Below are 72,089 nucleotides of genomic sequence, written 5' to 3' on the forward strand. Positions count from 1 at the left end.
AGATGAATTTGAAAACCAAGATTGCTATAAGAAAAAAAAAATAACAATTGACTTAGTATCTTGTACATACCAAAACATAGTAAGCTCCCATGACAACCCTATAGTGCATTTGGTCCATAAAAATTTGAGTATAATTATTTACTAAAAGCAAAAAAAGGTGAGAATATAAGTCAAAGTATACAATCAAACTCTTCTTTTAGATATATTATAGAGAAAGAGTCATTTGCGACACAAAATACTCCAAATATCAAAATGTAATGTACTGATATTTTAATTCTATGTTTATTCATGGGTCATTACTTTTAATTTTGGGCAACAAAATTTACAATCCAAATAATATCAAAGCACTATGAAGGGGATGCATGTATATATATATATATATATATGTGTATGTATATATATAATAGTAGCATATATACATGTTTTGATGAAAATATTAAGTATGAAAAATGAAAAAGATCATCATATCAATACTCAAAGACAAAGATTTGAATAAAACTCAATCCTATTTGAATAAAATCCATATTGTTGCTTTGGATCTTTGCTCAAACACCTCCGTAAGTACGTTGCAACGATCATCAAACCATATGATCTTATTGTCCGCTGAAACTGATCAGGCTCCATTTCATCAACCAATCTATATCACTCCTCACGAAACCTAAATTTGGCAATAACATAATTCTAAAAGTGAAAAAAACTTATGATTAGAAGCCATATTTGAGGGTTGAATGCAGTAAAAAAAATTCAAATTATTTGGGGGGCGAAATCAAGATAGAAGAATTTCTTTTCTATACTAATTAATTAGTAGCAGAGCTTTAATTTAATTCTTCTTGTGTTTCTAGTATGATACATGCTTTGAGCATTCAAGAGAGATGGTCATTGAACCTGCTACTGCTTCTTCTTTCTCCTGAAATTAAAATGGCCGGTAAATTGATAAGAGGACAGAGGGGACAACTGGTACCATGTGTTACACTGTGTAAGTGAATCGTCTTTATCCTAAAATTAAAATGGTGAATTGAGTAGAGGGTAGACAAACCGTGTATGAAAAACAGCTTGAATATTATACAAATAATTGACAACGCAAGTTGAGAAGAGGATGAATAGAAACATGAAGGATTGACAATTGATATAATTAGCTTAAATAGCATGAGAGTGAGAATAATAAGAATTTTTGAAGACGAAAGGATTGGTTGGAGTTTCAATTATTATTATTACTCCGTATTAATTATTTTTTTTGATAAGCGGAGTTTCAATTATATGGAATTCCAACTGCATTCTCAATGACCATAGAGTAGTGGAAGAAGAAAAGACTCACCTCTAAGAATGAGCTATTCATTAACGGATAATGGAGAATGGAAGTTTTTCATTTTTAATTTATTCTTAAAGCAATTAAATTTATAAAATTACAAAATCCTTTTAGAAATTGATTATTTTAAAATGGTGGTTACAGGAAACCAAGAGTTTTAGTTTATTGTATTTAAATGATCATCACAATGATCTTATATCACATAACTTATTTTTATTTATATCACATAACTTATTTAATGCTAAACATTTCTTTTGCAATAAGCAATTTTTTTAGTAGTCATACAATCACTTTAAGCAAAGTCACAAATACATAAAGATATAGATGGATAGATATTGATAGATATAATTTTTTTATTTTAAATTTTTTATCTAAATTTTTTTTTTAATTTTAATTTTTAATATTTGTCAAATGCAAAGTCCAAGTCAATTTTAAGTTTATGAATGTTGTTATTTTATTTTAGTAGTTGAATAGTTTTTTATTATATAATTTTTTTTCAGTTTTTAATATATTTAATATTTTTTTATTTTTTAATATATTTAATATAAATGTATGGAAGCTTTATGGTTTAATGCATTTAATACATGCAAAACCTCAAGTCTCCTTTACATATATATATAGATAGATAGATATGGAAGATAGATAGATTTAAAAGTATTTTTATATAAATTATTTATTATTAATTTTAATTTTTAATATTTGTCAAATGCAAAGTTCAAGTCAATTTTAAGTTTATGAATGTTGTTATTTAATATAAGTAGTTGAATAGTTTTTTATTATATAATTTTTTTTTCAGTTTTTAATATATTTAATATTTTTTGTTATTTTTAATGTATTTAATATAAATGTATGGGAGCTTTATGATTTAATGCATTTAATACATGTAAAACCTCAAGTCTCCTTTACATATATACTAGATATTATACCCGTGCGTTGCACGGATTTATTTACGATATTTTTTAATATTATATGAAAATTACTATAATGTAATTACATAAATAATAAATATTAAAATATTTCTTACATATAAATATAACTGAAAAAATTATTGTGTTTAGATCTCGAAATAGATAGTATTACAGTTTTTTTGATGCATTAAATTACTTGTATTCGAATTCTCTTTTTTTTGGGAAGAGAGATTAATCTCACGGCTTTCGGCTGTGGGGATACCTTGGTATTCGAATTCTCTTTATGTAAATAAAAGATATTACTGAAATATAAAAAAAAATTGAAAAAGAAAATATTATTAATAACATAAGAAAACTTGAGAAAATATTTTTACTACTATGTTTTTCAAATAATACACACATGCAGTATATTTAATAGTAAATATCTTTCAGAGACATTCATTTAATTTTGAAACTATTTTTCTAGATTGTTCATTAAAAAATTTTATATTTACTACTATTTAATTTAAATTATTAATATTGTCTACATATAAATATGTTTCTTAATTTTTTTTTCTCTCAATTTATGATTGATAGTTAATATTCTAACTATTTTTAAGTACTACATAATAAATTTTTCTTTTGTATATGAAAATGAACAGTTGACAATTAATAGTTAATAATATAGTTAATAACATAAAATATTCATCAATAATTTATTACTATCATTACGTTCAAAAAAAAAATTTATTACTATCAATATTAAGAAAAATCACAAATTTTTTTGAAATTATTTTTTAAAATAACAGAAAACTACATTATAGTCAATTTAAACAACATGCATAATCATTTCAGATTTTAAAAGTAAATTCCTATGTTATTGTACCCATATTGAGAGGAGATATTTCTCAAAACTCTAATATTATATATATATACATATATATATATATATATATTTCTCTTTAAAAAAAAAGTAAATTCCAAAAAGCATTCAACCATTAACTAATTTCAATATTTAACATGTTTATTTTTATTCAAAATATATTAATTCGTGTTATTTTTGTATCTAACTTTAGCACTTAATTTTTTATTTATACGTAAAATGTAGCAATAAGTTTTGTTGGTTAATTTTTAAAATTCATCAACTTATGATGATAATTAAAATTAAAATTAAAATTCTAATTTTAATTTTAATATATAAGAGTTTGAATTTTTTTTACAATTAGTTATAAATGTAAATTTTATTTTACTATATATTTTTATTAATGTAAAGTTAGTCAATTTAAATTATTATTATTCAAAATTTGTCTTCAAGTTATAATTAATAGTTAAAATTTAATCACTATTAAAAATTATTTTAAAATATGGGAAATTGAAAAGTTTTTTTTAATTTGGAAATTGAAAGGTTTAACAATTATTAATTAATATAATGAATAATAAAGTAAATGTAGTTATTTTTTAGTTTTGTATTTTATTATCTAATGTATTTAATATTAAGGTGGTAATCAATGCAAAAAAGTTCAAGTCTCCTTTACATATATATATAGATAGATGGTATACATATTTGATTAGTTTATCTTCACAGACTTGTTTTGATTGGATACATCTTCTCCGAGAAAAGTCAAATTCCTTGGATATATACTTTGTAAGTCTTTCAACTCTGTTATTGAATTAAATATAGGCATCACATATGCCTCTTTGTGACATAAAAGAAGGTGAAAATAATGCTCCTGAGGAGTAAAATGGAATTGCACTCTAAGAGAACCAAACGCTTATAAATAAATAAATAAATAAAAGGATTCATCTTCTATTGGACTAAAAACAAAATGATTTCCTCGATCACATTTTTAATTCTACAGTACTAGTTGTTTGAATAGTCTGTAATTGTGTTGTTATAAGTTGATTCTTCTGTCTGACTTTGACTAATCCCTTCCCACACGACATAAGTTGACTTTAGCGATGGATGACTGGCAGGCACAAACGAGTGAATGAAGGTTTCTCATTTGACTGAGTGCACGTTATTCATGTTATCATTCTTGCTTGCGTTAAAGTTTTGCCTTTCACCGTGTGCAAAACATTTCTTTTCTTGACTTGGTGTATGTAAAGAAAGACTGATAAGAGCATCTCCGCTGCATAGTTGCTAGTTGGATTGCTTAAAAACTATTTTGGTGAGTCCAGACTGACACATTGGATTTAAGCAACCCAAACAGAATTCGCTCCAACCACGGTTGCTTAGTTTACTTTTAGTTGAGTCCCATTATACCTCTTATATTTATATTATTTTAAGATAACACTATACAAGTACATGAATGAAAGAGAAAATACGATTTTTTAGTCAAAAAGTAAGGAGAGAGAAAATAAGCAACCGTTGCTTAAATTTAAGCAACCCAACTGCCACGTTATGTTGCTCCAATGTTGCTCCAAAATAAGCAACATTGCTTAAATTGCTAACTGGATTTAAGCAACCCTCATTGGAGAGGCTCTTATTGAATAGAAAAGCTAACTTCAATTATTGAAGAGAAATTAAAGCAAAAAGAGAAAAAAAATTAAAGAAGAGGTATATGGGTTGAAGAAGAAGATTGGAGTTGAACTTGGAACACAAGAACAAGACCAGGCACACCCTGCCCTTCTTCAGAGGAAAGTGGTAGATAGATTGATTGATTCCAATGGGGAATTGCTGGGCTTCTCCATCTAACAATCCAACCGGAACAGGTAACCTTAAATAATTGGTATTAACAACTTTGTTAATTGTTTGCTTGTTCAATTTTGTTTTGAAGATTTATTCATCTGATTTCTCAATCAATTGTGTCTGTGTTTGTATTTGTGTATGTAGCCCCTCCTTCACCTGGGGGGACATCCCAGACCCAGTTTCAGTCCCAGACAACTACTACCACCAACAGCAGCTATACTACTACTACTACTACTACTACCTCTTCTGGAAGTGGGAGCAGCTCCATAAGCAAGTTCTCTGTGAGAAGTGGTGATCCTGCTGCAGGTCCAGGTGGTCAGATCTTACCTACCTCAAATTTGAGGATCTTTACTTTTGCGGAGTTGAAGGCTGCAACTAGGAATTTCAGAGCTGATACAGTGCTTGGGGAGGGAGGTTTTGGAAAAGTTTTCAAGGGTTGGATTGAAGACAGGGCACCTTCAAAGAATGGAAGTGGCACAGTCATTGCCGTCAAAAAATTGAACTCGGAAAGCTTACAAGGAATTGAGGAGTGGCAGGTAATTAATAGAGAACACAATCAAATCAATCCTTCAATTAATATATTGTAGCAGAATGAATATATTGTTTCTTAACTTCAGTATTCAGTTAACTGCATTCCTGAACAATTTAAGGTCTAATATCTCATATAAAACTCTTGTAATTTGTGTCTGGAATTGTAATCATTAAGACTGATCAGCAATAGCATCCTTGTTTTCAATTTTGCTGGTACAGTACTAATGGTTGGTTCATGTATGTGAATGTGGTGCAGTCAGAGGTACATTTTCTAGGACGCATTTCTCATCCTAACTTGGTTACACTGCTGGGATACTGTTTGGAGGAAACAGAACTTCTTCTCGTCTATGAATTCATGCAGAAGGGCAGTTTGGAAAATCATCTTTTTGGAAGTGAGTGCTCAGTCATTGCCAAGTTTATAAATTCAAACATGAAATGCAATCAACAAAAGCTACATTATTTTAATTTAATTGTATAGGGGGATCTGCTGTCCAACCACTACCTTGGGAACTCAGGCTTAAGATTGCAATTGGAGCAGCTCGTGGCCTTGCATTCCTGCATTCATCCGAGAAAGTAATTTACAGAGATTTCAAGGCCTCCAATATATTGCTTGATGGGGTGAGTTCCATATATGACACATACATAGCTACTTAGCACAATAATGCATCTGTTACATATCATGATGACAAATTGCATGTTTCACCTATTTTTTATCTACAATTTAATGTCATAAATCATGTTAGTGTAGAAAATATTATTGAAGGCACAACTCAAATTAAGTTCCATTATTGTTGTGATGGTACAGTCCTATAATGCAAAGATATCAGACTTTGGGTTGGCAAAACTGGGTCCTTCAGCTAGTAAATCCCATGTGACAACAAGGGTGATGGGCACATATGGTTATGCGGCTCCTGAATATGTGGCCACAGGTAATCAATCTCTCATTTGCATTAATTTTATTAATTAAAGTAGTCCATTCCACCTTGTTGATTGACATATGCAAATGCAAATGCAATAATGCAGGGCATTTATATATGAAGAGTGATGTGTATGCGTTTGGAGTTGTTTTGATTGAGATACTAACAGCCCTACGAGCACTTGATCCGAACCGTCCAAGCGGGCAACATAATCTAACAGACTGGGTGAAGCCATACCTGCAGGATAGAAGAAAATTGAAGAGGATAATGGATTCAAGTTTGGAAGGAAAATATCCATCCAAAGCTGCATTTCGTATAGCTCAGCTAGCTTTGAAATGCCTTGCATCTGAGCCCAAACACCGGCCATCAATGAACGAAATGTTGGAGAGCTTAGAGAGAATTGAAGCAGCCAGTGAGAGACCTGTGGAATCCAGATTCCGGTCTACTCATTCTACACTTGCTAATGCTAGCCACCAGGCTGTACACCACCGTTCTCCACTTCATCATCTAAAGCATCAAGTAAGGGTGTGAGAGGGCCTTAATTGGTTGTGTTATTTATCTATCCATTCAACATTTTGCTTGTTGTTCATGTTGTATTCTTAGGACTCAAGTAGATATGAGATTTGTGCTAGGCTGCCAAATCATATATTATTGTTGTTGGACTGTTGGTGATGTACAGAGTTGTTCTTAAAGCTAAATTGGTGTTGTAGGAGGGATTTTAATCATTACTTTAATTTATACAGTCTTGCCTTTCTATTACTAGAATCACACACTTTGGATCTCAATCAAAGTCACAAGTGATGACCACACCTTGACCCCATCCCCCCCTCCTGTAATTTTAATAATTCATCTGAAATCATTTTTCCTTTACCAATTGGATTTCACCAAATTGTCCTAAAAGATTTGTTTCTTTATAAATGTATCCAAATATATTCATTTCACTTTCAACTCACATTTACCATAATTATAAACACTAATGCTTTATGACACGACATTTTTTTATGCACACACCATGCACGATTTGTTCTATTTCAGAGCTAACATTTTCATTTTCTATTTTATTTCAATATTCAAAAAATATAATTTCCTGTTAATTTAACACAATCGTGTGTCGTCGTGTTTGCTCAAATTGTACTTCCCATTACAAAATAGAAAATTAAGATAGAAAACATACTTCATTGTATTGTATCGGCAACATTTAGTTACTTCACGATGGTAATGACTTAAGCATGCTCCATAGAATTTGCTTGTAAAGTGGCTCAAACAAGGTCACCCACGATAATTACTAGCTAAATGACAAATTTGAATTTCATAATTCTTCAACACAACTTTGTGGACTTGTAAGCAAGTCTATATTTGATCAATTTATGACGAGAAAATCTCTTTTAAATTGAGCTTCCTTTTTGTATATGATGGTTGTATCTCTAATGTGGAGTAAAATATGTGTAATTTTTTGTAGTAGTAAATTAACCTTAATTACATGAGTTTTGTGACGGAATGAATCCGTCACAAACTTGCTGACAAGGATTTGTTTTCCGTAGTACTTTGTAAACACGCACTGTCAAAGATTTGTGGCGGATGTATTGTCGGTCACTAATAATAGTAACGGATTTGTTTTCCGTCGCAAAGACGCTGACAACAATATTGTTGTGATGGATATGTTTTCCATCGCAAACGTTCGTGAGGGATTTTGATTTCGTCGTACACATGCTGACAAGGAGTTCGTGACGACTTTATTTTCCGTCTCAAACGCGCTGACAAGAATTTTGTGACGGAGGTTTCTATCGCAAATAATAAATTTCATAGAACTACCACTATTGTTTAATAGAAAATAGTTATTTAAGAAAAACCCCAAATATTGTACACATAGACATTTATTTAGGAAAACCCGTCGTCCCCTTGTAAGTAAGTAAGTAAGTAGTTGCGTGTTGATGCCGAAGAAATAAAAGTTGCGTGTTGATGAAATTGAAGAGAGACTTGTGTGCGAGTTGGAGTAAGTAGCAGTTACAACAATCTAATCTGGAATCTGCAAGTGCAAGCGAACATGGAAAATATGAGCACCGCCATCATCTCTGTTGGTTTTCTATTACAGGTAACTGCATCTCCTTTCCTTTACTTTTCTTGAACATCATCAACTCTCAAACTCAACTGCCATCACCATGTAGGTACTTATACTCTCTTGGTTTTCGCCTTCGCTCACTGCTGCCCAGATATCTAGGTCAGTGAGAACTGAGAATGAATCGCTAATTAATTAATTTATATTTCTCTTCATTCCTTCATATTCTCTTTCTGCTGTTTCTGGTTAGGTCTATCCATTCCAATGAATACTGCGCAATGTATGATATATGTGGTCAGCGTAGTGATGGCAAAGTTCTCAATTGCCCGTACCCTTCCCCTTCTGTCAAGGTACTATTACTAAATCTCATTTTTTAATCAACAAATGCAGTGCCTGTGCTTCTTCACGTTATAGTTCTAACTATAATAAATTCAGCCTCACGACCTCCTATCTGCCAAAATTCAAAGTTTGTGCCCCACCATAACCGGAAATGTTTGCTGCACGGAGGAACAGTTTGACACATTAAGAGTACAGGTTCAGCAGGCAAGTCTCCAATCACTCTTTTCTTTATTTCTCTTTTCTTTCACTAACATATTTATATTTATATCTTGCTGCAGGCCGTACCAATTCTAGTCGGCTGTCCTGCATGTTTGAGGAACTTTCTAAATCTTTTCTGTGAACTTTCTTGCTCTCCCAATCAGAGTCTCTTCATCAATGTCACTTCCATTTCTCAGGTCACCCATTTCCTTATTGCTAAACTGTATTTGTTTACTTATTGTAAATCTTCTTAATCTCTTCATTAATATGTTGAAAAGAATGGAACAACTTAATGCTTTTTGTCATGTTTAATAGTATAAAGTAAGTCCATAGTTATCCCAATGTTGGACCTACACTGGAAAATCAAACTTCGATCACAACTTTATAAATTATTTAGCTTTTTTTCTTTTCTTATGTGATTTAGTCTTATAAATTTATTCTAGACTTCAATTATGATTTAATATTGAGCATCTTATTTTTGTTTCAGGTTGATGGTAATATGACAGTGGATGGAATTGATCTCTATGTAACTGAAACTTTTGGAGAAGGTCTATATAGTGCATGTAAGGATGTAAAGTTTGGGACAATGAATACAAGGGCCATAGATTTTGTTGGGGCTGGAGCTAACAATTACAAAGGTGATCCGTTATAACATGGATGGATTTATTACATGAAATACAAAACTCTGTTATCATGGAACTTTACCATTTCAATGAGAGAGAGATTTTTCCCCTGTCTATTGGTATGTTCAGCACGCATGTGTCTATAATTTGGAAAAACTCCTTTAGTTTTCCTGAACATCAAAATTTTAGCTTTTTCCCTGTATGGTACATCTGTAGTTCTGAGGGCAACTGTAGATATACAGGGCTGGCCATGAAAATCTGCAAAGATATCAAGTTAGTGGAGTTCTGGAAAAAAAAGCATGTAGGAGGCTGGTTCATTTATTTGTTCCAACCATATAAGTTTCCGTCTCAAGGATGAATACCATTTTTACCTTAGTTATTTTTTGATAATATCATGATTGGGCATAATGGCGTCATTTTTTCCATGTAGCCGATACCGCCTTGTGAAAAAAGGATTTGGTTGTTGTTGTAGCTACTTCGGGATTAGATTGTATACCTAGCTTCAGCACAGTGCCTTTGCATATGGGGCAGTTTGGTAGATATTCAAAGGAATTGGAGGCTGATGTTGGATTGATGATGTATTAGACCCTTTTGTGAGGAACTGTTGTCTTGTCTATTTGTGATATTATTTTCTTTATTCTTTTTCAAACTTCAAAGGAACATCTTCTGTTGTGACGAAATTTTTTTCTTCTAGATACTTTGCTAAAGAAGGAGTCAGTTTTCTTTTCATATTTAAATCAGGATCAATTTTGTAGACCTAATCTATTACGGCTCGTGCTCTGTCTTAGAGAACTTGCTCAAACTGTATTCATTGCAGTTTATATTCACATGGAAATATTGTAGATTTAGGCTCCACTTCAACTGCTTGGATGATGCCATTACTGATTATGATGATCTTAAAATCATGTTGTTGTTTGATGCAGCTCAAGTCAACTCCAGCATTTCAGGAGCTGTTTTATTATTATTATTATTATTATTATTATTATTATCATCATTATTTTTAATATTATTATGTACCTAATACAATTTCTTATTCATATTTCATACTAAGTAGCTGATTCTGATATTAAGTTGGTGTGCCATTGTAATATTTACTTTCCCTTTGTCTGCTTGGACTATACATGCTCTTCATGTGCTAATGTATTCTATTTCTAATTTTCATTGCCAGAGTGGTTTGCATTTCTTGGACAAAAAGTGCCTCCTGGTTTTCCTGGTTCACCTTATTCTATAGATTTTAAGACAACCATTCTTGACTCATCTCCAATGGAACTTATGAATGCATCTGTCTATTCTTGTAATGACACTTCACTGGGCTGCTCTTGTGGTGACTGTCCTTCATCTCCTGTCTGCTCAGATTCAAAACCTTCTCCACCAAAAAAAGATCCCTGCTCCATTAAAATGGGATCTCTAAAGGTTGAAAAGATATTAATTGATTCTTTATGATTATTTTCATTTGCTTTATGACTAAGGCTCTGCTTGAATTCAAATTACGTTCAACGGAACCTAAATGAACCCTGTACCCCTCTTTCACTTTATGCCCTTGGAAGCAAGCTTTGGCTTTCCAAAGCAACCTTAATGGCCATTCTTCTTTCTATAAGCAATGGGGTTTAGTAATACAGTGGAAAACTTGATGGTCTACTTAAAACTGTTATTTACTTGTTGATACAAGTTATGAAGTTTGTTTTTTGTATAACGGCACCTACAGGTCAGATGCGTGGATTTATCATTAGCTGTCTTATACATTGTATTGGTTTTCGTGTTGTTTGGATGGATACTATTGCAAAGGACAAGACAAAGGAGGAGACTTGGATCCAGTGCAGAACCATTGTTGGTCAGTGAAGGACGTAGTTTTACTAATCTCCCAAAGGATGGAGAGGTATGTACGAAAGCTTGTTTTGCATCATTCTGTCTATGTTTGGGATTCAAATGGATGATTCCAATTATTATTATTTTTGTGTAAACCGACTTTTCCTAAAGCTCACGCTATTGAGATGAAGGAACATGGATTTTATACTTTTATAATCTACCCATCCTCTTGTGCAAGAGTTTTTTTGGGCGTGAAACATAGATAATGTAGAAGTTCACCTACCTTGTGTTTGATTTCAACTTTCATAAATAGTACAAAAACCCAATCATTTTCTTCACTTAACTAGTTTTGAGTTTTCGGGATAGTTGGTTTCTAGCAGTATGTATAGCAATGGTAGTTACATGCAATATATTATCCTTGAATACTCTGTCCAAGTTTCTTCACATTTAATATTAGTAGGAGCTGAGGAGCTATTTTCTATTGTAAAAATAACTTATTGAAAATCTTGGAATTCTAGGAACTTTGATTCTACTTTGCATGCAAAAATAATTTGCAATTGTTATTAATGCTGAGTGAGCAATGCATTTGGAAATATATTTCTCTATTTCATAACCTAACTTCTTGTTTTTTCCTCTTGGTTTAGCCATTAGGCCATATCTAAAACCATGTATTTCAATTAGCCTATTTTGTTTATACATTAAGATGTGTTAGAATTAGTTAGGCCTAATCTGAATTCTAAGCTGGTATTAGAGCCTACCATAGATCCGTTCATTGGGCCATTCATAAATGAGTTGCCTGCAGATGTTTAGTCCTGCAAACTTCATGCTCCAGATGTTCATCCTTGGACGTGAAGGGTGTGTTGAAGTCTCACATAGTCACATTGACTAGAGATATGACCAAAATTTACCTTATAATTGGTAGAACAATCCTCATCTCTAAGCTAGCTTTTAGGGTAGAGTTCCTAACCCGAATTAATGCTCCAGATGTTCATCCTTAGATTAGATGATTTAATGCATGTCTATAATGTGTTAAATATAAAGCAGATGCATAGTTAGCATTAGTTATTACTCATTATGATATTTTGACTTTGTTGTGCAAACAAAAGGTGCTAGTGATCGATCCTCAAAGGCAGAATGAGGTGCAATATTCTTTTATTCAAGAGTGGTTGTCCAACTTTTACAGGTCAGTAGCTCTAAACATACTAGGTTTACAATACATAATTGCTAACAAGTTATTTCATCCAGGGCTTATGGAAGATGGGCTGCTAGAAGGCCCACCATTGTTCTTTGTTCCTCATTGGCAATTGTTATTTTGCTTTGTTTTGGTCTGCTACGTTTTAATGTGGAGACCCGACCTGAGAAGGTATCATATTTTCATCTATTGCATCTCCACAATTTGCAGTTTGGATTTGTTTCTGTGATTTCTGTATGTTAAATTTTTCCTGCTTGTTCTTGCCCACAGAATAATCTATTCCTTTTCCTTTTTTGTATGTTCCTTTTTTAATTGTTGAGAAGTCTTGACTAGAGATATGGCAAAATAGTTGTTTATAATGGGTAGAGCAATCCTCACCCCTGACCTACCTTTTAGAGTAGATTTAGGTCTAACCCGAATGCCAAGATGGTTTCAAAGCATTTTAGGATTTGGAGTCTACTATTAGTCTAAATAAGAGTTAGTGCTTACACATTTGTTTTCTCAAACCATAATCATAATTCAAAGTCTTTATTCTCTCTCTTCTCTCATTTCTTATCTAAAGCCCAATAACTTCAACAGAAAGTATTGGCCTTGCATGTGTCTGATTTTTATTTTTGATAATAACATTTATTCCTCGCTAAACTTGTTGGTCTTGTTTGTTGTATTGCAGTTATGGGTAGGTCCTGAAAGTAAGGCAGCAGAAGAGAAAGAATTTTTTGATAGCCACCTTGCCCCATTCTACAGAATTGAACAGGTCTGAGTATTGCTTATAATTTCTTTTACCTTTCCTTATGATCTTTTGTAACTCTGCATGTATCAGAATTATGAAAAGTGGGTGAGTGAGAGAGAGAGAGAGAGAGAGAGAGAGAGAGAGAGAGAGAGAGAGAGAAAGGTTGATTTGAGAATTCTGAAAATGATTTTATTGATTGATCTCAGTTACACTCAGGTATGATAGAGAAGTACTAATCAAGCCTAGAGGAAAATTTAAATTCACAACTAAACGGCCTGTAGTGCTGTATAGGTCTAAATGGTAGATGGGAAAAAGCCTCCATAAAACTGAGCTCAGTGTTGCAGACATGAGAATATTATTACTATGGATGAGCGGTCAGACAAGACAATGTAGGATAGTAGGAAAGATGGTAGTCTCATCTTACGTGGTCTGGGTATGTTTGTAAAGGACCTGCAGAGACACTGGTAAGGAGGGTAGCTCAGTTGGAGGTATTCTAATACAGTGATAGAGAAGCTTTTCTGCTTTGCTTATATTAGTTAGCTATGCTGCTGTTCTTTGCTAACACTAGTTATCTATGCTAGTGTTCTGTTAGGTGAAAGATTCTATCGGTAGTCCTGTTACAGTGATAATTATCTGCTATAAACTTGGTAGATTTCAATAGTATAAATTCAGGTGTACAGTGTACTAACCGTATTCAATTGAGTTAAATATTACCAACAGATTTTTTTTTTTCACCATTCATTCTCTCTTTTTTGCTAAAGTTTCTTTCATTTGGCTTCACTTTCATTCTCTTTCACGAAAATGATTGGTTTCTAATGGTTAGAGGTGGAGGGAGAGCAAGGAAAACTATATGTCAAACCATTAAGAAAGATTTGGATTTCAATTATATTTCATTGGACATGATTTATGGTAGGACATAATGGTGTCATTTGATACATTACAGTGACACCACTAGTGGGGAAAGGCTCTGGTTGTTGTTGTTGTTGTTGTTGTTGTTGTTGTTATGGTTCCTTGTTATTTGCAGCTATAAATATATCTGAAATGAATGACAATTGCAAAACTGTTTGTGTATGTTTCAGCTCATAATAGCCACACTCCCTGAGTCTGAACATGGCAAGCCACCGAGTATCGTAACAGATGACAATATTGAATTACTTTTTGAGATACAGGAAAAGGTGTTTTATTTTCAGTTCTTTTCACTTGCTGTCTGGAACTGTTTTATGCTAAGTGGGACTTTCTCGATTACAAAATATTTTTCTATTTCATTGTTCTGACAGGTTGATGAAATTCGTGCAAATTATTCTGGTTTATTGGTATCTCTCAGTGACATTTGCTTGAAGCCTTTAGGCGAGGACTGTGCGACCCAAAGCATTTTGCAGGTCCAAACCCCAACTATCAAAAAGATTAGTGAAGAAGTGCTTTTGAATTTTTCACTTCACCTAATTATCTGGCTTCTATTATGCGTGTGATAAAACCAGATAGCTTTTCTAGTTCAGTTCAATTTCAATTATACTTTTTTTTTTCTGGCACAACTAAGATGCCTTCATTTGATTTCTTATATTTCTCTTAACTTTCATTCTTATAGTATTTTCAAATGGACCCTGACAATTTTGACAACTATGGAGGTGTTGAACATGCCGAGTATTGTTTTCAGGTAAACTTCAGCGTTCGAAATGTAGATTACCTTAGTTTAGTTATGCAGATGGGTTTTATTTATTCCTTTGTTAACAGACAACATAAAAAAACATAAAGATGGTTGTGTCAGACATACTGAGAAGTGTAGATAGAGTAGAGAGAAAACAGTTGAGTGTGAAAGCAGAGTCTGAGTTCATCGAATGAATGATAATGCAAGGGGTAGTTCTTACTTAGAGAGAACTATAAACAACGGAATACAATGAAGCTTGTAAAAGAAGCTGTAACTAACTAACTAACTAACTAATAACTGCCTAGTCTTAACCGTCTTACCCATTAACCAAAACTAACAGAACACTAAAGCACTAATAACAGAATTACAATAAACTTCTACATCATATTCTAAATTTCTAACCAGACACAATCAAATCCAAGAAATGCACTAATCTCAAGCTGAAAGAATAGCATGGGTATGGATGAAAAGGCTACCTTTTCATTTCTTTTCTCTTCCTAGATGGTGTAGCCTATTGCCTCCAATGCACCTTGGCTCTAAAATTCGTAAAGGGATATTCGAAAAGAAAAAAAAGATACGGAAGACTAAGATTGAATGCATAATTCCTCCTTGGTTCTTTTATGCATAATTACTCACAGAAGAGTATACTGAATTCAACTTCTAGCTTGCGTTTGGCTGAAAAGATCAAAATACGACTTAAAAATATCTTTATGATTTGTCTGGGTATCTGGTACATGTTGACTCTGATAATTTCAATTTATCATTTCAGCATTACACTTCTACGGAGACATGCTTTAGTGCATTTAAGGCTCCCCTTGAGCCAACTACTGCCCTGGGAGGGTTTTCTGGAAACAACTATTCTGAGGTAAGATCTTGGTTTTTCTTTTAGATGTATGTTTATGCATTACTGATATGCTGATCACCCTATTCTAGGCTTCTGCATTTATTATCACATACCCTGTCAACAATGCACTTACAAAAGTTGGAGATGAGAATGGGAAGGCAATTGCTTGGGAAAAAGCTTTCATCCAGTTGGCTAAGGTTTGACAACTAAAAATAAATTCATTGCAGTTATTAGTTACTGTAGCTTATATATTGATAGGAACAGAATATTAAGGAATATTCATACAAACTCTGGATGTTCGAGAGCCAGTTCTCTCCTAGTAATTCTGGATTTCGAGAGCCAGACCTCTCCCACTAAAACACAACTTCTGAATTTCTGAATGTCTAAACTAACAGCCACAACTCCTATTTATAACCAGAAATTTAATAACCACCCCTAGGCAGTTTTGATAGAACATAACTAACATAAACTGATGTAAATAACTAATAATAACTAACCCAACAAATAATTAAATAATAACTTTATAACTGCAATCTAACTGCTACTGCTGCTACTGTTCACGAGCACTGTTCATCCGCACTGTTCATCCTATCAATACCCCGCCCTAAAAGATCCACCTTGTCCTCAAGGTGGGAAGTAGGCAATGCTCCTTGAATGTAGGTTGGATGCTCCAAATGTTCTGCAGTTTTAATCAGCACTTCTGGAGTTTAACTCTGAAAAATACCTCCTGGATCCCACTGTTTGAAGTTGGTCAAACCACTTAATGCGGCCCGTTTCGTTCCCGTCCTCCCCTTTTTCATCAAGATCATCCTTGCAGATGCAAAGTGTTGCAGTCTGTTCTGCGCCTGTGGTGGAAGATGCTTGATCCTTGAAAGACATTTAACCCACATTCCATTCCTTTGTCTTGGCTCCCCTTCCTTATTCAGAGACTTGCGTCTCTTCATCGTCTTTGGTTGTTGATGGATCTTCCGATGCTTTCTCCACCGGGGTCCAAGACTCACCCCATCACCTCTTCTTACAACCTCTGCTTCAAGATTGGGTCTTTGCATCTCAAAGGTGGTCTCTATCATCTCTGATTTTGATTCTACTAGATGGCCTTCTCTTGCATTCTCCAAGACTTTATTTATCCTTGGGCTTTCTTCCTCTCCAGAATCTTTAACATATACTGGTATGTCAGGATCCATTTCTGGTTGGAATTTCTTCAGTAAAGCCTTCACAAAATCCCACCATTTTGCATTCTGGTTTCTTTTTGTCCAGAAATACCACCAGAAGAAAGCATCTCCCGTCAAAGCCATCTCAGCCTCCGAGAACTTCTTCTCTTCAGCCATTTCCATGGCCTCACAGTGCTGCTCCACTTTGATCAACCACCAGTAAGCCTCTTTACCATCAAAGGTTGGAAACGCCTTACCTTCCTTCTTCTTAATTGCTGTCTTCTTCTCCATTTCTTCACGATTCAATTGCACCACAGCACCTGGATGGTGCTCTGATACCAAATTGATAGGAACAGTGTTTATTATAAAATAGTAATACAACTCTGGTTTTCGAGAGCCAGCCTCTCCTATAGATTCTGGAATTCGAGATTCCAGTCCCTCTCCTCAAACACACAACTTCTGAATGAAACAAATGAACAAACACACCCCCTATTTAATAACCACCCCTAGACAGTTACAACCAGACACAACTAACAAATAATAACTGACCTAATTTAAATTAAAACAACCCCTAAATGCTACTGCTGGGTGCAACTGCTACTGCAGGCACTGTTCACGCGCACTGTTCACACAGTTCCCTAACATATATGCACAAAATCTGCATTTTGTTTTACTTTTACATTGTTAATATTTTTCTCTAAATCCGGATGTTATCATTATGTTCTTAATTTTTGAAAGAAAATGGGTTGTTATATGTTCTTAATTTTTGAAAGAAAATTGGTTGTCATCAAAGGTAGTATATTCCATGTAAAGTCAGTCCTATTAATTAACTGGGAGAAACAAGGTGGACTTGGAGCATTTTTGCAACTTACTTCAAGATAAGGGTCAAATATGTACTAGATAGTTTTTTTTCAGTTCAATATGAATAACCAAATTTAACTGAATAACAACTTTGATTGGTTAATTAGTCCCTAAAAACAGGGTACCCAACCACTCATTAAATCTGACATTCCCAAAAACAACCTAAGGATGGCCATGATGTGGGTGTTTTATGTAGCTAGCTGTGTGACTCATATCAACTCTGATACATCAAAGGAAGATAAAATGCTGATAGTTCCTCAGTAGCTAGACCTGTTATTGCTAAGGTCTATTCGAGGAGGGCTAAGTGGCTGGGGTAGTTTGTGGAAGGGAATATTGACACATATTGTTACCTGAGTTAGTTAGATACATTCAGGCTCTGAAGCATGGATACCTCTCCAACCACGCGTATCGCCGTGTCGACACACGTCGGACACGGATACGCGTACGATACGCGTGTGATACGTATCGGATACGCCGAAAAAAAGCCGGATACGGCGGGACGAACGGATACGGCGAGCGTGGCGTGTCGGATACGGCGGGGAGCGGCGGATACGCGCACGAACTCAACCTTCATCTGTTCCTCTTCCTCACCTTCTTCTCCTTCTCCTTCTCTTTCTCCCATGAACTCGGATCCGCACCCAGATCAACCTCTTGAAGCCCTGTCGGCAACCAACAAGCCATAACCACCACCCGAGCCCAAACCGAAGTAAGACCAGTCGAACCCAAACTCAGATCGAGCCACATCGGTTGCAGGTGGTGGTGAGGTTGGGGTTCTGGTTGCAGGTTTTCATGGGGTTTTGGTTGGGGGTTGGAGGTGGTGGTGGGTTTTCATGGATCCTTTGATGATGATGAAGACGAAGAATAAGAAGATGGAGGAGAACGGCTGGAGGAGGAGATGAAATTAGGTTTTCATGGGTTCTACAGGAAGTGGAAAATTAGGTCCGTTTTTTTATTTTATTTTTTTAGGAGACAAAAATCTTATTTTGTAAAAGCTTAGTATTTTTTTGTGAAGCTTATTGATATAGGGCTTAGACAAACCTTAATTACAATGTTCTTTTTATTTTATGAATATGTTATATGACATGTTCTCTTTATTTTATGAGTTTTTTTTTATGTATATGCCGTATCCCCGTATCCTACTTTTTGATTTTAGCCGTATCGCCGTGTCCGTATCGTATCCGTATCCGTGCTTCATAGCATTCAGGTTAACATGCAGTTAGTAGTATATTGTCAATAGGATATAAATAGGAAGAGGGAAGGAAAGTTAGTTAGTCTTTTCTGGAATTCTGTTGAGGAAAGTTGTCGGTCTCTCGAATGCTCATTGTTTCTGTAACCTTTCTCTCTGATTTCCCAAATCTATCTTGGTTGGACAATTGGGGGTTAGGTTTCATATCAACTCAATAATCTCTCTCTCTTTCTGGTGCCTATCCTATCAAATGCCTGATAGAAAGTGTAAATGATTGTTAGTTTGTTACTGATATATGCGACTCTAAATCTTGCCATAGGCAATTTATTGGTGTGAAGTTAATGTTGATCCATCCATTGTCAACTATTGAAATGATGAAAGCACATTAATACTGTGATCTTTCAATTTTAAAATACCTGCTTATATGTATGTTTCAATAAGAAGATTATGCTGTCAAAGTACAATAGGCTATTAGTATAGTATGCATGTTTCCTGAGTAAATGAGATTTTGCATGTTGCAGAGACAAAGGGTGTGTTGAGGCCATGGTACATCTATCTATTTTTTTACACTTGCCGACATCTCATTTTGAACCAATTTTACATTTGGCAGGAGGAATTGCTGCCAATGGTACAATCTAGCAATCTTACTTTGTCATTTTCATCTGAAAGTTCAATTGAGGAAGAATTGAAGAGAGAAAGCACTGCCGATATCATAACAATACTTGTAAGAAATTTCCATTTCTTTTAACTTGATGTGAAAAACTGATTTGTGTTGTGTGTCAGCTCATGAACTTATTAGTTTGGTTATGGCTTCATAAAGTTGTGCTTTACTTGAATATTTATGAAGTTTCATTGAAAAATCTTATTAGGTGAGCTATATTGTCATGTTTGCTTATATATCGGTGACATTGGGAGATACTCCACCTCGTCTATCTTCTTTCTACCTCTCGTCTAAGGTATGATATTTTTTTTGTCCTTTTCTCATATATTGTACACTGTAATACTGAATTGTTTGTGTTACTCATTTCATATGTGCTAAATTGCGCTTAATTGTACTTCAAATTATAAATTGTGATTCTTCAGGAATGCTTCATTATTTATTGCTGGGCCGTTCACTTTTAATTGAGGGGCCATTCACTTTTTTAATTGAAGATTTGGTATCAATTCACTTTACTTTAGCACTTTAAAATTTTAAGTTTTAAGGAGGTTTCAATTTCCTGGGTTGTAAGTGGTGTAAGATGGGGAGACTAAGGTTAATATCAGACCAGTTTTAAGCTGTTGGCCGTTTTACAGTTTTATGAGAAGTCAACTAGAATACATTTCTTGAATTACTCTCTAGTTTCATGCATATCAACAACTTCTTTATTTCCTTTCGATTCTTCTCTCATGTCGTGTGGTTCACGCAGAGATGATACAATTAATTATAAGTGTTCTGAATGGGTTCTTCCGTTAAGGCCATTGTGATTATTTGAAACTTCTCGTACTTTGATTTGATATTATGTAGGTATTGCTTGGTCTTTTGGGGGTTTTGCTTGTTGTGCTTTCTATCCTTGGATCAGTTGGACTTTTCAGTGCTCTTGGAGTAAAATCCACACTAATTATAATGGAAGTCATACCTTTTCTGGTTTTAGCTGTAAGTCTATGTTCTTATCATTCTCAGTTACATATTTGTAAACTGCAGTAAGAGATATTCTCACTGCCTTATCTAAATATTATGCACGTTGAATGGGCTAACGATCTTCTAGTTTCACTGTCCAATCTTTTTGATTCCACCAAGGTTTACATTTAATCTTTACGATAGAAAAAATCATGTATAATGACTTGCTTGGCATAAAGTCGCATTACTAGTACGGAAAATCAAAATCCATCATATAAGGTAATTAGCATATATTTGTTGGAATGTGGATAGTGAAAATATACACTGTGTCAAGAACCCAGAAATCAGAACTAAAAGAATCTGTTATTAAATTAATAGAATGAACAAAATTGAATTTCTTCCAAGGGTTTCCCCTTACAACTGAGCCACTGCTCTGTTTTCTCAAAGTAACAAAATTGAATTCGTTTAAATAAACAAAACTGAATGCATCACTTGAAAGTAGGAGAAATTGTATTATTACTTCTTAATCAGAATACAAAGGGTAATTACATTATATAGAAGAAGACTAATCCTAAATAAGGAAATAACTAATTATGTACACAATCTCCTAATAAGAGAATAAATCTCCTAATACTGAATATAATCTTCTAATAATAATTCTTATATTAATTCCTTATTTACAACACCCCCCCTCAAGCTGGTGAATGAATATCTATCATTCCCAGCTTGCAAGTAAGCTCTCGAAACCGCTCCAAGGGAAGTCCTTTGGTGAGCACATCAGCCAACTGAAGTCCTGAGGGGACATACTGTGTAGATATTAGACCACTATCCAATTTCTCTTTGATGAAGTGCCGGTCTATCTCTATGTGCTTTGTTCTGTCGTGTTGGACTGGATTATGAGCAATACTAATGGCAGATTTATTATCACAGAAGAGTCTCATGGGAGCTTCATACTTTATTTTCAAATCATCCAGTATGATCTTCATCCACAACAGTTCACAAACTCCTTGAGCCATGGCTCTAAACTCTGCCTCTGCGCTTGATCTGGCAACTACATTCTGCTTCTTGCTCCTCCATGTAACTAAATTTCCACCCAAGAACATACAATATCCTGTAGTGGATCTCCTGTCAACAATTGACCCTGCATAATCTGCATCAGTATAAACCTCCATAGACAACTGCTCACTCTTCTTGAACAGCAGACCTCTCCCTGGACTTGCCTTCAGATACTGCAAGATTCTATCCACAGCCTGTAAGTGTCTCTCCTGTGGGTCATGCATGAATTGACTGACAACACTAACAGGATAAGCTATGTCAGGCCTAGTGTGAGATAGATAAATGAGCTTCCCCACAAGTCTCTGATATTGAGCCTTATCAACCCTAAGGTCCTCCTCACTACTTCCAATCTTGTGGTTTTGCTCTATAGGCACTCCAATGGGCTTACAACCCAATTTACCAGTCTCTTTGAGAAGATCAAGGACATACTTTCTTTAAGATATGAAAATCCCTTGCTTCGAGTATGCCACCTCCATACCTAGGAAATATTTCAGTTTTCCAAGATCCTTCATTTCAAATTGGGCTGCCAACTGTTTCCTCAGATTCTGCTTCTCAAGTTCATCATTACCTGCAATGATCATATCGTCTACATAGACTAACAGAAGAGTGAGTTTACCATTTTGAGTATGTTTGATAAAGAGGGTATGATCACCTTGGCTTTGTTTATAACCCAGAGACACCATAGCATTAGTGAATCTCCCAAACCAAGCTCGGGGTGACTGTTTGAGCCCATATAGGGCCTTCTTCAGTTTGCACACCTTATTTCTTCCTGAAGTAGGGTCATACCCCGGTGGAATCTCCATATACACCTCTTCCTCCAAATCTCCATGCAAGAAAGCATTTTTAACATCAAACTGTTGCAACTCCCAATCAAAATGAGCTGCTAAGGAAAGAATGATCCTTACAGTGTTCATTTTTGCTACCGGAGCAAATGTCTCTTCATAATCAATTCCATAGGTCTGGGTGTATCCCTTTGCAACTAGCCTCGCCTTATACCTGTCAAGTGTGCCATCAGATCGGTACTTCACGGTATAAATCCACCTGCAACCTACTGTCCTCTTGTCATTTGGCTTCTCAACAATCTCCCAAGTTCCATTTTTGTCCAGTGCATGCATCTCTTCATTCATGGCTTGAATCCAGTTCTTATCTTTTAATGCTTCTTGTACTGATGTAGGGACTCTAATAGAGTCAATAGCTGAAATAAAACTCTGATGCTGCACAGAAAGATTTTGAGTAGACACAAACTGGGATATAGGGTACTTGGCACAAGAACGTTTTCCTTTTCGTAAGGCAATAGGTAAGTCATCAAGGTTATGCTCATAGGAATTACTAGGCTCAGGGTTCGCAACACTTACCTCAGGATCAGACGATTGGACTTGTTGTTGGATCAGGACGGGTTTTACTTTCCGCTGGTACTTTATCCTGAACCTGTCAACATTATTCTGATCTAGTACTACTTCAGAACCATTGTCATCATTCTCATCTGGTACTAGTTCAGGACCATTGTCATCATTCTGATTTGGTACTAGTTCAGGACCATTGTCATCATCATCACTGTCCTCAGTGATAGGAATAGAGGAAGGCATCAAGGGATCCTGTAGAAGAGGAATAACAGACAATTCTGGAGACTCAACTTCCTGAGTATTCCCCCCCTGAAGCTGAGGATTGGGATAAAAAGACTCTGATTCTTGAAAAGTAACATCCATGGATATATAGACACGACGACTAGGAGGATGATAACACTTGTAGCCCTTTTTATCTGAGGCATATCCTATAAAGATGCACTTAATAGCCCGAGGATCTAACTTACCCCGATGATGACCGTGAACATGGACAAAGGCGGAACAACCAAATACACGACTTTGAAGACCTGACTTAATGGGCACAGACGGAAAGAAGCTAGTCATAACCTGCACAGGACTAACACTAGATAAAACCCTAGAAGGTAACCTATTAATTAAATAAGCAGCAGTCAAGACAGCTTCCCCCCAATAAAACTTAGGAACATTCATTTGAAAGAGTAAAGCTCGAGTGATTTCAAGAAGATGACGATTTTTCCTTTCAGCAACCCCATTTTGTTGTGGGGTGTCAACACAAGTCAACTCATGAACCACACCATTTTTTGTAAGAAATTCAGAAAAATTCTTGTTAACATACTCTTTCCCATTGTCTGACCTTAACCTCTTAATAGGTTTCCCAAACTGTGTTCTAATCATGTGGAAAAAGTTAACAAATAATTGAAACACCTCAGACTTATCTTTCATAAGAAAAACCCATGTAATCCGAGTACAATCAATAATAAAAGTAACAAACCATTTTGCACCAGAAACATTAGAAATGGACGAAGGTCCCCACACATCAGAGTGAACAAGATCAAAAGGTTGAGCACATTTATTATTACTAGGAAGAAAAGTTGAACGATGATGCTTAGAAAACTGACAAACATCACAATGAAAAGATTCGACTGACACTTTTGAAAATAAATGGGGAAACATGGTCCTAAGAATACTAAAAGGAGGATGCCCAAGACGCTTGTGCCGCAACCATATTTGAGAAGTATTCCAGGACTCTGAACTCGTCTGATGACACTTGCTTTCCTCGTGCCGTAGACAGTATAACCCGTCCTGTTCCTTAGCAATCCCAATTATCTGTCCCGTGGCAAGATCCTGAAAAACACCATGTGAGTGGAAAAAGGTTACAGCACAGTTCAAGTCTCGAGTGAGTTTATGGATGGACAAAAGATTGTTAGAAAGCTTTGGGACATGAAGCACATGCTTTAAGGGAAGAGATGGACTAAGGTGAATATTACCACATCCCGTAATCTGGTTTTGGGATCCATTAGCAACAGTGATATAGTGTTTTTCAGGGTAAGTGGAATAAGAAGATAAATGTGAGGGGTGAGGTGTCATATGATCTGTAGCACCAGAGTCAATAATCCAGTCATTTTCAGTACTCAAAGCATTAAGAGATAAGAAGGTAGAACTCTTACCAGTCATTGTGAGAGAACAAGAACCAGAGGGCTTACTCAATGAGTCCATAAAAGCTCTCAGACGCTCCAATTCTGCTTTGCTAAGGCTAGGGACATCTTCTGCTGGTGGTACAGGTGGGACTTCACCATCATTTTCCATGTCAGAAGTTGTGTGATTTGCGCGCCTCTGCGGAGCACCTTTGGACCCCCTCATACGTCTAAGGACGTTTTCCCTTCCATAAAGTTTGAAACAGTACTCTTTGGTGTGACCAGACCTCTTACAGTAAGTGCAACGATCATCACGGTTGAAGAGATCATCACGGTTGAAGCGATCATCACGGTTGGGGCGATCATCACGGTTAGGGTGTCCGGAAGAGGTGGATCCTTTTATGGGACCCTTTCCAGAGGCTAAGGCTGAACCATCAACTGATTTGTCTTCCACCATCACTGTCCTCCTAGTTTCTTCACCACGAACTATAAAGAACACCTCTGAGAGAGAAGGGAGTTGCTCTTTACCCAAAACTTGGACCCGAATCGGATCAAGTTCAGAGTTAAGCCCAGAGAGAAACTTAAAGATTCGCGCTTTTTCAATAAATTTATTCAATGTTGTGGAGTCAGCATCACACTTCATCTTCAGATTTTGATACTGATCTAATTCAATCCATAGACCATTCAAGGTCCCATAGTATTCTGTCACGGAGAGAGTTCCTTGCTTAGAATTGAAAACTTTATTTTCCAATTCATAACAAGCTGAGAGATCTTGTTTCTTAGAATATGCCTGTGCTAGATTATTCCAAATCTCCTTAGCAGTAGGGAAAAACATATAATTCCGGCTAATTTCCGGAATCATGGAGTACCAAAACCAGGTCATAATAAGAGAATTCTCTTCACGCCATGTGTCATATTGTGGATCAGTTTCAGCAGGGGCTTTTTCTTCAATATAACTGATTTTCTTGCGACTTATGAGAGTGTGACGGATGAGCTCAGACCATTGGAGGTAGTTGCGCCCATCCAAGCGAAGGGAACCTTGTAATACCGGGAGATCTTTGTGGGTCAAAGGTGGAAGAGAGACTTTCACTCCAGAAGTGAGTTTCTCCTTAGGTATGGGAATCTCGTCTCCAGACATACTGAGAGATGTTACTGTAGAAGGGAAACAAGAGGAAAAATAACAGAAACAGAGAAGATTGCACTCTCCTTGAATGGAAGAACCAAAGGCTTCTCAAGAAAAAACACCAACAAAGTGAGGAAACGACCCTCAGAACAAGACCAAAAGGCACGGGAAACCCTCTCTGTGCAATCGGAGTAACGAACAGAGGATGGCAGGCCGGTGATGAAGAGCACAGGCCTCCAAACGGTATAAGCCAACAGTGGCAAAACAGGAAACGTTACCAGATAAAAGGGCCGTAATAAGACGGCTAGGGTTTTTTTCGCAGAAGCAGAACTCCCAAGATCGGGAGCTCTGATACCAACTTGAAAGTAGGAGAAATTGTATTATTACTTCTTAATCAGAATACAAAGGGTAATTACATTATATAGAAGAAGACTAATCCTAAATAAGGAAATAACTAATTATGTACACAATCTCCTAATAAGAGAATAAATCTCCTAATACTGAATATAATCTTCTAATAATAATTCTTATATTAATTCCTTATTTACAACAGCATCCCTCCAACCTGACATCTCCTATTTAGTTATCTAACTAACCATCCTACTAACTGACTAATTGGTATAAAATTCCCTCCTAGTTCTCCCTCCATTGATATCTTAAGTACACCGCCCCCTGAAATTCAACCTAATCCGATCAACCCTAGACTCCTCATTTTTCATATTGGTTGAAAACAATATCTTCGCCTTGGGATCTCACGGTTGGAAGCATGATGAGCTAGCTACTGTTGATGTTTAAGAATGCTCTGCCAAGTCCCATTGGCGCACTCTCTTTTGCAGCACTTCTAGAATCACAACCATTTCTAACGATACCCATACCTTCACTGTTACCACAGGGACAAGGTCTGCTTAACCTTTAATGTAGTGTGACCAATTAGGTCAGCACATCCAGTGGTCATTAAAGCCTGAGCAAAGCATTGGTTCTGTGTCTTCAATCTTTCCTTGCATGCCCTTCTTTTCCCAAGCTTTGTTTTGGTTGCCCCAAAACAGGGGTTTCAAAATTCCTGTGCTTCCCTCTAAAGATAGGCCTGCCACTATGTTTCAAGTGAAACCATAGGCTCCCTTCATAAGTCCAACAAGTAAGATGCAGTTGGGCTAAGCTCATTAGAATTTAGGATAGGAAATTTACCCATTCGCAGAGTCGCTGTAGTCCATTTCGTGTGTGTGTTCCCCTCTGTTCACGGGTTATTTTATTTGGAGCTGTGAGATGACAAGTACCATCCTCGCCTTCCTCACCTATCTCCCTGGTGTAGCAGCAACCACCATACGAGTATTCCATCTGGCGGTAGCAATGGTGGAGACAGTGCTTGTATCTCACTGACTACTGCTGCAAGAACGAACAAACGACCCCCTGGCTGTCGCATGTTAGTCGGTGTCCAGGGCTTCAGTGGATGTGGTAGACTGACCTGCATACTGGTAACCCACAATTTCCTTGACCGCGGGGTGATACTTCCACCCAACCCAAGCTCAATTACTATATAATCTAAGGTTTTTTTCTCTCATTTCAGTCCTTTCATCAACATCAAGACCTGACCATTTCAAATATTTTTCTGCTTTCACTTGATGTTATAGATATAACCATTGAAATGAAATTATGCATTGTCAACTATTTCTGCCGCTTGAACAATCTCCGATGTTAGAAATATAATACAAAACTCATTCAAGTTAGAAATATAATATAAAAACTATTCATGTATCTTCACCCCATTTGTATATTATATTTCTAACATCATTCTTGCATATTGAGTACTTAGAGTTTATTCCTATTTTTATAAGTTAATTGCTTACCTTTTCCACGTTGTTTCTGTTACGACTTTTGGCAAGTATTGTCTGATTTCACTGTTTTTCTTGGATTTCATTCTTTGATTAGGTTGGTGTAGATAACATGTGTATAATCGTAGATGCTGTGAAACGGCAATCCTCAGATTTACCAATAGAAGAGCAAATAAGCAATGCAATGGGGGAAGTTGGCCCATCCATAACACTGGCAAGCTTATCAGAGGTTCTGGCATTTGCAGTAGGATCATTCATTTCTATGCCAGCATGCCGTGTATTCTCCATGATGGCAGGTTGAAGAATTTTCTTCTCTTGTCTTGCTTTTTTGAAACCAAATTAACGTATTTAGAAGTTTCATCTATCCATAAAGGGAAAAAACCCAACAAGTTTGAAATGTGAATTGACTTCTGACTATATTTTCAGCTTTGGCGGTTCTACTGGACTTCCTTCTACAAGTTACTGCTTTTGTGGCTTTGGTTACATTAGACTTTGTGAGAGCCAAGGATAACAGGATTGACTGCTTTCCATGCTTAAAGTTGAATCACTCTGTGGATCAGGGTGAAGGTATGTGCGAGCTATGGCACTCATGGATATTTGGTTATTCTGTTTGAGATAAAATCCATTCCCAAGCCTGAATTTTAAAGGCTATTCTTTTGGGTAATCGTGTTTTACATGGTATTGGAGCTTCTGTGATCAATTTGTTTTGAATTTGATCATTTACGCCCCCGATTCTTCTTATGCATCTATGACATGCAGCCTCTTGCTTTGTCCACACTTTAAGCCCTATGGGCCTTTACATGAGGGGTTTACTAAAAGATATAAATTATTCTTGCTCCCATAATCTAGTAGGTTTAGCTGTTTAGCTATAGGCTATGAGGATAAGTTGGTTCTTGACATGGTACTAAAGGCTCCATGCCAAGTGGTTACAAATTCAAATCTACCCTCCCCTTTGTTGTCATAGTCAGATCTAATTTCATCACAAGGTATTGTTGTTAGAGTTTTTGTCGATGCTTCAAACTCCAAATGACTTGTGTATGATGAAGCATCAAACATGTTATGGAGGGTAAATGTCCCGGGCCTCCACCTGGTAGACTAAGCTTTTAATTTAAGGTGGATACTGAAGAACTGTTTATGCATTTAACGTTTTCCATTCAAGAATAATCATGTGCCTTCAGCTTCTATTGAGTTCAGTATTTTAAACTTCTTTTCCCACCCTGACCATAAATGGTTCTAATCATATTATAATTATAATTGAAGTGCAGGTATTAGACAGGAAAGAGATGGATTGCTGACACGATACATGAAGGTAAAGTTATATTTAGTTCATGGGGTAATTATGTATGAATGAAAAAAATAGGTTCGTGGGGCTACCCATGTTTTATGAATTCAATTTTGTTGTTTCATTATTCTCTGTTGATAACTGTAAAACATTTCTCAAGTTAATAACAAGACCATATACTTTGTCTTGCTTTTAGTAACAAAACTAACTTTACTATCATGGTGTAAATATAGGAGGTTCATGCACCACTTCTTGGACTGTGGGGCGTTAAAATCTTGGTCATCGTCATATTTGCTGCATTTACCTTAGCAAGCATTGTAAGTTTCTTCAGATATGATAAAATATTAACTTTCAGCAATATTTTTTTTTGGGAAATGTCATTTTCTTTGAGTATTTTTTTAAGGCATTATCTACAAGGATTGAACCTGGTCTTGAGCAACAGATTGCTCTTCCACGGGATTCCTACCTTCAGGTTTAGGTTTCTGATTCTTATGCTTTTTGCAATTCTTTCAGTTCCATTCTGTACCATCCAGTCTCTTACAGTGGTTATTTTTATTCTTTTTCCAGGGATATTTCAGTAACATTTCTGAATACCTCAGAGTTGGGCCACCATTATATTTTGTTGTCAAGGATTACAATTATAGGTTGATTAATTTTATTTTTCTCGGTGCAATGGTCTCTATGTTCATTGATGTCATTGTCTTTCAATGTTGTATTATTAACAACCTGAAAGGATACCTTAAGCATGCAAACCTTAGATGAGTGAAGAATGAAACTGAGTGGCAATATGCACATCATTATTTTCCTCTAATGTGCAAGAAGGGGAAAAACTCATATAGACCTTATAATTAAAATTATCGGATTTTTTAGCTGATTTCCTGTGATTCTCTTCTGCAGTTCAGAATCCAACCACACAAACCAGCTATGCTCCATTAGCCATTGTGATTCAAATTCTCTTTTAAATGAGGTAATTCAGTGATCAATTTCTTTAACAGATGGTGATTCTGACTTCTGACTATCTGCATCTTCATTTCATTAATTTTCCTATTTTAAGGCAGTTAATCAGGTTTAGTCTTATTGCTGAGTCTAGCCCAATAGTAACTATCAGCCTTGTCTACAGTTCAACTGCAGTTTTCTATGGTTTTGGTACCACCTATATCTTTAACCACATTCAACTAGCCTGAGTTGAATTTCCATTAAGGACACCAGCCATTAACAACTTTTCAATCACTTGTCAATTCCATTAGTGGCTCATCATTTATGTTGATCTTTTATAATAAGTGGTTTACATGGACTTCAACCCAGTTAATTAAAACTTGATTCTAGCCGAACACTGATACCTCCTGCAAGTAAAAACAATATATTGTAGACTTTTACATAACTACACCTCATAATCTTTCTATGTGTAAAACTTTGAAGATTTTGTTGAATGGTTTATTTTTACACAGCTACTACATTTGTAATGTATTTTTTATAAAAGCATTTTGGTATATATGAATGCATTCTGTGTATCTTGCTCTACATCGCTGCAGATATCTAGAGCATCATTGATACCAAAATCAAGCTACATTGCCAAGCCAGCTGCCTCATGGCTTGATGATTTCCTCGTATGGATATCACCCGAAGCTTTTAGTTGCTGTCGAAAATTCACAAATAGCTCTTATTGTCCACCTGATGATCAGGTATATGCTTCTTTAATTGTCCTTAGATTAGTAGCCCATTTGTTTCAGCTCTTTTCATAAAGAATCACCTAGATTCTGAAAAAAAATCTTCATTTTATCCCGTGTTAGTTTAAGCTGAATCCGAAAAGAAGAAAAAAAATTCAGATTTTTGTGCATTTTAAGCTACTCTGCATAGCTTCTGGAAAAAAAGATGTAATTGTAACAGTTTTTTTCAAATATAAAGTACTTTTATGCTAGTAACTAAATTAATAACAGTTTCTGCATTGCAAGAACTCTAGAACAATGTTTTTTCTCGCAACTTCAAAATAACTTTTTGAAGCTTAAACAAACAGGCCCAAAATCTGGTGTGCAGCTTGCTTGATTTTTCATCTTTTACATATTTTGAACTTACATTCATGCACGTATTATATGTATAATTTATTTTTGTTGAATATTATTATTAAGATTTAGTTTAGAAATAGAGATATGGTTCAAATATAGGTTTCTATTATAGATTAGTATCTTCAAGATTTAGAAAGATATAGTTTAGATATCTCTTTTACATCTATATATATTGTACAAGTTTATCAATATATAAAATATCAGAAATTATCATATTCAAGTATTTTGTCTTTGATGGATGTCCCATCCCACTGTTTGGGAAACTGTAGCTGTCTCTTTCAACTAATGTCTAGCTTGCTAGACCAATACTTCATTGGTACACGTATCATATGTGTATACTTATCCATATTATGGTTTTGCTTTCTTTTCCTGCTTAATATTTCTATCACCAGTAAATTGTGAATGATTAATCTAATTAGATGTTGCTTTCTGTACCATTATAAATCTTTCAATTACAACAGTAAATGTTTGTCTTTTTCAGCCACCTTGCTGTTTACCAGATGAAGGACCATGTGGGTTGGGTGGAGTGTGCAAAGACTGTACAACTGTAATATGCTTTTCCCTATAAGTATTTTGTTTATTATATATGAAATTCCTTGCCTGAATAGCTTTTGACTGAAAATCAAAAGGGTGAATTAGTAAAAGCACTAACACTTTTGCCTGGTTCCTAGTGTTTCCGCCACTCAGATTTGGTCAATGATCGTCCATCTACAGCACAGTTTAGAGATAAGCTTCCCTGGTTTCTTGATGCATTGCCATCAGCTGATTGTGCAAAGGGTGGTCATGGGGCTTACACCAATAGTATTGATATGAATGGTTTGAGACACTCGCTCCCTCTATTGAAAGAACAAGATTTAATATTGTGTTTCATGTATTTGCTGTATACTTATTGAAATAAGCTTTTACATGTGTTTGATTTCTAATATGCTTAACATTCTGTAAAAGCTGCAAATGCTGAGACCATTCACTGACCCCACCATCATGTCATTCTTCCCTTTTTCCCTTTTTTGTATCTTCATCTTTGCCTTCTCTTTTCTTAGTGGTCGAATCCCTTTCTGTACCTAATCCCTTCCATGCTTCCATCTAATCTATCACTATGACACTTCTTTGCACATAGCTGTTTGTTTTTACTGGTAGTTGAGAGTTGAGACAATGAGACCATATTACTGGATTGACAAAATTCCTGCAGCAACGGATTATATTAAAACTTCTACTTGAAAAGAACTTTCCACTATTTTTATCAATGTGAAGCAAATCATATAATTAGTAGTAGAATTATACCCATCATAACTCCTGAATTTGCACCATCCAAGAACATCTGCATAATAATTCCTATATGAGATTCCAATATCCCCTGCCAACTTGGATACCTCAGACAATTGCAAAACATCCCAAATCCTTAAAACCTGAGCATAACGCGAGTTCTCCTCAAGAATGTCTACCGTACATGCTAGATAAAGCAACTCATTGACCTTATACAGCTCCAACAGCTGGGCAATGTTGTGGAATATCTACGTTGGTACTCTGTCAAAAACTCTTTCGATTTTTCTTTGGTCAAAATTTCCATGATCCTCTCGTTTATGAATCTATGGAGTCCTTTTTCTCCATCTGTTACAATTTTGCTTCGCCTCCAATAAGATAAGTTTTCAATTCTTCATCTTGGTTCAATTACTACTTTACTCTGATCCACCTCTCTATGTCCCTTTATACCGACTTCTTTTATCCATCCCTGTTGTAATTTTCATTCTTTAGAGTTGTTATTTTTATTTGGTAGGAATCAATTATATAACTTCTGAAGGCCTTTATATAATAAGTTAACCCAATGACCCTATTGACTGTGAACAATATGTAGCAAAGGAGAGATGTAGTTAGGAAATGAAAACTATAATGTGGATAGTGAAAATTATAATGAGTATCTGTGACTGTGGATGATCCACATCCATTTGCAGAAATTGTGAAGAGTGGTGACCCAAGAGTTAGAGGCCTACAGTTAGAACTTAGAAGCATTACTTTAATGGAGTCCAAGGCACTTTTTTTCTGGTAAAGATGGTGCTACATAAGAATGAGATAGAAAGATGAGATGAGCATTGTTTAAAATTTAATAATTATGTTAACAAAGAGTTAATTTAGAGGCATAAAGGTTGCATGCGTCTCCAAGTGAAGAAAAACTGTATAACAAGTATGCGACAAGCTTATTTTAAGTTTTCTTTTTTGAAATATTTTCCGTACTTCTACATGTATAGTTAATTTCTGTTATAAATATTTTGCTCATAACTGGTTTTCAGGTTACGAGGGTGGTATCATACAAGCTTCTGAGTTTCGTACTTATCACACACCAGTTAACAGACAAGTATGCAGTGTGATAAATGATCCTGGCTTATGATATTCGGATGCATTTTTTAATCTTTAATTGAAATTTTGTTAGGGTGACTATGTTAATGCAATACGAGCTGCAAGGGAGTTTTCCTCTAGACTTTCTGCTTCTTTAAAGGTTTGAAATTCTGTTGCATCATACCTTTTAACCTGTGGTTTTTTAGCTTTCAGGATCTATGCATTGTTAGGAATTTGGTCTTAATGTACATAGCTTAGGAATTGAAGTTTTTACCTTTTCTTGCTAATTGCAATTACCATTACCTTTTCTTCAAGCCTTTTTGAGGGGTTGACTTAGTTTTTTTTTTCTTACGTTACGTTGTGTTATTGTTTTGTCTTTGTGGATTGTGATCTTTAATTCATTTTCTTACTTGAGTTTTGAGTCTCAATCTCTATCAGCTGTAAGAAGAGGCTTAGGAATTTTAATCCATAGCGCATTTTTACCTGAATCTCTCTTTGTTGATAATTTGATATTAAGTTATTAACAAAATTGTGAGTGATATGATTATGGGATACCTTGTCCTTGTGAATAATTTTGTATTGGCTAAAACTGGACATGGTATCCCATATTATTGCTTCTTTTATGGATATCCATTTCTTGCTGACTATCCTTCTCCGGTGCAGATGGATATATTTCCATACTCAGTGTTCTATATTTTCTTTGAACAATACCTGGATATATGGAAGATAGCCCTGATCAACATTGCAATAGCACTAGGTTGGTATTCCAGAACAGTTTAATAACAAGTATATACACATGGGATCATACTCCTAATGTCAATCCTATATTCCTACTTGAATGAGCTCAACTGTCTGTTACAATCCTAGATACTTGTCTTTTTGTTTTATTTTTCCTTCCTGCTTACAATTTTATATTTTAAGATTTTTGTATGTAATGAAGGTTTATACTTGAGTTCTTGGCTTCAGAGTTTTAATTTCACCTTATATCATTGAGTACTTTTTTGTTTTATAAAACATCGAGCCACTTTTTTTCGCCTCCTGAAGGATATAGAGCATATTTTGTTGCTCTCTATGTTGTTAAATATTTCAGTATCGAGGTTTAACTACATATCATTGGGTAATACTAATTTGTTATGTGCCTAACATTTCTGATGGTGCCATAAATTAGAAAGAGAATTTAATTCATCTCCTCACTTTTCTCCATGTTTTGTTTCTCTGCCATTAAGTTTTCAGTTATTGCCTGGGCGAGTCATCAAAATTTACAGTATATTGTCTGTCTTTCTTCAATCAAACTCATTTGTCGTTGAATAACTTATATAACAGGTGCTGTTTTTGTTGTTTGTCTGGTCATCACGTCCAGGTAAGAAAACTAAACATAAGCCTTGTATTCTCACAGTAATTGAAATTTTGTTTTCTCCTTTTTAGGATTAAGTGTAACTTACAATTTTCCCCCTGTTTGCAATCCAATGCAGCTTGTGGAGTTCAGCAATCATTTTACTTGTTCTGGTTATGATAATTTTGGACCTCCTGGTATTATTAGTTTTTACTATTATGAATTTTATTACATCTTTCCTTTGTCTTCCCTTTAAGTATCCTATTTTTCTAATTTCTATTATTTTAGGGTTGGGGTGGGAGTGTTTAACGTTTATACTTTTCTTTATTGTAAAAACAGCACTTTTTTATGTTCAATTGATTCCTCATAGTTACAAAACAAAACTGACAACCTTCGTGACTTATGCAGGGTGTAATGGCAATTCTTGGTATTCAACTAAATGCAGTCTCGGTTGTAAACCTTATTATGTCAATAGGAATTGCTGTAGAGTTCTGTGTGCATATAGCACATGCATTCATGGTAAGTCTCATCATTGGTTTTATACCAGGTAGGATGGTTTAGACCTAAGAGGAAATAGTATTATTTGTCAGACTGGCCTTTATAATTTCGTACTTGTTTACGGTCAGGATGGTTTATTATTAGAGGAAACTGTATTGTGGAGATTGCTTGACATGTGAAATATCTTTTACTAATTATATATATATATATATATATATATATATATATATATATATATGGGGAATGCTAACTTACTCCCACTTGTTTTTTAGAAGGAGTAAATTAGCAACCAAACCTTTTTAATTGGACAAAAAACCCATCACTCTCTTATTAAAGCCAACTTAAACTGGAGGGTGGTTATGTAATTTCAGTTTCAGTTTTTAATTAAAAAAACTGAATTTCTCTCTCCTTTGATTTTCGTTCAACTCTCTCCCCTTTTCTCTCTCTTCTTCCCGCAACTTCTTCTTCCTCCTTCAGACATCACTCACAATTTTTTTTTTCTCATTCTTCTCTTTTTTTGAAAACGCAAGTATGCTATGCTTATCAAGTACCAGGGCTGGAAAGTTAATGTTGGTGGGCGGGGTAAAAATTTCTTCTTTATGATCATTACTTGCAGAACGTAGTTTGGCGTCATCTGATGATCTGAGTAGTTAATTTCCCATTCTCATGTGATTTTACAATATCCAAGGCACCATTTTCATGACTGGATGCTGTGGCCAATTGCAAATTTTTTTGTCATATGATATTATGATAATGGTGGGGAGGGAATGAAAAAGAGAAGTGATAATGGAGGAAGAGGGGAACGATTCACTCTATTGAATACAGAGATGGGTTAGGGATTAGGAGGAGAGAGATTGTGTTTTTTTTTTTCAGATTTAAAAAAATTAAAATGCAAATTACTTAAATACCCAAACAAGTTGTGTTCGTTTGAAAATAAAAGAATGGTTTTTTAGTCCAATTAAAAAGGTGTTGGTTGCTAACGTACTCCTTCTAAAAAACAAGTTGGAGTAACTTAGCGTTCCCCTATATATATACATATAAAATTATAATTATATATATATGTATATGTATGTATGTCTGTATGTATGTATGTATCATATGAGAATGGTAAGAATAAATCGTGACGGTTAGATCTAATCATGAACGGTCAAGATTTAAACATTAAGCCATGACTTTTCTTAAAAGTCACATGATATTTTTAAGTTGTCACATGATCATTAAATAAATTTTAATATATAACCATTCATGATTAGATCTAATGGTCATGATTTATTCTCACCATTCTCACATTCATAAGATACATCCCTAGATATATATACACACCCACGCACGCGCACACACACAATATATATAGAGAGAGAGAGATTAAATGATACTCCCCCCGTTCCTAAATATAAGACCTAGTTTCAAAATTTTGAAGTTCCTAAATATAAAACCTAGTTACAATAATCTAACAAAAGGTTTTGTACTCTTCCATTTTTACCCTCCACATTAATTATATGTTTTCAATTCCCAAGTTTTGATGACCACTTACCATTAATTAGTGAGAGAAAATGACAAAGGGTAAATATGGAGGAATGTATGCATTTTTAAAAAACCAATACACTAATTGAACACATTTAATGTTTTCTTAATAAGCGCAATTTTTTGTATTAGGTCTTATATTTAGGAACGGAGGGAGTAGCATATTCTACTTAACTAAAATCCAAATAATGAGTCCTAATCTGAGCATATAGGTATGCTTCGAGTATGAGTTTGGACGGTAAATTTGCTACTCAAGCTTGTTTGAGTTCAAGTCTTTTTCTTATTAATAACAGTATGGAAGACACATACTCTAATACTCTACCTCGACCCTACACATTGTGAATTGATAATCCATATTAAAGAAGACCTTGATGCAATTGGACTGTATATTGGTGAATATGCACATTTACTAGTGATTTTATATCACTCATAACAGGTAAGCTCAGGGGATAGGAGCCTACGAGCAAAGACAGCATTGTGTACCATGGGGGCTTCTGTATTCAGGTTGAGTGTATATATTGTTGCATTTCATGACAATCATAGCCTTGAACCTGAGTGTAGCACCTATATAACTTACATATAAATAATATGAATGATTGTATATTGTCTAGCTGATCATGTATGACAAATTTAAAATGAATTAGTCAGCGATAAGTCGAAAACTAAGTAGTCCATGAAGTTATATTTTAGAAACCTTGTTATTATGTGTAAAAAGTATAACTTAAGGAATAATAGGAGTGCATTTTTTTTTTTCATAAAGATTGTTTGAAGATTTTAGGTTTGTTAATAGTCGGCTTAGTGTAATTTTAGTATGTAGATGGGTGCATACCATTAGATTGATATATTTTCATGCAACTTCTTACTATCAATTGTCCAATATGTTTCTGACTATCCTTCTTAAATTCCGTTTTCCCTTGTTAATATTTGAAGGTTATAAGTATTACGGTACTGTAATATTATTGAGCGTGAGCAGTTGATGGTTGCTTTTTCTGCTTAGTTTACAGAATATGGAACTCTCATTTTATGTGTTCTCCCATTTGTTGTGGTCTATAACTTTATGATTTCCACTTATTTCTTCTGCATTTAGAGATTTTAAACACCTTGGTAAAAAGCGATAAATAAAAAAAAGGCAGTCAAAACACACTAAATGGTAACTCTTGTTCTATTGTCAAAGAATTGATATACGTATATCATCTGTTAACTCATTATAAAAAATCAATTTGAATGGTGGTTGAATTATTAGTGTCTTTCTGCACTATTAATTTGCTGACACTTTTCATTTTGTGTTATGTAACTTGGTTTTGCAGTGGAATCACACTTACGAAACTTGTTGGAGTTCTAGTCCTTTGTTTCTCAACATCAGAAATTTTTGTGGTATGTGATATATTATCCATGGCTCGACACTTAATTGTCAGCTCAAGAAATGGTTTAGTAACTTTCCGGTCTTTGCAGGTGTATTATTTCCAGATGTATCTGGCCTTGGTTATCATTGGCTTCTTACATGGTCTTGTGTTTCTACCAGTAAGTTTTGTGGTTTTGGTGTTGCTCTATAGATAATTCTTGCCTTTCATTGACGTCATATTATAGGTTTTACTCCTGTTCCATGTCGTGAGGATTTGGTAATAGGCATTCAATTTCAAAATGTCATGCCTTTGTTTTGTTTACGAGATGGAAATATCTTTTGATATTGATCATCAATTAATTATAGCATGCCCTACACGTGACATGGGCATTCATACATACAATCGCTAATGAGGGTTAGTTCAGCCGTTAAGAAACAAAGCACTTTAGCCAGTAATCCACTAATCCTCTCCGGTAGGCAATGTGTTAGCACCACCATCAGTCCTTGCTGAGGCTGGCCACCGGTGGCATGTTTTAACCTTAGAATAGGATAGCCTACCACCCCTCAAACTTTCTTGGTACCAATATGTGGGGCTTATATAGGGGATGTGTCTAGTGAAAAAGATTAGTTTTTATGTGAGAGAGAAGGTTAAATCTTGGTCATACTAGATTAAAATTTATTGATCAAATGGGCACCACATGAGTTTATGTTTTAATATTGATCACTGGTAATATGTAATTATCAAGATTTACTTATATCATCACTAGCACATGAGAAAGTCCTGTCATATAATACATCTTTATATATATAGCAAGACGTATCATGTTGGATGACTTCTTATTGTGAGATATGTGGGTATTAAATCTTGACCTTTAGACCTAATAATTAATAATTAACGGTCAAGATAAAAACACAAAGTCATGTGACTGTACAGGAAAAAAAAATCATTAAATAACTTTTAATCTTGAGCAACTAAGTATGATTGTCCAGTCAAGATTTTATCTCTTACAAAGGTAGGGGCATATAAGGTCACAAGACATAATATTGAAGAGATGAAAGCATTAAATCTTGGCTTAATCCTCAAATTAGTCCATGTCTTTGTTTCGTCGTCTGAACCAGGTCCCTGACCGGAAAAATTTGTGGCATCAATCCCTCTTGTTCAAAAATGTTTGGAGCCGGTCCTCGCCGGAGCTCCGAGCTCCGGCGAGTGATGAATAAGCATGCTGACTGGGATTAAAACGCTGACGTGGTTTTTAAAAATAAATAAAAAATCAATTACACATAAAAAATTTAAATTAAATTAAATAAATAAAATCAATTGACAAAACTAAACCTGTAACAAAAAAATTAACAAAACTAAACCTAATTTAATTAACAAAAACAAATTAACCCCTAATTCCCAATCAAATTAGGGTTCTTCTTCTTTCCCCTCATCTTCTGATTTCATTCCCCTAGCATCAATACTTCCAATTCTGGTTTTGCCTCTTCTCTTCTGCTCTCTCTATCTCTCCCCACCGAATCAAACCACCCATAGCCATAGCCACACTCATCTCCATTCTCTCTCACACACAAACCTCCGTCAATTGCTTCTGCGCCCAGATCTGCGAATCAAAGACGATCTGATTATTTCTTTGAGGGAGAGGTTGCGGGTTGGGGTGTGGTGGGTTGCGAGTGAGGGCTGGGGTTGAGGTTGCAGCATGGGGGTGGGTTTCGAGGGTGGGTTGCGGGTGAGGGTGGGGTTGCGAGTGAGGGTGGGCTGCGATTGACGGTGGGATGGCGGTGGGTTGCGGGTGAGGTGGGGTGGGTTGCGATGGGTTATGGGTGGGGATGGGTTGCGGATGAGGGTGGGGTGGGTTTCGAGTAGGGGTGGGGATGGGTTTCTGGGTGGGGTTGGGTTTCTGGGTAGGGGTGAGGAACCTTCTTTATCGCATCTGAAGTTCTTGAGTTGGTGGAACATGTTGGTGGCATAAGTGATCTTTCTGGAAAGGCAAAACTTTTTTTGGTTCTTCCCTCTGCTGTATTGGATGTGTTCTTCATTCTTTGGATTTCACCTCACTCTCTGCAACTTTAACTAAGCTTTAGGCAAGAAGGATGACGGGAGCGATGAGTTTGATAGGGATGAATTAAACCGGCATCTATTTCTGCAAAGGATATTCGAATTGTGCCAGATGCCTGTGCAAGGTGGCAATGGAGTTTCAAATGATGATTTAGAAGAAGACAAGAGAGAATAAGCTAGAGAATGTAGCTCAGATTTTATAATTTCTTGTATCCATCCTGAAAATTAGCTCTGACTCTTTTCCTTTTATTCTTTTATTTACTTCAAAACATTCCTTGGTAAAAAAATTCTGGGTTTTGTTGGCAGGGATTTACAAGTTTTGTTTTCTGGGTTCTGTTCACAGATCTGGAACATTCCTTGGCATAAATTATTCTTAATTTTATTAAGAAGATGAATAAGAAAATGAAGATGAGATCAATCTAAAATTTATTAGATCAAGAACACTCATGTTGAAGAAGTTCCATGTTAATGTAGATGAATTAGGGATTTTTTTTTGTTACATAAGGAAATAAATGAATTAGGGATTTAAAAATGATTTGTAAAATTTAAATTTTTTTATTTTTTTTCCCTTGACACGTCAGCCTCATTTATCCAGTCAGCATGCCTATTCATCACTCGCCGGAGCTCTGAGCTCCGGCGAGGACCGGCTCCAAACATTTTTGAACAAGAGGGATCGATGCCACAAATTTTTTCGGTCAGGGACCTGGTTCAGACGGCGAAACAAAGACAAGGACTAATTTGAGGATTAAGCCTTAAATCTTTGACCATACAACCATACATGAGTTATCAAGAGTTAAACTTTATTCAATGGTGTATGACCTTTTTCAAAAAGTCACATTGACAGCATATTCAATCTTTGACAATTCAAGGTTAGATATAATGGTCAGAAGTTATAATGTTCATATAAATGTGTATATATATAATGTCTCACAATTCCTACCTTTTTCTTTTTCAGGTGATATTAAGCTTGATTGGTCCTCCTTCAAGGTATACAGTCATAAAGGAACAGCTAGAAGACATGGCTTCTGCTTCATCATAACATCTATAAGGATGAAGTTAGATTGTCGGTTGTAACTATTTGCTACAGGTTGACCACATGTATACGATAAACAAAAAAGTTGTTGTTTATTGAGGATTAATGGATATTCTCACAGTTAATTTAGTATGCACGGGTGCAGTACGAGTACGGGGTGGTACAAGACTTTTTCAAAATCTTGGGTACGGATATGTTAATATCCAGGCTTAATCCTCAAATTAGTCAATGTCTTTGTCTCGTCGTCTGATCTAAGTCCCTCCTTAGAAAAATTTGCGGAATACGTCCTCATTTTTGCAAAATGTGAGGAGTCAGTCCTCGCCGGAGCCTAGAGCTTTGGCGAGTGATGAAATGACATGATGACTGTATTATTGAAGCCTATGTGAAATTTAGAAATAAATAAATAAATAACACATCAGAAATTTTAATTTAATTAACAAAAATAATCCTTAATCAATTAACAAAATCAGTTCCCCCAAATTAACCCCAAATCATCTTCATCTTCACCATGTCCTTCATCTTAATCTTATCACCATCTCCAACTAATTAAATTCCCCAAACCCAAAACAAACCTAGAATCAACAACAAAAATCCAAAAAATCAATCTTTCATCTTCACCTTCAACAACCCTAGCCACCATGAGCCTCATTCATCAAGCCACCACACCCAAACCCAGCCACAGAAGCTTGTGATGGACCCCAACCACCATGAACCTCATTCATCAAGCTTGCTGATGAGGAGTAGCAGCAGCAAAAGCCGCAACAACTTGTGATGGACCCCATGTCGAACCTTCTGTTCTTTTCGATGTTCCTTCAACACCAAAAACCCAAATCACAAAAATGAGCACAATTCAACCACACAAATGCAAACATGAGGTTCCTCTTCTTCGATTTGGCTTGCTTCCTCTTCTCTCCGATCTGGATTTCTTCCTCTTCTCTTCCATCTGGCCGCTCTAGTTTCTTCCTCCTCTCTTCTTTTCGATCTGGCTTGCTTCCTCTGCTTTTCGATCTGGGTTTCTTCCTTCTCTCATCGATCTGGATTTCTTCCTCCTTCTCTTCGATCTGGGTCGCGAGCTTGCCATAAGCCCGTCTAACTGCCTCGACCTCAACCCCATTTTCGTGCTAAACCTTCTCCTTCGATCAATCCAGGATTTGTTGCGAAACCCCAATGAAGGGGAAACCATGAAACCACCACCACAGTCCCCTTCGTTCTCGTTCCTTGTGGCTCATCATCAGTGGCGGACCTTCATTGTGACAGGGAGGAGCTACAGCTCCCCCAAACTCTCTGTAAAAAAAATCTGGATATATACATGTAAGGTTCTGGAATCTCAGATCTGTGAAGAATTAAAAGAAATAAATGAATGGAAGCCATGATTTACTGCAAGAGGTGGATATAAAAAAGAGAAAAGAATACAACATAAACAGTTGTTGATGAGAAGCATGATGTCCAGCTTGATTGCTGTGTTTGTTAAGATGGAAAAGGAATAGAAGGATTAAGGAACTAAGAGAAATCAAGATATGTCTTCCACCGCTTAGATTGAAGAAGAATGAAAGCTTCCTTTGATTTGAAGGGTCTCACACTCTCACTCCCACAGTAACAATACTTTTTCTCGAATAAGTAAAATTGAGGGAAGGTTAATAGATAAAAAGAAAAATACCCCATATTGCATCAGAATATTATTTCATTGTTGCTTTTTAGCTTCTGGTAACAATGTGTTTTAAATTTTAAATATATAATATATTATTAAATTTAACATGGCTCCCTCAAAAAATCCTTTCAAGTTCCGCCACTGCTCATCATCTGTTGCAAAACTGACATCAATGAAAAAACTGCTTAAACCCCAAATTGAAGAGAGAGATAGAGAGAGAAGAAAAGGAGAAGAAAATGGTGATGAAAGGTTGTGACGGTGAATGGAAAAGTGGGGTTAGAATTGAAGGGAGGATCAGAGGAAGAAGAACCTCTTTTGGTCGATTGTTTTTATTTTTAGGGTTAGTTTGTTAATTGTTTTAATTAATCAAATTTTAGGGTTAGTTTTGTTAATTGTTTTTATTTTTGTATGTACCAAAAAATTGTTTTTATTTTTGTAAACAAAATAAAAATTTCTGATGTGTAATAACATTTTTTTTTTAATGCCATGTCAGCTTCAATAATACAATCATCATGCCATTTCATCACTCGTCGGAGCTCCGGGCTCTGGCGAGGACTAGCTACACACGTTTTGCAAAAATGAGGACGTATCCCACAAATTTTTCCAGGGAGGGACTTAGATCAGACGGCGAGACAAAGACAATGACTATCTCGCAATGGACCTCCGCTATCTCATCTATTTTTTGCAGATGACCTTCTGTTATTTGGAGAAGCTTCAGTCTGTCAAATGGAAACCACAATGGCATGTCTTGAAGATTTTTGCCAAGCTTCTGGTATGAAGGTGAGCTTGCCAAAAACCAGGTTGATGGTCTCTCCAAATGTCAACTTCAATATCTCTAGGCAGCTGGCTCAAGTGGCTGGGATACAGATTTTTTTTATTTTTTTTTACAGTTAACTGATGATCTTGGTCGTTACCCTGGTGTTCCCCTTGCTCATCAACGAGTCACTGCGAGGTCCTATCAATACATCCTAGATCGAACTCAGCAGCGGCTTTCCACTTGGAGATCTCTTGTGTTGAACTTTGCGGGAAGGACAACCCTTGCTAAGTCTGTCATCAGTGCTCTCCCAACTTATTGCATGCAGACAAGCCTCCTCCCCAAAGAGTTCTGCAATAAACTTGAGAAGATTCAAAGAGATTTCGTGTGGGGTACTTCAGATAGAACTCGAGCAGCCCACCCAGTTGCTTGGTCCAAATACTGTCGTCCAAGGCATGAGGGTGGCTTAGGGTTTCGCCGAATGCATGACTTTAATCGAGCCTTGGTTATGAAGTTGGGTTGGGGCTTGGTCGCGAACCCTAATGCACTTTGGGATAGAGTAATCCGCGAGAAGTATGCGTGCGGGAGCCAAGCCATCCCTGTGGTCCAACATCGACACTCTGAATCTCATGTCTGGAGAGCGATCAGAGGTACGTGGGATGATCTTGGTCAGCACCTTCGTTGGAGGATTGGGGATGGGAGCAGCATAAATTTCTAGTCTGATGTGTGGCTCCATTCAGGAACTATTCTTGATAGCGTAATGACTTCTCCAATCCCTTTTATTGATACAGTAAGAAGTGTGGCAGATTATTTTGATCAGCAGCGTGGAGCCTGGAAACTATCTGATTTTGTCGACTATCTCCCTGCTCATGTTGTTTCTGACATCCTCACTATGCCACCGCCGGCGCCAAACATTGGGAGGGATAGAGTTATTTGGGGCCTTACGAGTGATGGTAGCTTCTCATCAAAATAAGCTTATGATGCCTTGAGCACCTCGCAAGTGAGCACCCAGTCGAGGGAGTGGAATTATGTGTGGGGTTTGAAGGGCCCATTCAAGGTCTGCAACTTTGTGTGGAGACTTCTTCATAATGGGCTTTGGGTTAACTACAGACGCTGGCAATCGAACCTGACGACTACGCCAACGTGCCCGCTTTGTGATGAAGCTGATGAAACTCCTCTTCATCTATTTCGGGATTGCTCTAAGGTGAAACCGCGATGGTTGCATTTGATTTATCAGCAGCATGTGAGTGAGTTCTTCGCCGGTGACCTGAAAGCTTGGGTAATGAGGAACCTGCAATCGAATTGTCTGCACTCGATGGGCAGGAGTGGCCCTCCAGAGTTTGCTCTCCTTCTTTGGGCCATCTGGAAGTCGCGTGCTAATTTTGTCTTCCAGGGAACTCCGTTTGATTTAAGGTGCATGATACCTATGGCCATGAAAACAAAGCTGGACTACGCTCATAGCTTGCGTGTTCTTCACGATCCAGTCGCGGGTAGTGCTCGTCGTTATGAGATGGTTCAGATTGGTTGGGAGCCCCCGCCGGATGCTTGGCTAAAATGCAATACTGATGGCTCTGTTCGTGGTCCAACCAATTCGGCGGGTTGCTGAGGTGTGTGTCGCGACCACCACGGCAACTGGGTGTTTGGTTTTAGCAGAAATTTGGGCTCTTCTAACGTTCTTTGGACTGAGCTCTGGGTGATCTTTACCATGGTGACTCTTGCCTGGGATAGGGGTTGGCGTAGGATCATGGTTGAGAGTGACTTTCTTGTTGCTGTGAATCTGATAAATGAGGGTTGTGCTATCCTTCACCCGTACGCGTCCCTTGTGAATCAGATCCGTGTCTTCCTAGCTCGGGATTGGAATACTGTTTGTGTTCATGTCCTACGTGAGGCGAACCAAGTTGCGAATTGTCTGGCAAATGAATCTCATGCCCTCAGTTTGGGGTTGCACTGCTTTGAAACCCCTCATCCTAGCTGCTTGAATCTTTTGTTTTTTGATCAGATGGGAATCACTTTCCCTCGCACTATCTTAGTGTAGTTTCTTTTCTTTTCCGGGCATAGCCCTCCATGTAACCAAAAAAAAAAATTTGATACACGTATTAAGAAGTTGTATTAATGTTGTTTTTTTGTTAAAATTATTTCTAAATTTTTAAAATACACCATTTATTTCTCTTATTAATTTTGACTCTTTAATTTTTCTTTCAACATTATAAACCATATTAAATTAAGGGTATAGATGGAAAAACATAGGTTAATGCTGCCTTGAAATTATAAAAGAAAATAAATAAAAATGAAACAACTCTCAAAATAGTGACAGTCATTAAGGAACAAATGAAATTATCATTCTCATAAGATACATTATATATATATCTAACACGGTAACACCAGATAACAAATGTGAGACAGTGAAAGTGAAATCAAATGTGTGTTAAGATTTGGGGAAATAGCATAGTTTGTTTTTTTATTTTTCTTGAAATAATATTTATTTTAATTGACTGAAAAAAAAAAAGGGATGCTCATCCCTGGCCCATCCTTCAACCATCTTCCTTCCTCCATTTTCCTATTCCTCTTCTCTCTAAACACAAATAGCACCAACACATAGTGCATGTTTGGTTATTAGTTTAAACTCTGTTGGCGCACATTCCAAAAGGAAATAAATGTAGTTTTCATGCTTTCTTTTTTTGGTCTTGACCAAGGTATCCCCACAGCCGATAGCCGTGAGACTAATCCCTCGCCCCACGGTCAGCGCACTAAGCGGTAGGGGCTGGCCAATGAGTTTTTTCTATTCGCAAGAGTTGGGATTCGAACCCCCAACCACTTGCTTAAAGGATGAAGTGCTGAACCACTACACCAACCCACTTGGTTAGTTTTCATGCTTTCCAATAACAAACGTGAAAGGAGGTTGTGGGTTCCGTTGGAATCAATTTTTTTTTACTTTCATGTTAACTTAAATACAAACATACCTATAATCAGTCACACTAGGCCACAACCTCCACTTGGGCCTAACCTTTGAAGCAAATAAATTTGGTTAATATTTTGCCGTAATCGACTACTATTATCTTTCATAAAACAATGTGAGTGTAAGAAATATAGGCAGAGAACTAGCTAGGACTACATATAGATTCCAAAGGAAATAGAACGGAACATCACTTTACGCATATAACTAAATATCATTTTTTTATAAGCAAAGATGTATTATAGGGACTTAGAGAGTACAAGGGGTACTCCAAACCCATAATACAAAAATCATGACAAGAGAAATAAAGACAAAGACAAAGACACAGTACAACAGAAAGAAAATGCAGCAAAAGACTTAGGCCCTGTTCGGAAGAGCTTATTTGAGCTTATCTTATAGCATAAACGCTTATGTAAGTGTTTGAGAGAGCTTATACAAACAACTTATGGCCTACCATAAATTGTTTTGAGCTTATTTTCATGAGCTATTCAGGATAGCTTATGAAAAAGAGCTTATGCTTATATATAGCTCATTTTCAATTTATTTCAATAATTTTTTTAAAATAGCTTATGAATAAGCGTTTATGGCTTATGACCATAAGCGCTTAATTAAGTTGTTTTTCCAAACGGGGTCTTAGTCTTAGTCTATGCACAGCTACAAACAGTTCCCTCTAGACTTGGAATCAAGCAAATTGTTTCCAAAGCCAAATCCCCACCCTTGCTATATGTCCTGCAATTCCACTTTCCCTGACAACAAACCTTGCAATAAGCACCAAACTTTCAAGCACTTCCCACCCAGTCAAGCCTCATCGAAATTACAAGGACAAAATACATATACCAAGGTTCATTCTCCATTCTATCCATGAGTAGGTAAACCCCTCCACCTTAGCCTTTAGCCATTGTCAATACTTAGTTTGAATCATCTCCACTAAGTGATCCTTATCCAGTGTGCCTCCATGGAAGATTACCTTATTGCGAAGCATCCAAATGGACCAAACAACCGCCATCCAAATAGCTACTTCCCCCAACCTTTAAGACCTATTTCTGCCGATCAAAGGAAATTGGAGAAGGTGCTCTCTTGGTGATGGAATATGCGCAGTAGACATACCCAACCATGCAAAAACGTCATACTAAACCGCCATCGAAACAAAGCAAGAGAAGAGCAAATGGGGACTTGACTCTTCAATCACTCCACAAAATGGGCACATAAATTCCTCTGCACTACCTATGATCCGCCTCTTGAACAAGTTATCACGTTATTGAATTCTTCCCAACACCACCTGCCACACGAAAGCACATGTGCAGGCCAAATCAAATTGAAAACAGGGTCCCGATACTCCAAAGTTTGTTCCTGCAAAAAGGAATATGATGAATTAGTTGAAAACACTCCTTCTTCTCCCGGCAACCAAACCCACCTATCCCTCTGATTCTCCATCAGGCGCACCCCACTTAGAACCACCAACAATTCTTCTAGCCAAAGCACCTCCTCCCCCTCAAAATCCTCCTCCACCGAAAATCCCAGTTCCATTCCCCACTCCTCCAAGAACCCATGCCTTTTTACACTTTCACGTTTCTGCCAAGACAAGTTATATAGCTGCTGAAATCAGTGGCGGAGCTTGACCAAAATATTAGGAGGAGCTAAAATAATTTTTTTAACACATAAGCTAATTTTTATAAGCTCAAATATATTCAATTCAGTACAAGGGTGTTTAAACCTACATGCAACAAATTTCAATGGCTCTAGTTCAAAGAAATCTTACTAAACACACACCTACAACAAACCCCTCTACTAGCAGTAAATGCATCAGAAGATATGGTTCCCACAAGGATTAGCTTAGCTGGCCGAAAAACATCTCCTGAGATCAATAATGAAATTTGGTGAGGATCTCTTCTCAAATTTAACCTGCACCATGCCAATCACCATGCCAATAAGGTTCCTTTTAAGAGTTGCAGTATAAACATTACATTAGTAACTCAAGAAAATGTGGTTAAAAAAAGCTTTGAGTTTGAGAGCTGCACCCAAAGAATATTGATGTCAGAGCAAGAAAAAGATTAAAAGAAAAATGAAGATAAAAAGGTTGTGTTAGAGTTAGAAACCTGGAGTTTTGCACAAGAGGGTGAAAGTTTGGAAGCAAAGTTACTTTACTTTCTAATATTTATCATTATTATAATATATCTATATGAGAAAATTGGTTTGACAGTGAGAATTGTGATGTGAGAAGCTTCACATTTTTGTTTTATATGTCTGGCCCACTCCTTTTACACACATAATATAATAGTATTACTACTAGTACTCAAAATTTTTTTGGAGACAATGGGGGAGCTGAGGCTCCTCCCAGTCACTTAAATGCTCCGCCACTGGCTGAAATCGAGCCAACCCATTTTCATCGCAAAAATTTGTGTCGCAGCCATCAAGAACAGTTTTCTGCAACCCCGCTTCAAACCAGTTCCAGCCATCCATCATGCATATTGATCTAACATCCATCCACCAAGGGGATTCCCCACAAGTATCATTTTGAGCTTTTACTACCCTGCTCCACAAGTTGAATGGTCCAGTCAAGAACCTCCAATTCCTTTTGCCAAGTAAAGCCATATTGAATAAACGACAATCCTTCAGGCCTAAACCCTCGTGTTCCTTAGGTTTACATACCACCTCACCCAAGTAACTTTACTATCCAAATCAGCACCACCCCACAAAAATGTCGCATGAGGTTTTCAGAGCACCAACCAAAATTTTGAAGGACAACAAAAACAACGGAATAGCAGAGAGAGCACTTTGTATAAGGCACACCCACCCCCCAAATTATATATGTTTCCGTTTTCAAGGTGAAAGACTAACTCTTAACTTTTCAATTATTAGTTCCCATATCGCCAAACTAATAGATCTACCTCTTACTGGAATGCCCAAATAGGTAAAAGGAATGGACATTATTTTTCAATAAAGCACAGCCGCGAATTGTCTCAAACAACCCCCTGCTACCGCCACACCCGCCACATTCCTTTTATGGAAATTCACTTTGAGCCCTGACACGAGCTCAAAACATCTCAGCACACACTTAAGAGTTTGTACATTTTGGATAGAGGCATCACCAACAAAAATGGTGTCATATGAAAGCTGAAGCATAGAGATATCAATCCCCAAATCTTCACCAAAAGTAAACCCATGAAATCTGTCCAAATTAACTGCCTTTGAGAAAAATCCATTCAGACCTTGAGCAACAATCAAAAATAGGAACAGGGCAAGTGGATCCCCTTGACGCAACCCCTTACCCATTCTTAACTCCTCACAAGGACTACCATATACCAATACCGACATTGAAGTTGAACCTAAACAACTCATAATCCATTTGATCCATCTTTCACTAAAGAGCACCCTCCTCATCATGTAAGCTAGGAATGTCCAACTTACCAAGTCATATGTCATCTCGTAATCAACCTTGAAGACTAAGGTTGGCTTTTTCAACTTCCGAGCTGCATGAAGAACCTTATTTAACACCACCACATTGTCCAGCATATTACGCCCACCAAGGAAAGAAAACTGATTATCATCAATCACCTTGGCTAATACCTTCTTTATTCATAGAGCCAACACCTTAGACACCAATTTATACATGCACCCAATAAGTGAAATGGGTCTGAAATCATTAAGACCCATTGGGGAGCTCACCTTGGGGACCAATGCAATGAATGAGGCATTGCCACCCTTAGGCCACATCCCCCGTTGCCAGAAATCAGCAAGCACTCTATGGAAATCTGCATTCATCAAGGGCCAGAATTTTAGAATGAATTTAAAGTTAAATCCAACCAGACCGGAACTTTTATCGACCCCACATTCCTACACAACATCCCTTATTTCCTCCTTTCCGAACGGGCTAGTCAAGGTCTCATTATCAGCTTGAGAGAGAGAGTATTAAAGGGCACCTCATCCAATGTTGGACTATCTCAATTGTGAGCCGCAAACCTCTTTTCAAAGAACTATTTCACCTCCTCCTTCACCTTCTTGGGAATTTCCTCCCAAACCCTGTCAACCATCAACCCAACAATAGAATTGGAACGCCTATGCCAGTTAATTAAAGCATGAAAGTACCTTGTATTCTGGTCACCCTCCTTAAGCCACTGAGATCTGCATTTCTGACAGAGAAATGACTCATGAAGTTTCAGCACCGAACAAAACTCTTTAGAAAGAAGTTTTGGGGCAACTACCTCCTCCTCCACAAGACCCAACTCTTCATCCTTCTTGTCCAAATCATTTATTTTCTGGACTAAATCATTTTGTTTACTCCTCAAATCACCAAAAACCTCCTTATTCCAGATTTTCAGTTTCAACTTTACCCCTTGATGAGCAATATTTAACCCATTTTATATAGCCTTAATTTGTCATTATTAATGATTATTCGTAATTAATTGACCTTGCTTGACAGAGATTTCTATTATTTGGTCTAATTACGTTTATTCTTATTTTCAGGTTTTATTTGACGTCAAGGGCATTTTGGGGAATTGCGGAATGAAGATTTGATTGTGCTGGAGTGAAGATTGTATTTTAGGAAATATTAGGATTTAATTTCGAAATAAATTAAGTTTGATATCTTTCATATTCAAACTTATTTAGGTTGTTATTTTAAAACTCTATCTTTAGGATTTGTTAGGATTTGATTTTGATATCTTTTAGGATTTGATTTTGATTAGGATTTGTGATCTCAGCTCCTATTTAAGGATTTGTGCTGAGAGAAACAAGAACCTTTTTTACCTTCTACATTATTATTTTATGCAATTTCGAATTTCAGTAATTATTAGAGTTCTGCTAGGGTTTATGCTTTTAATCCCTATTCTCTTCTCCAATATAATTGTTGAATTCGCCCCATCCATGGAAGGCTAATTTCTTTCGAACGAATTCCTTTGCAAAGTATATCGCGCTCTTGAGGTATAGTGCTTAATGGAATTCAACTGATTAGTTTTCTTCATCTCTACTTCTGGCTTAGGTTTGCTTAATTCCTTATGTTCACGAAATAGAAGATGATGTATGTTCGCTTAGTTCATATTAGGGCGTAAAGGATTCTTAATCGCTTAGTTTAGGAATCTGTGAATTAGTTATCGCTTAGTTAATTAATTCTCACGAACTAGGAAACTAATAACAAGAATTGATCTTTAGATACCCGTGATTGAGCAGCGATATACTGAACGAAGGGATTCGTCCGTCTTTACTTATCATATTAATCTGTTTTTACTTTCTGCTAATCTTTCGAACTGAATCACAAACCCCCCCCAGTGTGTGTGCGTTTAGGGTTCTTAATATTGAATCTGTGTCGAACGATAATCCTTGGGAAACGACCTATGAGTCACTTCCTAGTTACTACAGTTTTATAATTTAATTATTTGTATCGGGTACGGCCTCGATCACCCCTTTAAGTTTCTCCTTAAACACATAGGCACTCCATCCCATCACCTGCAACTCTTCCCAAGCTTTCTCCACAAACCCCTCAAACCTTTGGTCCTTAAGACAATAGTTCATCACGCTGAATGGCTTTGGGCCCTAATCCTAAAAAACAGATCTTAGTACTATAGGGCAGTGATCTAAGATATCCCTACTGAGTCCACTTGCTCACAATGAGGCGAATTCTCAAGCCATTATGCAGAAACCAGAAATCTATCGATCCTGCTTTGTGCTTGCCCATTAGGCCTGTACCGGGTAAACTTTCGTCTTGAAAGTGGTAAATCAAGAACCTCAAGCTCCTCAATGAAATCATTAAATTGTGCCATGTCTCGCCTTTGTTATCCCAGGTCTTCCGCGGTCCCCCTCCTTTCCTCTTCCGATCTCACTGAATTAAAGTCTCCCCCAAGCAGCAAAGAGAGATAGTGCTCCTATTTTTCCATTGCACTAATTCATGCCACATGATCCTCTTCTCATAAATCCTGCAGGAAGAGTAAATATTGACTATAACAAAGGACTCAGCCATGTCCCCCCAAGTTCCAATCAGCCCAAGGAACCCATGCCCTTTCACACACTGCTAGAGATGGAAAGCTCCCCATTTCAAGACACATAAGAGGTCGCCTCCTCTATTGATTACCGTTGATGCTTGCCAATCAAATTCATAGTCACCCATACCTGAGAGCAAGTTTGCACATCCAGTGCTTCTAGTTTCGTTTCCTGGATGCACAACATTTCAATTTGCTCCCTCGACACCAGTTCCCTAATCACCCTCCTTTTGGCCACACTCCCAGGCCCCTTACGTTATATGAGACTATCTTCATAACACTCCAGCATCACCTCTTTTGGACCGCCGACAATAGGATCCCCTGCCTTATGGACATCCCTATGCTCTATCTCCACTAACCCCTGAACTACTTCATCCCTTTCCTTAAAGCCCAAATCTTACGGGCTTCCTCCTCTACACCTCTCAACCATACAGACTTGCTACAATTTCTAACATTAGGGCCCGAGCTAGAGTTAAAGACAGAGTGATGAATCCTCGTTCCTTCACTCCGCTGCACTCATAACACTTTGGCTCCACCAGAAGTTTCGACCTCCACCTCCCGATCGTCCCCTACCCTCCTCGCAAGCTTCGAAGGGTGACAAAGCAGACTAAAAGACAAAGAAGGTCCAGCAGAGCTCCTCCAATTATTGTACACCGAATCAGTAGACTCCCCATGCCAAGGTACATTCAGATCTGACCTCACTCTCACACTACTACCCCTTCTTTCTCTAGTAATCTCTCAGTCATTCCCATCCACACGAGTTTCATTAGCAATTGGATTTTCTTCCATATGGGTCGGGTCAACCAAGCCCAAATTATCAATCGGGCCTGGATTTGTGGGTGAACCCAAACCCAATCCATCCAATCGAGGGACAGAATTGGGAATTGATCAATCGTCGGCGTATTTATTGAAATACCCTCGGACTGTTCAGCTTGCGTAAAATTTCCAATTACGCCGTCATCCAGACCCCTGGGACCCACCAAATCCAAATTATTCTCCACATTTTCCCCCCACTAATGACACCCTCATGAGTTGAGTCTCGATGACAACAATCGATTTACTGCTCCAGTATTGGAACGAGGATTTTTGTTATCCCCGAGAGAATGATTGGGAGAACCTTGCAAATCGTGTTGACTCTTGGTCTCCACCGGCCATAAGCCGTCATCATCCTCCCCTCCGGACTCCGACAGTTCCGGCGTTACTGTGACTCCGTTCAAGGACCAGCCAGAAAACACATCATCCTCCACCGATGATTCTTCTCTGCAACAACAATTAGGATGTAGTAGTGCCTCGCCTTCTTCTATAATACTTATGGTGTATGTGGTACCTTTGATCAGGATCTTCCTGGCCAAGGTGATAAAATTCAGGGTTGTTGTTCTAACCAGCAACCTAGAAAATTCCAGCACAACGAATTCACTTGTATCCTCGTCTATCTTAATAACATCCCCCACTTGTAACAAGAGGTGCTTGAAGCAGTCCATCGTCCACATATGCAGTGGGATCCCTGTGCATCTCACCCAGGTCACCCGATTAATTGGAGCAAATGATGAAGACCATGGCTTTAGGTTATCCACAAATTCGCTCCGCCAGCCCTTAGACCCCTGCAACAGTTCCACCAAGTTCGACTCCTGATGATTAGTAAGTAGGACCCTGTCATCCCTAAGATACCTCACCTGAATGGTGATGTGCCCTTCAACCATAAAAGCTTCTCTAAGAGAGGGAATTAGCTCCAAGTTCTTCATCTCTCTCACTAGGCTTCTCAACATCCACTCCTCCTTTGGTATTTCTGGCCCGCTCCACAATTCCAAAGCAGTCATCCTACCCCTATCCACCTTACTTCCTTCCCCCTTACTTGTTCCCATGTCTTTCACAACATTTGCATAGGATTGGTACCTTGTCTTCGAACTATTGTGATGCTTAGTAGGAACCCACCTTACCTGCCACTAAATATCATTCTTTCTCCAATAATGTTGTAGAAAAATATAAGTGAGATTGACTTCCTCCTATAACCCAAAAAAAATTTTGAGTTAATGCAACTCACATGCAGTAGCTTAAATATACGTCACAAAATTTAAAAGATTTCGTAGGGTTCTTAATTAGCACTAAAAAATGTACAACATTAGAATGGGCTTCATATATATAACGGTTCAAGTTTCAAAATTGTCTTCATGAACAAATTATAGCCAGAGAACATGAACACCTTTTTATCATCATGGTTCAAGTTTCAAAATTTAAAGGAACTAAGCAGAAAAAGAATTTCTAAATGTATTTTTTCTCGGCCATGAGATAACGTTAAAATGAATATTTATCTCAGATTGAATCAGAAATTTAAATTAATTGTTTATCTTACATTGCTTGCCTGACATCTCAAAATTAACCATTTGATTATTCATTGCTCTATTACATTTAGCATGTACTTGTTAAACCTGACATCTCACGTCGAGCTAGGGGGCTCCGGTTTCAGCCATCCGAAATGGTGATAGTGTCCAATATCACCTTGGTTGGCCAAGTAGATTCACAGCTGAGTGAACGTCGTGTTGGTCAGCCAAGACGGCCAAAGCGAGGCTTTATCTTATCCAACAATCGGTCGTGCAAAAGTAAAGTCAGCATGACTAAAGATCTAAGGCTACCCAAGTGTAGCTAACATCTTAGAAACTCTTCAGGATAACTTTACTAAAGCTAGATGTTTCCGTTATAACGCAGACCAAAGCTCTATAAATACTATTTTGATCTTTTAATTGAATAAACATTATTTATTTGCTCATTATGTTTTTCTTAGACTTTAAATTCTCTCTCTCTCTGAATCTAAATTGCTTGAGCGTTGAAGTGTCTTATGTAGGTACCTCCCCCATCTTAACAACTAGCTCACCACAATGTGAAAAACCTGATACCACCGCTAGGAAATAAGAGGTATTCTCTACTCATTTTGTGGAAGAACACTTCCCTTTTCCCTCGATTTAGTTACCCATCATTTTTTAAAATTTCAAAGCTTTTAGAATTTGAAAGGAGAGTTGGAGCTTAGGATCTTCTGTATTTTTCAAATGAATTCTCTCTCACTTTGTCTTTTTTTAAAATTGTTTTTTGCTTAATTAATACCTTAGGCATATGGCATATTAATATAACTGACTCTATCCTTGATAGTTCCTCTACTAATTAAGAATGGTCCTGGGATAAGATGAGAGATCTTAATTATGAGCGAGGTCTTGCATATGAATTCTTGAACGTAATGAAATTAATCATTTGAAATTCTATCTATGGAAAATATAAAACGGTTCTCACTTGTGAAAGTTGTGAACATGAGGTAATTGGACAAAGCCGCCAACTCAAACAAGTAAAACCAGTAATTAAATGTATATGTTTGCTTGGGATGGGATTGGGATTGGGATCCTACACAGTATACACAAACAAACACACCTCTCTCTTGAGGCTTAAAGCTCAAGAAAAGCAGAGAATTGGTGTTATGTTAAGATGGGCTGCTATTGCGGAATGTATTAGCTAGATTTAGAGGCGAAGCTTGAAAAAGGGAGAGTCTAATTGTCCGGCTCTGAGATGATCTGTGTATGTCTTTGCACTCCTCAAGATCACCATCACATGCTAAAACTACCCACTCTCCATCATCATCCAGATACTTGAGAAGGATGTTGGTCACATCATTTAGATTGAACCGTCTTGCTATCTCTAGCTGCAAATCACTGAACCCCCAAATGGGTTGCAAGCTGAAGCGGATCTTCTCATCTGCAAAAGTTGCTTTCACTCTGAAAGCACCTGTTTCCAGTGAGTTCCAGCCACTGCTGTCAGACAAGGGAGGTAGGGTTTGGCTCTTGGGTCTGCTGAAACGCTTTGTATCCTCTTGGATAGATGCATTGTTCAATAATTCTGCTTCCTCACAGTGATCTCTCCTACTCAGCAATGCTTCAGGGACTGGAGGACTTTCTGTCATAAGAACATCTCCATTGTTGATGATGGTGCATGGTTGGTTTCCTGCAAAAGTTTGGCTGCAAGCAGAGGGTGGAGATTTTAAACTAGTAACAACTCCTCCATGATCTCCATGGCCATACAAGGTGTTGTTCTGATCAGGATAATTATGCATTTTCTTGGATGAATCAGAACGGCAACTGGCAGAGAAATCTGAAGAGCTCAACTCTGGAAAACTGGCATAGAATGAGCCAATCTGTATGGCACCCTCAGCACCCTGCACTGAATCAATCACCAGCTGAAGCTTTTTTAAAGAATGGCCAACCTTCTTGATTTTCCTTGAAGGCCACCTGGTGATGCCATGCTGTCTGCATATCCTTTTCAGAGTTGTGGGACATACTGTAGAAATCAAAAGGAAACACCATCATTTAACTGTACAACCATACAAGGATCACTTTCTTAATTAAGTCACCCACTAAATTAACTTTGTTATCATTTAATAATTAATTGAATGGTTGAGTTGAATTCAAGAAGATATGTCACTCACCACCAATGCTCTTTGCTGCATCTTTTAGGCTTCCTGCAAAGTACTGTCTTAGAACTTGCAAGCTGATAGTCTTCTCTGCCTTGGTTCGTCTCTTCTCGCCTGACTTTCTTCCACCAGAAGACGAGCGGCGGCTTCCAAAGGTATAAGAAGACTCTTGATCCCCACCCTCCACAGTACTTGCTTTGAATCCTGAACTCATTTGCCCAAAATCTGATGAAAACACCTGCGCCTGCTGATCATGGTCAGTGCTGCTGTCCCAGTTTGTTGTTACTTTGAACTCCTCCTTTGGTTCTTCCAAGTACTCCAAAGACACAGACACACCTTTCCCCTTCTGCTGAGCCTCCATCATGTGTGCAATCCATGATGATTCTTTTGAACATTCTGATTCATGAGAGGAGGGAGACACAAATAATTTCTGCTCATGATTATTGGTAATGGTAATCTCTTCTTCTTCTAATTCCTCTTTACTAGTGTGTGATGGCATCGGCAAGGTGTATTCATCCTCCACCAGTACCACATGCAAGCTGCGGCAAGCTTGCTGTACCACCATGGACAATGAGTTGAGCAACTGCTTCTGCTCTTCACTGTCATGGCAATCTTTTGGAAGGAAAAACTCCAAAACAAAATCAGCAGCTGAACCGGTGTAGACACTCCTGAGTGGAATGGCCACAGCTGCATGCAATCCGAACATGTTTGCATGGTGAGCAAGAGGGTATTCAGCTTTGCTGAAGGCTGTGATGTCAATGGCGAAACACGGTTTGGATGTTGTGAAGGCTGTACCAACAATTCCTTGTCCCCGGAAAAGGTGATACTCAGAGCACGCTTCTTGGAATCCCAATATGTCTAGATCCCCAACAAAGCACGCAGAATCCACGGTGGAGACGCACCACATGTAATTCTCAGATGAAACCCCACAACCACACTTGCCTTGTTGGATGCAAGGAGCCCAAGTGAGTGCTAATGGCAAATTGTGTGTCTTGCAAACAGAAGTCATCACCTCTATGATCTCATTCACTGCTGCTTGGTACAACTCGTCATATACCTAATCATCATTAATCATAAATATTTATTAATTAATTATTGTTTCTTAAACTTTAAATAATGAAGAACATCCATCCTTACAAATAATTAGGGCACACTACCTTGATGGCAGGTGGAATGAAGCTCTGGCTGCTTCTAAAATCAACAGCCTGCAAAACATTAATTGGATACAAAAGGCTTGTAAGTGTGAGCGGTTATTGAAGTGATAATCAGTACCACATTTTACTGAAATATTGGGAGTAGATAGAAGAAAAGTAATCAAGTAAAGTAGCTAGGTACCTGATCAAGAGCATTGGAGACATTGTAGTTGATGGTGGTTTGGTTGGTGATTACAATCTCAAGGACACCAAGGCATGTCCCGGTGCCTCTTTCGAAGACAGGAAGGGCTAAAGATCCATACTGCTGAGCCTGAACGCGCGGGTACTCGTGGCTTCTAAAAAAACGGACGTGCACGTTTGAGTATAAGTTTGAGTTGGGAGCTGCTGGCATGGGAAAACCAAGTGAAACAGATTCATGATCTGCTGCTGCTTCTGGTTGAGGAGGAGGATTATTGGAAAGTAAATAATTTGTGTGGTAATCATGATCATGAAGGATGCCTCTTCGTAAGGGCACCCATATCTGAATGAGCACGTTGGAGTTTCTTGTGTAGTCTTTCAAGTACCCAACAGCAATCACTAGTCTCTCTTTGACAGAGGAATTACATGATCCTGCTACTGCTGCAGCTGGTCCAATCCACCATCTCTTCCCCACCACAAAACTTGATTCGTCTTGTTGGAGCTGGAGCTCACCCTCCCTAACACCAACACCACTAACTTCCACCCAGCAACCTTGTACTAACAGCTCCTCAATGATGTGATGATCTGCTTCTGCTGTTGTCACTGATCCACAGTCTGATGATAAATTAGACAAGCTCCCATAGGCAGAATTACAATCCTGCTGCTGCTGCTGCTGCACTAGTAATGAACCATATTCCATGCTAGCTGATCCAATTAAGTACCTGTAATTTGACATGATCAGTTAAGTGAGTTGAATCATCATTAATTCAGACATATCCACAAACACATAGTAAGTGAGAAAGAAAGTGAGGGCATGAATATCAAGAGTGGATCAAGTACAAGACTCACTCACCTTAATTAGGTTTGAAGCTAGATTCTGTCTAGTGCTAAGTTGAAGAGCAAGAGATGAGAAGGTGGTTTGTAATTAATAAGCAGTGCTTGGGAAAATGATTGCCTTGCCTCAACATGCGATCAACAAGTCTCTTATTTAAAACCCAAAATTTCTTTAATTGTATCTTGCTAGGACCCACAAGTGTAAGCAAAATCAAAGAGTGGTCTCCAGTTTTTATATCCCTAATCCCCCCTCACCGTGGCAGGTATATACAATACATATAACATATAAATAAATATTCTTTCATAGTTATCAGCTGTAAATTATTATTATATTCTATAAATAAATGTAGTATTCAGTATATGCTTGCTGCCTCTCGAGTAAGAAACAACACAGCAAAACAACAAGCTTCTAAAACTTAACTACTCATGACTTGAGGAAAGAATATTAATAAGGGAGTAAATTCAGAAAGAGACAAGAATGGTATATTATTCCTGTTATTATAGGATTGAAGGGTACAAAATGCTAGTAATTCGGGATGTCTGTCGACTCTACCTATTCCTATTTCTATTTCTATTTCTATATCATCAATTAATAATGTAATGTAAAGTCTCACGCCTTTCTTTCAATTCTTTCTTTGTACTCTGTGGCTGTAGCAGCTGTAATTAATAACATATATCTATATCTACCCATCTATGCGCAACACCGGCTATATAATAGTGGCAGATTATCATGATGAACTTGACTCTAAACAAAATTAATTAAAGAGAGACAGAGAAATAGGGTCTCGCCTCTTGTGGGCTCCTCTCTGCGTGCCACATGGCAATCGTACAAAATTTGTGTACCTAAAAATGCAAACTTATATAATTTGCGTACATGTCTACGATATCGGCGAAATAGATGTCTCTACCATCTACATTACACATACAATTACATACATTATTGCCGTATGATAATTAATACTATATAATTACCAGTACAAGTGGATGGCAACAATTGTGAAAAAGATTTGATAATATATTTTAACATTCCAAGTTGAGGCCGTGAAAATTGAAAAAAAAGATTCTCCTCTGTTTCATTGGTGAATTCATAGACGCAATGCATCTCCACAAACATGTATTGACAACTACTGTGCTGAAACCTTGGGCATGGCATGGTTATTCAAGCTACCTAGCTATATCGATGCCATGGGCCCCTCCCATTCTTGAAAACGAAACATAATTATTTTTTACTTCAATTAAGATTCCCGGGACAACTCATGGAAATCACTTTCACTCAATTGCTATTGCTATTATTTTTTAACATCCACCGTTAAAGTGATATTGAGTTTAGGAAAGTTCACAAGAGCTTCCGTGAGAGAATGACAAGATACAATCAAAACTAAAACATAATATATCTCCTATTTTAACCAATAATATTTTGTGTATACTATTTCAAGTGTAGAAAAGAAAAAACCGGTATGTATTTGTGAATATAGATATTTTTGTATGCAAAGTAGATATTTTTACGTTCTACTATTCGAGATTGTATTTTAGATAAAAAAAATTATTAAAATTTGGGAGGTCTAACTCAATCTAAAAGTTAGTTTAAGAGTTGAAGGTTGCTCTATCTTTTATAAATTTGCAGCGACTTTTTCCCAACGACATTCAGATTGTTGCTAAAGATAGCTATATGGCAGCAACATTTCCAAGTTGTTACCAAAAGAAAAAAAATTTCGCGACAATACTAATATTGTTATAAAAATGTACTTATCCCAACAACTTTACTGGTCGTTGCGAAATAAGCTAATTCGCAGCGACTTTTTTCCAACGACATTTAGGTTGTTGCTAAAGATAGGTATATGGCAGCAACATTTCCAAGTTGTTGGCAAAAGAAATTTTTTTTCACGACAACGCTAATATTGTTGTAGAAAAATGTATTTATCCCAACAACTTTACTGGTCGCTGCGATATAAGCTAATTTGCAGCGACTTTTTCCCAACAATCGAAAAGCTGTTGGTAAAAATACGTATATGACAGCAACATTTTCAACATGTTGCCACAAATATTTTTGATTTGCCAACAACATTAATTTTGTTGTGCAAAATGCTCTTTTCCCAACAACTTTAATTGTCGTTGGGAAATAGCTATTATATGTCAACAACATTTAAGGATTGACGCAAAATGTATAAATTTATACCATCGAAATATTATGTTGTCGAGAATGATAATCACGACAAGGGTTTATGTATATGTTAAAATTGATGTTGTTGCGAAAAGGTGCACATATATGCTAACGAGTTGAATAATTGTTGGTAATAGTGAACCACATATTAAAGTTTTATTTAGTTAGATTGAAAAATTATTTTCTGATGTCAGTGACTAATTGAAAAATCATCTTCTTTTAAACATTTTTTTTATTAATTGATTGAAATTTATATCTTATTAGACATATCACATATACTTCTTAAATGCAATATAATTAGATCCACATAAATTTTAAAATAATTAATAAATAAGTGTTGAAAAGAGCGTGTTAAATGGTGTTTGTTTTACTAAAGCGTAAATGATGTTATTATAGTACTTTAAAAAAGTTAAACCGACAATGCACATATTAAATCATTTAGTTAAACCACTATGCGAGTTGCATATTTCACCGCTTTATCAATTAAGAATATATATATTTTATATCCATTACTGTAAAGATTCTCACATTTGGTGCATACCTATATTTTATATCAATTATAAAGATTCTCATATTTAGTAATAAATTTATACTTTATAAATATGAATTTTCTAATTACCAATACAATATTATAAGTATAATTGTTTTTAGGCTTAATTCCAGTTTGGGTCCCTGATATTTCAGAAATGTGCGATTTGCGTCCCCCGTGTTTAAAACGTGCGGTCAAGCTCCCTGACGTTTCTAAAACGTGCAATCGAAGCCCTTCCGTCCATATTCGTTTGGTTCCGTCTGTTGACCAAACGGAGCTGCGTCCACGTGTAATAAAACGAGCGAATTTACTCCCTGATCTTTCATCTTTGTGCAATTTGCCTCCCTAATGTTTAAAACGAGCGAATTTACTCCCTCATGTTTCAATAAAATTTAAAATAAAATAATTTAATTAAAAAACTAAATAATATCAGAATATAACTAAATATAAATTATAAAAAATCCAAATCAATGCATCTTTTTAAGGATGATGTCCTCACTGAAGTTGTGAGAGTTGAGATTTAGGGATTTGAACAGAAAAAATTGATGTCGATTTTTTAGATGTGGGTTTCGTAATGGAGAATATCAGGTTCAGATCTAAATGAGAAGAAGATGATAGTGAGTTCAGAAGGAAGAGGTGGTGGTTTGGGGTTGGTTGTATATAGTTGACCTTGGTGGTTATGGCTATGGTGAAGAGAGTGAGATTACAGGTGAAAAAGATTAACTGATTTGAATTTTTTATAATTTATATTTAGTTATATTCTGATATTATTTAGTTTTTAATTAAATTTTATTATTTTAAATTTTATTGAAACATGAGGGAGTAAATTCGCTCGTTTTAAACATTAGGGATGCAAATTGCACAAAGATGAAAGATGAGGGAGTAAATTCACTCGTTTTATTACACGTGGACGCAACTCCGTTTGGTAAAGAGACGGAACCAAACAGATATGGACGGAAGGGCTTCGATCGCACGTTTTAGAAACGTCAGGGAGCTTGACCACACGTTTTAAACACAGGGGACGCAAATCGCACATTTCTAAAACATCAGGGACCCAAACTGGAATTAAGCCTTGTTTTTATTTACATCGAAAGACTTTTTTAAAGGTAAATGTTAGTTGTTAGAAATGTTAGTAAATTAATCCTTTCTCGGGGTTCGAACCTGGGACCCTTCACCCTACCCCACCCTCTTATGTTTCTAACTCTTACCACTTGAGCTATCGGAAAGATGAATTATACACCCGCTATAGATTGATCCTAGGAGCTTTCGCTCCCAACCTATATGTCTCCAGCTCTTATCACTCGAGCTAGTCTTTAGGGACAAGTATAATTATTTTGCAAATTTATTTTGTTATATTGTTGTAAAAATATTTTTTTTACGAAAGAGTTCTAAAAAGGTTTAAATCGGAGAAATGAGTTATATCCTATATACTACTTCTTTTTGTTTCAAAATAACTGTTCATTTTTAAGAGATTTTTTTTATTTCACAATAACTACTGTCCATTATAGAGAAGAATTACTGTATGCATGCACAAGGCCAGCAGCACAGTAGAAGGGGTTTAACTTCTCAACTTGCATGAATTTTTCTGAATTACGTAAATGCTCATATACATCCTACTGCTTATATAACTTACATCTGGCTTACAAGTTTCTAACTCGGCTATTCTTTATTCAACACCATATTTGCCTTTTGCAAGGGTTAAATGTGTACCTTAAAGAAAAATACATTAATCATCACAGATTATAATAATCATCAAGATTAAGCTAATTAGTGGTTTTGTAATGTATAAGAGACTAAATTGAATATATCAAATTGAATATATCAAATTAAGAACCTTAAAATTTATTCTAAGAGACTAAGCTAATTAGCTAAAGAAGAGTAAGAAGTAAAAAAATATTTGTTTAATTTTCTCATTAATCTTTCTCAAAATAGAAGATACGTTTTATATAGTTACCAAGAGAGATATCTCCCTACACATGGCACAACCTAATTAAAGGAACATTCTAGAATTAAAAGCTTAACAATAATTTCATCAAATAAAATATAATAAGTCCCTAATGATAGCTCAAGTGGTAAGAGTTATGGGACATATGAATTGAGTGAGGGAGAGGTCAAGGATCAATCCCTGAGATGGTGTAATTTATCTTTTTTATGTATAAAAAAACAAAATATAATAAAACTAGATAAAAGTCTTTAATTATTTGGGTTTGAAGTTGATATATTTTGGTCATCATACATGAGTGGAAATAGGAAGTCCAATAAAAAGTTTATCGTTCTCCTATTGTTTCCATGTAGGGATGCAATTTTCACGTGCATACGGGGATTGTCCCATTTGGAGCCCCAATCTTGAAGAATTTTTCCCTGTGAGAATGGAAATGAGGACAAAAATCACTCGGAGACCAATCTGGGTATGGGGGTGGGGATCACCCTCCCCGCCCTGCGAGATCCCGCCTCGTATACATTATACATACATAAAAATTCAATAGTACTCTTAATAATAAAGTCAAGTAGCTAATAAAAAAATGAATAAAAGACCATAAACATAGCCAATTATATAAAAAAAAATTATACAATCAGATTAAAGAATAAGTATAAAGTCATTTTTTTATCAAGTATAAAAGTAAAAACCCTAAATTTCTTACACTATTATCATCCTATTTCAAATTTCTTATGTTGTAGACTTCACATGGTGTGATGAATTTTAATCAATGTTATTTGAACTTCATTATATATTTTCACGGAATTTGACATGTTCCATTCTCATTTGTGGTCCTGCTAGAAATTTATGTTTTTTATATTTAATCTCGTTTTTATTCGATTTTTAATGATGTGTTAATGGTCCGCATGGGGATCCGTGGGGACTCGGGAGGTAGGAATTGGGGATGGGGCGAAAATCCATCCCATCATGAGGATGGGGACAAGGATTAGATGCGGGGACGGGGTGTGGGGAAGCACCCCCTCCCCTTCCGTAGGCCAGTGTCATACCTATTTCCACGAACTTCCGGACTCGGTCCCATACCCCTTAATTATAGGGATTAGATAATGGAGTCATTCAAAATTGATACAAATATCTAAAGTGGTCTCCTTCTAGCCACTTGATAAAGAGGTCGCTAGTGATAAGAGGGATCTCTCATTCCAGTCTAAATGTTAAAACAGATTTTGTAGATAATATTGTAGGAGTATTTTGTCAGGATGAAAAAAAAAGGTTAATGGTCAAATTAGTCATTGTTTTTGTAGTGAGTTTTGAATTTAGTCATTCCCAGAAAATAATAAGTGATACACATTTCACGCGTTTAAGTATTGGTCCTCGGCGGAGGACAGAGCTCTGGTGAGATTGCCTAGTGGCAAGTCAACACCTATTTGCCATGCCAAATGTAATTTTTAATTAAAATTTTAATTCCACGCGTAGTTTTAATTAAATTCAATTAAAATTATTATTCAAAATTACAAAAATTATTTTAACACTAAATTATAAATTGAAAATAAGAAAAAAATAAACAGATTACTATACACTCTGTAATTATTATTCATCTTCATCATGAGTTCGTTTTCATCTTCATCACCTTCATCCTCTTCCTCTTTATCTTCATCTTCATCATTCATCTACCCCAACCCTACCCCCGCAGATTTATCTCATAAAACCACCCCACACCCACTGCCAAAACCCAACAACGAAGCCCCACCCCTAAAACCCCATCGTAACCCATCCCACCACCAAAATCCCAACCCCCCAAAACCCACCCCCACTGATAAAAAACCCACAACAACCCAGAGAAGTGTTTTGAATTAATTATTAATTTAATTAAAATTACATGTTGAAATAAAATTTTAATTAAAAATTACATGTTACATGTCATGCCACATAAGAGTTGATTTGCCACTTGTAAGACCAAGATTTGGTCATGTAGTACAATTCTATGTTTTGATGATTACAAGTTAATTATTGTATATGAACAATTATGGTACTCTAACGTTATTCTCTGAGTGTTTAATTAACAAGCTCTGACTCTGGTCTAAAACACACTTATCAGAAGCACAAAGAAAAAAGAGTAGTCAACCCAATGCTTTCGCTCTCACTATGTTCTGATTGAATAGTAGTATATGCTTCAGAAGTTCTGAAGATCATAAGCTCTGATGTGGATTCATATCACTTCAAGTTCTGAAGACCAGAAGCTCTGAAGGTCCAGAAGCTAAGAAGTGAAGACTCTGAAGTCCAAGAGTAAGCTGGCTCTGAAGACCAAGTACTTCCTACTCTGATGACTAGAAGTTCTGATGAATAGTCCAAAAGCAGAAGCTACGAAGGTCAGAGGATCCAAGCTTCGCTCTGACTCTGATCTCATGAGCTGCACGCGTCCCAACACGAAGCGTCACCAGATCAGAAGTCAACTAGGATAAGGCTCACGTCGCTATCCAAGTACAAAAGCAATTGTATTATTCTGACGGTCTTACCTAAGATGTTCAGCCATAGCAGAATATGGAAGTTCTGGATTTTCCCTCCAACGGTAGCATTCCATGCAACGGCTACAACCCTAAACCTTGGAGTATAAATAGAGGCTGAAGTTGGAAGAAAGAAGCTAAGAAACTTTGTTCAAAACTCAAGCAAACATTCAACCGATTTATTAGCAATCTTTCTTCACTCGTTCTTATTGTGTTTACCTTAGCTTTCTTATAAGCACTTCATTGTAAACAAAAACCTTTCAAACAGTGAGTTTGTATTTCCTTAAGGGACCAAGTTTGGTCAGATCCTTGAGAAGACTAAGAGAGTAAATCTTAGTGTTTGTTAGTTCATTGTATTGTTAGTCACTGAGCAGGTTGCTAGTGCAGTTGTAACAAACATTGAATAGTGGATTGCCTTCATTCTAAGAAGGAAGAAATCACCTTAACGGGTGAACTGGATTAGCTTGAGAGATTATCAAGTGAACCAGGATAAAATACTTGTGTGCTTTTCTTCATCTCTTATCTTTGCACCTTGTGTTATTTGTTCCGAAATGATTTGTCTAAATCTTGAGTGAGAAAAGTTTTTATCTGAAAACGCTATTCAAACCCCCCTTTCTATCGTTTTTCATACCTTCACCACTAGGCAATCTCGTTGGAGCTCCGCCCTCCGGCGATGACCAATACCAAAACGTGTGAAATGTTAGGGAGATATTGCTTAATACTTTTTGGGGAGAGATTAAGGTAGCGTTTGACCCAGCTTTTTTGCAGCTTTTAAGTTACTTTTAAGTTTAAGTTCACAATAAGATCTTTAAAAAAAAGACAGAAGTTGTTTGTCAGTTTTCAGTTTTCATTTTTAAAAAAAAAGACCTGCTCAGTTCTGTATCAATTCATTATTGGATTCAATTGAATTGAATTGATTTCTTTAACTATTGCTTTATTGCTTATTGGAATAGCACCTGATATAATTATCAATTAAAGTCCTTTGCAAATTCTTAAACCTTACAAACGCATTAAGCCTTCCACCGAAACCGACCAGGTGCTAAATTAAGATTCAGAATGCACAAAATCAATAACAGCTACCACTAAGAAACAAATAACGTAAATAAAGGAGAAGAAATGAGAACCGTGAAGAAACAAATAAGGAGAAGAAGAAAAAAAAACATGAAAAAAAAATCGTGATGAGACCAGCAAGGGAAGAAACGAGAGTAACGTAAGTAAGGAAAAGGAAAAGAAAAGAAGGAATATACCAGAAGAGAACGATGGAGGTAGCCGCAGGAAGAAACGAAAGTAACGTAAGGGTTGCACTCTCAATAGCTTATTAGAAAAAAACTCACTCATTTAACTTTTTTCTTAAAAGTTACTTTTTTATATTTCCTTTGTAAAAAAATAAGTAACTTATTTTATAAGATTTTATTAAAAATTGTGTTTGACCCAACTTTGGCTTAAAAGTAACTTAAAAGTAAAAAAGAAGTTGGGCCAAACACTACCTAAATTTAAAACTCACTATAAAGACAGAGATTAATTTGACCATTAACCTAAAAAAACTGTAAAAAAAGTGTAAAATGTTTTTTTTCTTAAGATAATACCTTTTTTTTTTAAGAAGCAATTTGAATTATTCTATCCTCCCATTCTATTTTAAAAATTACACTTCATGATGAATAGAAGTGTGTTGCATTTTAATCTGTATTATGTTAGAAACAAAGTCTAAGTAAGTGATGAGAGGAAGAGGAGAAGAGAGAATCAAGAGTTACACAAGTAATACTGTAGAATGAGGGTTAGCTTGCTTGATGCAACCTCCTATATATTTATAGCATTATTCAATGGGCCAAGTAAATGGAGATAAGAATACATGGGCCTGACCCATATGTTCATCATATTCATAACAATCCCCCTGGATGACCATCTCTTAAGAATGTGCCTCGTTAAAATCTTACTTGGGAAAACCTAGTAAAATAAATACCTAGTGGAGGAAAAAGAGTACATCATTCTATAGCTCGTCCTTGTGCATTGCCTCATTAAAAACCCGACCATGAAAATCCAATGGGGAAAAAACATGGTTAAGGAAAAAAGAGTACAATGCATTTTAATTGAGATCTTTCAGCCGACGAACTCCGATATTTCGCACAAGCTTTTCAAATGTCGTTGTTGGAAGAGTCTTCATAAATAAGTCTGCCAAATTATCACTTGAACGAATTTGTTGGATGTCTATGTCACCATTCTTTTGTAGATCATGAGTGAAGAAGAGTTTCGATGATATGTGCTTTGATCTATCTCCCTTGATGTATCCTTCTTTAGCCTTGTGTTGTCTGCAAGGTGATGGATGAATCTCCGATGTCGAATTTTTCATACTCAGATTTGGACAATGAAACCGGAACTAGTTAAAAGCATGTTCCATTTTGCCAATCAATGACCAATTCAGAACCAAACAACTATGTAATATCCTTTTACATCTTTGGGGTATAGACTTTAAGTCCAAAGACTCTTATATTTTTGCAAATGAATTGCTTCTTTATATGTTGTCCAACCACACCATTTAATATGGGTTCAATATTCTCGCACTTATAATATTGAGCGCTACTTCATCTATCGACAATTTTTCAAGTTCTTGGTTCCTTGTTTCAACTTGTAGAGTTATAATCGATTGAGATCTTTTTGTATCAATAATCACATGTACCTGAACCTCTTCAGGGGGGTTTAAACAGTTTTCGTAATCTTTACACTTTTCATAATAATTTTTCTCATAACAAAGATCATCTTCCTTCTCTAAGATTTATCTCTGGAACCAAGTTTAGGCATGCCTTAGCCTAATAAAATTTCAATAGAGAAGGACATTTTCAACATAAAGGAATTTAGAAATCCCTTTTAGGTTAGAGAATGCATTTTTGTTTTTGAACTTTAGGTTCACATTACTGTGTGCGAGTATATATATATATATATATATATATATATATATATATATATATATATATATATATCCATTATACACAAATTTTTAGAGTTGCTTAGTTTTTCTCTCCCCCTGGTGCCGAGAAATAACGATAAGTAAGATATGAAATATCTTATGGCAATAGCTCAAATTCATAGCATAGTCTCAGCTTTCTTTTATTCTCATCTAAGTGTTGTCTGCTGGACAACGAAGAACATATAGCATAAAAAGTTCTTAGGCTGTTAAAAAAAAGCATAAAAAGTTCTTACATGAGAGATATTAGGTTCCTGACAATGAACCAATTGCAATGAAGAGAATTATAATGAGTCATTGGCTTGATGCATATAGATGTTACTACTAGCAACATCACATGTCCAAAAAATGAGGACATTTGTTCTCTTAATGATTTCCTAGCTATAAATAAGAAGCATTTAGCTAAATATCTTTGGCAGATCATTTTAAATATGAACATGTGCAACTCGACATTCAAAATCATGTCACATACCAACTTGATCAAGGTTGGAAATTTCACTCTAACAAGGTCGATGCATCGGTAAACATTGAATATGTGCACATGTACCACATCAAATATATTCAAGAATCATAGGGAATTCCCCTTATTTTGCCACAATTTTAATTTTTGTCTTTGAGAACAACATATGAGAAGTAGACTTTCACATCATAAGACTCGGGATGGTCTAACCGGTCATATGTCAATCACAATCACTTCTTCCATGTAAAGAACTTCGCTCATCAAAATAATGCTTCAATATTTCAAAAAATGTTTTCTGGCATTTTGAATCCTTCAGGGATTTTCACATTTTTTTTCATTTTTATCTTCATACTTTGATATCACATGTTGGAGAAATTAGAGAGCTCAAAGTAGGAGAGTATCTAAATCACTCTTGAATCTCAACATTCTCCCCCTCAAGTGTGAATTACCACCACATTACTATATTGTTGCTTTGAGATTTCATAGGTCTCTTCCAAAGAACCACCATACAATATCATATATGTCATCAAGTTTTTCTCGGACAATTAACCAATGTTCTGAAAACCGGACCGGTCATCGAACCGGTCAAGTCACTGGTTTAAGGTTTAAAGGTCGAACCGGGGTTGAACCGAGGTCGAACCATATTAATTTAAATAATATTTTTTTTATATACATATAAAGAAATATATATAGATAATTCATAATTGGGTTTAGGGTTTTAGACCAACAACATTCATACCAGAAGTAACAAAAAAAAATTGGGTTTAGGGTTTTTTCTCTCTCTCTCTCTACCGAGTACAGCCTCTCAACTTCTCTCTACGTTTTCAGCCAAGTTTGGGTGGCGGTCGCGCCTCTCCTTCCGGCGCGGCGGCAACCCCCTTTACATCCATGTTCCTTTCTTCTTCCTCTCTTTGTGTGTGATACTTGCCTCTTCAGATCTGTGACTCGGGTTCCCCTTTCTGCTCTTCCATGCTCGTCGCTCCTTCCATGGCCGTCGTCGTCGTCCCCTGTTTCTAGTGTGTTTGATTCTGTGTGATTGAAGGTTGTTGGCTTAGAGTGGAGGTGCTGCTACGGCCGTCGTAGGGAGGTGCGCTCAAGGAGAACTGGAAATTGGAGAAGGCTTTTGGTTGCAGTGCATAGGCAGTCGTTCAAGTCGTCTCCTCTCCTCTGTTTCTCGTTCACGTTCAAAATCAACCTGCCTTTCTATTTTTTTTTTTTGTAAACATAATCTAAACGACGTCGTTTTGGGCCTAAAATGATTAGGTTGTGCCAAATTTACCCCAAAACGACGTCGTTTTGGCTTGAATAACAGACCGGAAAAAACCGGCCAACCAGCAGTTTTTACCGGTTTGAACGGTTCAAGTCCGGTTTTACCGGTTCAACTGCGGTTCACTATGCAGCCGGCTTTAGAAGAGTTTCGGACCGGGAGGGTCCGGTTCCCGGTCGAACCGGCCGGTCGGGTCCGGTTTTCATAACATTGCAATTAACCATACTTTGATATAAAAGATCACAACTTATGTCATGTTTGATGAGAGATTTGCTTCAGGAAATATCTCAATGACAATCATACATAAAATTGATCCAAAGCGCTTTTACAATGGAGAACGTGTTGATGAAATATTTACTTCAGGAAATATTTCAATAACGTTACGTAAAATATTTTTGGCTCTTCCGGTGCCTTCAATAATTTTTGTAGTACCCAAGAATGAAACTATCAAACTTGATATATATAATTAACCAATTTCGTTAATGGTATATGATATAAAGATGACAAAAAGTGGTATTAATAATTGGTCAATAGTAATAAAGATATAAATGAAAATCAAATTTACATTAAGTGATAATGAAACCAGACTTTAATTAGGAAATGCAAAAAAAATCAATTATGTCCTTGACCATTTCCGTTTCAACTTTCAATACTATATGATATGAAACCTGGATTTTGGCCTTGTAACGTTCAACATATATGCCTAATTGATATAAGTTTAAAAAAAAGGCAACGAATTATGATAGCAGATTCTTAAATCTCGTTGAAAAAAAAAATCAAAAACTGATCTTATTGAATGCTATTAAATCATACACAATATTATAATGACTAATTAAAAGGAAGAAAAAAAAACTAAGATTGTGCCCAAAACTAAAATCAGAGCAACCTGTAATATACATGTCAAACAATTAGGTAGTGTTTGGTGACGGAACAGGACAGAACATGACAATAATGTTCTATGTGTTGTGTTTGGTAACTCCAAGTCAATAGAACAGAACCATGATTTTAATTACATATATAACCCTGCATGTTTAATATTTGATTGAGGAAAACAAATTGAACTCAATTGAACATTTTGCATAGAAACCGTTTGTTATTGCTTACTTCATGAAATAATCACTTATTTCTTTAAAATAATCACTTATATATTGTTTAAGTTGTTTCAATATGCTATTGAAAAAAGCAGAAACCTAATTATCTATTTAAGCTATTTTAAGTGCGTTTATTTAGATTAAAAATATTGATTCTTAACTATAATTTTTTTAAGAGATTTTGAGAAAAGCATAAGTTGATTCGTGTTCGACTACTCTAATTAAAATCACTTTTTTTTTACTCCCCTCATCTATCATCATA

At 36.4% G+C, this 72,089-nt stretch overlaps 4 protein-coding genes across 4 annotated transcripts; 2 read left to right on the top strand and 2 right to left on the bottom strand.

The window, feature by feature from the left end:
- Positions 1–4,683: 4,683 nt before the first annotated feature.
- LOC130732833 (probable serine/threonine-protein kinase PIX13) lies at positions 4,684–7,055 on the top strand. The gene is made up of 6 exons (XM_057584822.1): positions 4,684–4,905; positions 5,027–5,418; positions 5,670–5,805; positions 5,892–6,031; positions 6,219–6,342; positions 6,437–7,055. Exons 1-6 carry the CDS (start codon positions 4,860–4,862, stop codon positions 6,859–6,861), a joined length of 1,263 nt encoding a protein of 420 aa, XP_057440805.1. The 5' UTR covers positions 4,684–4,859; the 3' UTR covers positions 6,862–7,055.
- Positions 7,056–8,232: 1,177 nt separating this feature from the next.
- LOC130732832 (uncharacterized) lies at positions 8,233–41,116 on the top strand. Its single transcript, XM_057584821.1, has 39 exons — positions 8,233–8,422; positions 8,496–8,548; positions 8,637–8,736; positions 8,822–8,929; positions 9,004–9,120; positions 9,411–9,561; positions 10,715–10,959; positions 11,252–11,422; positions 12,459–12,535; positions 12,598–12,715; positions 13,215–13,298; positions 14,354–14,449; positions 14,552–14,653; positions 14,860–14,928; positions 15,689–15,784; positions 15,853–15,960; positions 19,572–19,685; positions 19,831–19,917; positions 20,466–20,594; positions 27,620–27,818; positions 27,949–28,089; positions 28,788–28,831; positions 29,038–29,121; positions 29,208–29,276; positions 29,372–29,448; positions 29,702–29,771; positions 30,337–30,486; positions 31,349–31,414; positions 31,539–31,683; positions 33,153–33,217; positions 33,293–33,358; positions 33,862–33,955; positions 34,522–34,558; positions 34,671–34,728; positions 34,940–35,050; positions 36,990–37,057; positions 37,861–37,927; positions 38,006–38,074; positions 40,907–41,116. The coding sequence occupies exons 1-39, from the start codon at positions 8,375–8,377 to the stop codon at positions 40,988–40,990; spliced, it is 3,837 nt and encodes a 1,278-aa protein (XP_057440804.1). The 5' UTR covers positions 8,233–8,374; the 3' UTR covers positions 40,991–41,116.
- An 8,157-nt stretch (positions 41,117–49,273) lies between these two features.
- Positions 49,274–50,101, bottom strand: LOC130731961 (uncharacterized). The gene is made up of 2 exons (XM_057584114.1): positions 50,006–50,101; positions 49,274–49,906 (listed from the first exon to the last, which is right to left on the bottom strand). The coding sequence occupies exons 1-2, from the start codon at positions 50,099–50,101 to the stop codon at positions 49,274–49,276; spliced, it is 729 nt and encodes a 242-aa protein (XP_057440097.1).
- Positions 50,102–55,568: 5,467 nt separating this feature from the next.
- Positions 55,569–59,104, bottom strand: LOC130732834 (protein NLP2-like). The gene is made up of 5 exons (XM_057584823.1): positions 58,943–59,104; positions 58,094–58,811; positions 57,916–57,963; positions 56,774–57,815; positions 55,569–56,625 (listed from the first exon to the last, which is right to left on the bottom strand). Exons 2-5 carry the CDS (start codon positions 58,787–58,789, stop codon positions 55,775–55,777), a joined length of 2,637 nt encoding a protein of 878 aa, XP_057440806.1. The 5' UTR covers positions 58,790–58,811; positions 58,943–59,104; the 3' UTR covers positions 55,569–55,774.
- Between the last annotated feature and the right edge of the window lie 12,985 nt (positions 59,105–72,089).

This window comes from Lotus japonicus, chromosome 1 (genome assembly GCF_012489685.1).
Source record: "Lotus japonicus ecotype B-129 chromosome 1, LjGifu_v1.2".
In the NCBI taxonomy this organism is placed as follows: domain Eukaryota; kingdom Viridiplantae; phylum Streptophyta; class Magnoliopsida; order Fabales; family Fabaceae; genus Lotus; species Lotus japonicus.

Excerpts from the sequence above, each read along its gene's own strand:
- LOC130732833 (XM_057584822.1), top strand. The coding sequence starts at position 4,860 with ATGGGGAATTGCTGGGCTTCTCCATCTAACAATCCAACCGGAACAG. Across the intron at positions 4,906-5,026 it reads TAACAATCCAACCGGAACAG|CCCCTCCTTCACCTGGGGGG; the intron begins GTAACCTTAAAT and ends TTGTGTATGTAG. Across the intron at positions 5,806-5,891 it reads GGAAAATCATCTTTTTGGAA|GGGGATCTGCTGTCCAACCA; the intron begins GTGAGTGCTCAG and ends TTAATTGTATAG.
- LOC130731961 (XM_057584114.1), bottom strand. The coding sequence starts at position 50,101 with ATGAATGCAGATTTCCATAGAGTGCTTGCTGATTTCTGGCAACGGGGG. Across the intron at positions 49,907-50,005 it reads TCATTGCATTGGTCCCCAAG|GTATTAGCCAAGGTGATTGA; the intron begins GTGAGCTCCCCA and ends TGAATAAAGAAG.
- LOC130732832 (XM_057584821.1), top strand. The coding sequence starts at position 8,375 with ATGGAAAATATGAGCACCGCCATCATCTCTGTTGGTTTTCTATTACAG. Across the intron at positions 20,595-27,619 it reads TACCTTTTCTGGTTTTAGCT|GTTGGTGTAGATAACATGTG; the intron begins GTAAGTCTATGT and ends TTCTTTGATTAG. Across the intron at positions 31,684-33,152 it reads CAATAGTATTGATATGAATG|GTTACGAGGGTGGTATCATA; the intron begins GTTTGAGACACT and ends ACTGGTTTTCAG.
- LOC130732834 (XM_057584823.1), bottom strand. The coding sequence starts at position 58,789 with ATGGAATATGGTTCATTACTAGTGCAGCAGCAGCAGCAGCAGGATTGT. Across the intron at positions 57,964-58,093 it reads TCTCCAATGCTCTTGATCAG|GCTGTTGATTTTAGAAGCAG; the intron begins GTACCTAGCTAC and ends AATGTTTTGCAG. Across the intron at positions 56,626-56,773 it reads TGCAGCAAAGAGCATTGGTG|TATGTCCCACAACTCTGAAA; the intron begins GTGAGTGACATA and ends TGATTTCTACAG.